Here is a 72,089-nt window from a genome sequence, read left to right as displayed (position 1 = left end):
GCTCCAACTCAGTTTTACAGTGAAAACTGCAGGAACTTCAATTCGGCACTGGGAAACAGACTGAGAATCCAGAGTAAATGTTTCTTCTGCAAACCGTTCACTTTGTGCTAGATGAAAGAACGTCTCTCCACATGCTCAGTTCTGAGAGATCAGTGTGTGTGAAAGCCGTTCTTCACCTAGATTTTTGGGAAAACAAAGTTCCTTTTCAGTTGCAAACTACACTCCATACATATATTTGGGGAGGTACTAGCCCCAAATCGGTTTTACAGTGAAAACTGCAGGACCTTCAAACCGGCACTAGGAAAGAGACTGAGAAACCAGAGTAAAAGTTTCTCCTGCAACCCGTTCCCATTTTGCTAGATGAACGAACGTCTCTCCACATGCTCAGTTCTGAGAGATAAGTGTGTGTGAAAGCCGTACTTCACCTAGATTGATGGGAACAAAAATTTCCTTTTCAGTTGCAAACTACAATCCGTATATATATAAGGGGAGGTACTAGCTCCAACTGGTTTTTACAGTGAAAACTCCAGGAACTTCAAACCGGCACTAAGAAACAGACTGAGAAACAAGAGAAAAAGTTTCCCATTCAACCCGTTCCCTTTGTGCTAGATGAATGAACTCCTCTTCACATGCTCATTTCTGAGAGATAAGTGTGTGTGAAAGCCGACCTTCACCTAGATTTTTGGGAACACAAAGTTACTTTTCAGTTGCAAACTACACAATATACATATATATGGGGAGGTACTAGCTCCAACTTGGTTTTACAGTGAAAACTGCAGGAAATTCAAAACGGCACTAGAAAACAGACTGAGAAAACAGAGTAAAAGTTTCTCCTGAAACCGTTCTTTTTGTGCTAGATGAACGAACGTCTCTCCACATGCTCAGTTCTGAGAGAAAAGTGTGTGTGAAGGCCGTCCTTCACCTAGATTGTTGGGAACACAAAGTTCCTTTTCAGTTGCAAATTACACTCCATAGATATATTATGGGAGGTAGTAGCTCCAACTCAGTTTTACAGTGAAAACTGCAGGAACTTCAATTCGGCACTGGGAAACAGACTGAGAATCCAGAGTAAATGTTTCTTCTGCAAACCGTTCACTTTGTGCTAGATGAAAGAACGTCTCTCCACATGCTCAGTTCTGAGAGATCAGTGTGTGTGAAAGCCGTTCTTCACCTAGATTTTTGGGAAAACAAAGTTCCTTTTCAGTTGCAAACTACACTCCATACATATATTTGGGGAGGTACTAGCCCCAAATCGGTTTTACAGTGAAAACTGCAGGACCTTCAAACCGGCACTAAGAAAGAGACTGAGAAACCAGAGTAAAAGTTTCTCCTGCAACCCGTTCCCATTTTGCTAGATGAAAGAACGTCTCTCCACATGCTCAGTTCTGAGAGATAAGTGTGTGTGAAAGCCGTACTTCACCTAGATTGATGGGAACAAAAATTTCCTTTTCAGTTGCAAACTACAATCCGTATATATATAAGGGGAGGTACTAGCTCCAACTGGTTTTTACAGTGAAAACTCCAGGAACTTCAAACCGGCACTAAGAAACAGACTGAGAAACAAGAGAAAAAGTTTCCCATTCAACCCGTTCCCTTTGTGCTAGATGAATGAACTCCTCTTCACATGCTCATTTCTGAGACATAAGTGTGTGTGAAAGCCGACCTTCACCTAGATTTTTGGGAACACAAAGTTCCTTTCCAGTTGCAAACTACAGTCCATACATATATATGAGGAGGTACTAACTGCAAATCGGTCTTACTGTGAAAACTGCAGGAACTTCAAAATGGCACTAGGAAACAGACTGAGAAACCAGAGTAAAAGTTTCTCCTGAAACCCGTTCCTTTGTGCTAGATGAACGAACGTCTCTCCGCATGCTCAGTTCTGAGAGATAAGTGTGTGTGAAAGCCGTCCGTGACATTGATTGTTGGGAACACAAAGTTCCTTTTCAGTTGCAATCTACACTCCATACATATACATGGGGAGGTATTAGCTCCAACTCGATTTTACATTAAAAACTGCAGGAATTTCAAACCGGCACTAGGAAACACACTGAGAAACCAGAGTAAAAGTTTCTCCTGCAACCCGTTCCATTTTTGCTAGATGAACGAACGTCTCTCCACATGCTGAGTTCTGAGAGATAAGTGTTTGTGAAAGCCGTCCTTCACCTAGATTATTGGGAACACAAAGTTCGTTTACAGTTGCAAACTACTCTCCATACATATATATGGAGAAGTACTAGTTCCAACTCGGATTTACAGTGAAAACTGCAGGAACTACAAATCAGCACAAGGAAACAGACTGAGAAACCAGAGTAAAAGTTTCTACTGCAACCCGTTCCCTTTCTGCTAGATGAACGATGGTCTCTCCAAATGCTCAGTTATGAGAGATAAGTGTGTGTGAAAGCCGTCCTTGAACTTGATTGTTGGGAACACAAAGTTCCTTTTCAGTTGCAAACTACACTCAATAAATATATATGGGGAAATACTAGCTCCAACTCGGTTTTACAGTGAAAACTGCAAGAATTTCAAACTGGCACTAGGAAACAGACCGAGAAACCAGAGTAAAAGTTTCCCCTGCAACCCGTTCCCTTATTGCTAGATGAGGGAACGTCTCTCCACATGCTCAGTTCTGAGAGAAAAGTGTGTGTGAAGGCCGTCCTTCACCTAGATTGTTGGGAACACAAAGTTCCTTTTCAGTTGCAAATTACACTCCATAGATATATTATGGGAGGTAGTAGCTCCAACTCAGTTTTACAGTGAAAACTGCAGGAACTTCAATTCGGCACTGGGAAACAGACTGAGAATCCAGAGTAGATGTTTCTTCTGCAAACCGTTCACTTTGTGCTAGATGAAAGAACGTCTCTCCACATGCTCAGTTCTGAGAGATCAGTGTGTGTGAAAGCCGTTCTTCACCTAGATTTTTGGGAAAACAAAATTCCTTTTCAGTTGCAAACTACACTCCATACATATATTTGGGGAGGTACTAGCCCCAAATCGGTTTTACAGTGAAAACTGCAGGACCTTCAAACCGGCACTAGGAAAGAGACTGAGAAAAAAGAGTAAAAGTTTCTCCTGCAACCCGTTCCCATTTTGCTAGATGAACGAACGTCTCTCCACATGCTCAGTTCTGAGAGATAAGTGTGTGTGAAAGCCGTACTTCACCTAGATTGATGGGAACAAAAATTTCCTTTTCAGTTGCAAACTACAATCCGTATATATATAAGGGGAGGTACTAGCTCCAACTGGTTTTTACAGTGAAAACTCCAGGAACTTCAAACCGGCACTAAGAAACAGACTGAGAAACAAGAGAAAAAGTTTCCCATTCAACCCGTTCCCTTTGTGCTAGATGAATGAACTCCTCTTCACATGCTCATTTCTGAGAGATAAGTGTGTGTGAAAGCCGACCTTCACCAAGATTTTTGGGAACACAAAGTTACTTTTCAGTTGCAAACTACACAATATACATATATATGGGGAGGTACTAGCTCCAACTTGGTTTTACAGTGAAAACTGCAGGAAATTCAACACGGCACTAGAAAACAGACTGAGAAAACAGAGTAAAAGTTTCTCCTGAAACCGTTCTTTTTGTGCTAGATGAACGAACGTCTCTCCACATGCTCAGTTCTGAGTGATAAGTGTGTGTAAAAGCCGTCATTCACCTAGATTGTTGGGAACACAAAGTTCCTTTTCAGTTGCAAACTACACTCCATACAAATATTTGGGGAAGTACTAGTCCCAACTCTGTTTTACAGTGAAAACTGCAGGAAATTCAAACCGGCACTAGGAAACAGACTGAGAAATCAGAGTAAAGTTTCTCCTGCAAACCGTTCCATTTGTGCTAGATGAACGAACGTCTCTCCACATGCTCCGTTCTGAGAGATAAGTGTGAGTGAAAGCCATCATTCACCTATATTGTTGGAAACACAAAATTCCTTTTCAGTTGCAAACAACAATCCATACATATATATGGGGAGGTACAAGCTACAACACGGTTTTACAGTGAAAACTGCAGGAACTTCATACCGGAACTAATAAACAGCCTGAGAAACCAGAGTAAAAGTTTCCCCTGTAACCGGTTCCAGTTGTGCTAGATGAACGAACGTCCCTCCACATGCTCAGTTCTGAGAGATAAGTGTATGTTAAAGCCGTCCCTCACCAAGATTGTTGGGAATACAATGTTCCTTTTCAGTTGCAAACTACACTCCATACATATATATGGGAATGTACTAGCTCCAACGCGGTTTTACGGTGAAAACTGCAGGAACTTCAAAACGGCACTAGGAAACAAACTGAGAAACAAGAGTAAAAGTTTATCCTGCAACCAGTTCCCTTTGTGCTAGATGAACAAACGTCTCTCCACATGCTCGTTTCTGAGAGAAAAGTGTGTGTGAAAGCCGTCCTTCAACTGGATGTTAGGAACACAATGTTCCTTTTAAGTTGCAAACTACAATCCATACATATTTATGGGGAAGTACTAGCTCCATCTCGGTTTTACAGTGAAAAATGCAGTAATTTCAAATCAGCACTAGGAAACAGACTGAGAAAACAGAATAAAAGTTTCTCCTGCAACTGTTCCATTTGTGCTAGATGAACGAAATTCTCTCCACATGATCAGTTCTGAGAGATAAGTGTGCGTGAAAGCCGCCCTTCAACTAGATTTTTGGGAACACATAGTTCCTTTCAGTTGCAAACTACACTCCATACATATATAAGGGTAGGTACAAGCTCCAACGCGGTTTTACAGTGAAAACTGCAGTAACTTCAACCCGGTACTAGGAAACAGACTGAGAAACCACAGTAAAAGTTTCTCCTGCAACCGTTCCATTTGTGCTAGATTAACGAACGTCTCTCCACATGCTCAGTTCTGAGAGATAAGTGTGTGTGAAAGCCGTCCTTCACCTAGATTGTTGGGAACACAAAGTTCCTTTTCAGTTGCAAACTACAATCCATACATATATATGGGGAGGTACTAGCTCCAACTCTGTTTTACAGTGAAAACTGCAGGAACTTCAAACCTTCACTAGGAAACAGACAGAGAATCCAGAGTATAAGTTTCTACTGCAACCAGTTCCCTTTGTGCTAGCTGAACGAACGTCTCTCCACATGCTCAGTTCTGAGATATAAGTGTGTGTGAAAGCCGTACTTCACATAGATTGTTGGGAACACAATGTTCCTTTTAATTTGCAAACTACATTCCATACATATATATGGGAAGGTACTAGCTCCTACTCGGGTTTACAGTGAAAAATGCAGGAAATTCAACCCGGCACTAGGAAACAGACTGAGAAACCAGAGTAAAATTTTCCCCTGCAACCCGTTCCCTTTGTGTTAGATGAACGAAAGTCTATCCACATGCTTAGTTCTGAGAGATAAGTGTGTGAGGAAGCCGTCCTTCACCTAGATTGTTGGGAACACAAAGTTCCTGTTCAGTTGCAAACTACACTCCATAGATATATATGGGGAGGTACTAGCTCCAACTCGGTTTTACAGTGAAATCTGCAGGAACTTAAACTGGCACTAAGAAACACACTGAGAAACCAGAGTAAAAGTTTCCCCTGCAACCGGTTCCCGGTGTGCTAGATGAACGAACGTCCCTCCACATGCTCAGTTCTGAGAGATAATTGTGTGTGAAAGCTGTCCTTCACCAATATTGTTGGGAACACAAAGTTCCTTTTCAGTTGCAAACTACAATCCATAAATATATATGGGGCGGTACAAGCCCCAACTCGGTTTTACAGTGAAAACTGCAGGAACTTCATCCCGGCACTAGGAAACAGACTGAGAAACCAGAGATGAAGTTTCCCCTGCAAACAGTTCCCTTTGTGCTAGATGAACGAAATTCTCTCCACCTGTTCAGTTCTGAGAGATAAGTGTGTTAGAATGCCGTACTTCACCTAGATTGTTGGGAACACAAAGTTCCTTTTCAGGTGCAAACTACACTCCATACATATATATGGGGAGGTACTAGCTCCAACTCGGTTTTACAGTGAAAACTGCAGGAACTTCAAACTTTCACTAGGAAACAGACTGAGAAATCAGAGTAAAAGTTTCTCCTGCAACCCGTTCCCTTTGTGCTAGATGAACAAACGTCTCTCCACATGCTCAGTTCTGAGAGATAAGTGTGTGTGAAAGCCGTCCTTCACCTAGATTGTTGGGAACACAAAGTTCCTTTTCAGTTGTAAATTACAATCCATACATATATATGCTTAGATACTAGCTCCAACACGGTTTTACAGTAAAAAATGCAGGAATTTCAAACCGGCACTAGGAAACACACTGAGAAACCAGAGTAAAAGTTTCTCCTGCAACCCGTTCCATTTTTGCTAGATGAACGAACGTCTCTCCACATGCTATGTTCTGAGAGATAAGTGTGTGTGAAAGCCGTCCATCACCTAGATTGTTGGGAACACAAAGATCCTTTTCAGTTGCAAACTACAATCCGTACATTTAAAAGGGGAGGTACTAGCTCCAACTCGTTTTTACAGTGAAAACTCAAGGAATTTGAAACCGGCACTAGGAAACAGACTGAGAAACCAGAGTAAAGTTTCCCATTCAACCCGTTCCCTTTGTGCTAGAAGAACGAACGTCTCTCCACAAGCTCAGATCTGAGAGGTAAGTGTGTGTGAAACCCGTCCTTCACCTAGATTGTTGGGAACACAAAGTTCCTTTTAAGTTGTAAACTACAATCCATACATATATATGGGGATGTACTAGCTCCAAATCGGTTTTACAGTGAAAACTGCAGGAACTTCAAACCGGTACTAGGAAACAGACTGAGAAACCACTGTAAAAGTTTCACTTGCAAACCGTTCCCTTTTTGCTAGATGAACGAACGACTCTCCACATGCTCAGTTCTGAGAGATAAGTGTGTGTGAAAGCCGTACTTCACCTAGATTGTTGGGAACACAAAGTTCCTTTTCAGTTGCAAACTACACTCCATACATATATATGGGGAGGAAATAGCTCCAACCCGGATTTACAGTGAAAACTGCAGGAACTTCAAACCGGCACTAGGAAACAGACTGAGAAACCAGAGTAAAAATTTCTCCTGCAACACGTTCCCTTTTTGCTAGATGAACGAACGTCTCTCCAAATGCTCTTTATGAGAGATATGTGCGTGTGAAAGCCGTCTTTCAACTAGATTGTTGGGAACACAAAGTTCCTTTTCAGTTGCAAACTACTCTCCATAAATATATATGGGTAACTACCAGCACCAACTCGGTTTTACAGTGAAAACTGCAGGAATTTCAAACTGGCACTATGAAACAGACCGAGAAACCAGAGTAAAAGTTTCCCCTGCAAACCGTTCCCATAGTGCTAGATGAACGAACGTCTCTCCACATGCTCAGTTCTGAGAGATAAGTGTGTGTGAAAGCCGTCATTTACCTAGATTGTTGGGAACACAAAGTTCCTATTCAGTTTCAAACTACACTCCATACATATATATGGGGAGGTACATGCTCCAAATCGATTTTACAGTGAAAACTGCAGGAACTTCAAACCGGCACTAGGAAACAGACTGAGAAACCAGAGAATTAGTTTCTCCTGCAAACAGTTCCCTTTGTGCTAGTTGAACGAACTTCTCTCCACATGCTCTGTTCTGAGAGATAAGTGTGTTTGAAAGCCGTCCTTCACCGAGATTGTTGAGAACACAAAGTTCCTTTTCAGTTGCAAACTACACTCCATACATATATATGGGGAGGTACTAGCTCGAACTTGGTTTTACAGTGAAAACTGCAGGAACTTCAAACCGGCACTAGGAAACAAACTGAGAAACCAGAGAAAAAGTTTCCAATTCAACCCGTTCCCTTTGTGCTAGATGAACGAACGTCTCTCCACATGCTCATTCTGAGAGATAAGTGTGTGTGAAAGCCGTCCTTCACCTAGATTGTTGGGAACACAAAATTACTTTTCAGTTCCAAACTACATTCCATACATATATATGGGGAGGTTCTAGTTCCAACTCGGTTTTACAGTGAAAACTGCAGGAACTTCAAACAGGTACTAGGAAAAAGACTGAGATACCAGAGTAAAAGTTTCTCCTGTAAACCGTTCCCGTTGTGCTAGATGAACGAACATCTCTACAAATGCTCAGATATGAGAGATAATTGTGTGTGAAAGCCATTCTTCACCTACATTTTTGGGAACACAAAGATCCTTCTCAGTTGCAAACTACACTCCATACATATATTTGGGGAGGTACTAGTCCCAACTCGGTTTTACAGTGAAAACTGCAGGAACTTCAAACAGGAACTAGGAAACAGACTGAGAAATCAGAGTAAATTTTCCCCTGCAAACCGTTCCATTTGTGCTAGATGAACGAACGCCTCTCCACATGCTAAGTTCTGAGAGATAAGTGTGAGTGAATGCCATCATTCACCTAGATTGTTGGGAACACAAAATTCCTTTTCAGTTGCAAACAACACTCCATACATATATATGGGGAGGTACAAACTCCAACTCAGTTTTACAGTGAAAACTGCAGGAACTTCAACCCGGCACTAGGAAACAGACTGAGTAACCAGAGTAAAAGTTTCCCCTGCAACCCGTTCCCTTTGTGCTAGATGAACAAACGTGTCTCCACATGCTCATTTCTGAGAGATAAGTGTGTGTTAAAGCCGTCCTTCACCTAGATTTTTGGGTACACAAAGTTCCTTTTCAGTTGCAAATTAAACTCCATACATATATATGGGGAGGTACTTGTTCGAACACTGTTTTACAGTGAAAACTGCAGGAACTTCATACCAGCACTATGAAACAGACTGAGAAAACAGAGTAAAAGTTTCCCCTGCAACCCGTTCCATTTGTGCTAAATGAACGAACTTCTCTCCACATGCTCAGTTCTGAGAGATAAGGGTGTGTGAAAGCCGTCCTTCACCTATACTGGTGGGAACACAAAGTTCATTTTCAATTGCAAACTACACTCCATACATATATTTTGGGAAGTACTAGACCCAACTCGGTTTTACATTGAAAACTGCAGGAACTTCAAAACGGAACTAGGAAACAGACTGAGAAATCAGAGTAAAGTTTCTCCTGCAACGCGTTCCATTTGTGCTAGATGAACGAAGGTCCCTCCACATGCTCAGTTCTGAGAGATAAGTGTGTGTGAAAGCCGTCCTTCACCTAGATTGTTGGGAACACAAAGTTCCTTTTCAGTTGCAAACTACACTCCATACATATATATGGGTAGGTACTAGCTCCAACTCGGTTTTACAGTGAAAACTGCAGGAACTTCAAACCGGCACTAGGAAACAGACTGAGAATCCAGAGTAAAAGTTGCCCTTCAACCAGTTCCTTTTGTGCTAGATGAACGAACTTCTATCCACATGCTCAGTTCTGAGAGATAAGTGTGTGTGAAAGCCGTACTTCACCTAGATTGGTGGGAACACAAAGTTCCTTTTTAGTTGCAAACTACACTCCGTACATATATATGGGGAGGTACTAGCTCTAAATCGGTTTTACAGTGAAAACTGCAGGAAATTCAAACCGGCAATAGGAAACAGAGTGAGAAACCAGAGTTAAAGTTTCTACTGCAAACCGTTCCCTTTGTGCTAGATGAACGAACGTCTCTCCACCTGCTCAGTTCTGAGAGATAAGTTTGTGTGAAAGCCGTACTTCACCTAGATTTTTGGGAACACAAAGTTCCTTTCCATTTGCAAACTCCACTCCATACATATATATGGGGAGGTTCTAGCTCGAACTTGGTTTTACAGTGAAAACTGCAGGAACTTCAAACCGGCACTAGGAAACAGACTGAGAAACCAGAGTAAAAGTTGCCAATTCAACCATTTCCCTTTGTGCTAGATGAACGAACGTCTCTCCACATGCTCAGTTCTGAGAGATAAGTGTGTGTGAAAGCCGTCCTTCACCTAGATTGTTGGGAACACAAAATTACTTTTCAGTTGCAAACTACATTCCATACATACATATGGGGAGGTTCTAGTTCCAACTCGGTTTTACAGTGAAAACTGCAGGAAATTCAAACAGGTACTAGGAAAAAGACTGAGATACCAGAATAAATGTTTCTCCTGTAACCCGTTCCCGTTGTGCTAAATGAACGAACATCTCTCCAAATGCTCAGATATGAGAGATAAGTGTGTGTGAAAGCCGTACTTCACCTAGATTGGTGGGAACACAAAGTTCCTTTTTAGTTGCAAACTACACTCCGTACATATATATGGGGAGGTACTAGCTCTAAATTGGTTTTACAGTGAAAACTGCAGGAAATTCAAACCGGCACTAGGAAACAGAGTGAGAAACCAGAGTTAAGTTTCTCCTGCAAACCGTTCCCTTTGTGCTAGATGAACGAACGTCTCTCCACATGCTCAGTTCTGAGAGATAAGTGTGAGTGAAAGCCGTCATTCACCTAGATTGTTTGGAACACAAAATTCCTTTTCAGTTGCAAACAACACTCCACACATATATATAGGGAGGTACAAACTCCAACTCGGTTTTACAGTGAAAACTGCATGAACTTCAACCCGGCACTAGGAAAAAGACTGATAAACCAGAGTAAAATTTTCCCCTGCAACCCGTTCCATTTGTGCTAGATGAACGAACGTCTCTCCACATGCACAGTTCTGAAAGATAAGTGTGTGTGAAAGCCGTACTTCACGTAGATTTTTGGGAACACAAAGTTCCTTTTCAGTTGCAAACTACACTCCATACATATATATGGGGAGGTACTGGTTCGAACACTATTTTACAGTGAAAACTGCAGGAACTTCAAACCGGCACTAGGAAACAGACTGAGAAAACAGAGTAAAAGTTTCCCCTTCAAACCGTTCCCTTTGTGCTAAATGAATGAACTTCTCTCCACATGCTCAGTTCTGAGAGTTAAGTGTGTGTGAAAGCCGTCCTTCACCTAGATTGGTTGGAACACAAAGTTCATTTTCAGTTGCATACTACACTCCATACATATATATGGGGAGGTACTAGCTCCAACTCGATTTTACACTGAACAATGTAGGAACTTCAAACAGGCACTAGGAAACAGACTGAGAAACCAGATTTAAAGTTTCTCCTGCAACCCGTTCCCTTTGTGCTAGATGAACGAACGTCTCTCCACATGCTCAGTTCTGAGAGATAAGTTTGTGTGAAAGCCGTACTTCACCTAGATTTTTGGGAACACAAAGTTCCTTTCCATTTGCAAACTACACTCCATACATATATATGGGGAGGTTCTACCTCGAACTTGGTTTTACAGTGAAAACTGCAGGAACTTCAAACCGGCACTAGGAAACAGACTGAGAAACCAGAGTAAAAGTTGCCAATTCAACCCTTTCCCTTTGTGCTAGATGAACGAACGTCTCTCCACATGCTCAGTTCTGCGAGATAAGTGTGTGTGAAAGCCGCCCTTCACCTAGATTGTTGGGAATACAATGTTCCTTTTCAGTTGCAAACTACACTGCATACATATATATGGGAATGTACTAGCTCCAACGCGGTTTTACAGTGAAAACTGCAGAAAATTCAAAACGGCACTAGGAAACAAACTGAGAAACAAGAGTAAAAGTTTCTCCTGCAACCAGTTCCCTTTGTGCTAGATGAACAAACGTCTCTCCACATGCTCATTTCTGAGAGAAAAGTGTGTGTGAAAGCCGTCCTTCAACTGGATATTAGGAACACAATGTTCCTTTTAAGTTGCAAACTACAATCCATACATATTTAGGGGGAAGTACTAGCTCCATCTCGGTTTTACAGTGAAAAATGCAGTAATTTCAAATCAGCACTAGGAAACAGACTGAGAAACCAGAATATAAGTTTCTCCTGCAACCGTTCCATTTGTGCTAGATGAACGAAAGTCTCTCCACATGCTCAGTTCTGAGAGATAAGTGTGCGTGAAAGCCGCCCTTCACCTAGATTTTTGGGAACACATAGTTCCTTTCAGTTGCAAACTACACTCCATACATATATAAGGGTAGGTACAAGCTCCAACGCGGTTTTACAGTGAAAACTGCAGTAACTTCAAACCTTCACTAGGAAACAGACAGAGAATCCAGAGTAAAAGTTTCTCCTGCAACCGTTCCATTTGTGCTAGATTAACGAACGTCTCTCCACATGCTCAGTTCTGAGAGATAAGTGTGTGTGAAAGCCGTCCTTCACCTAGATTGTTGGGAACACAAAGTTCCTTTTCAGTTGCAAACTACACTCCATACATATATATGGGGAGGTACTAGCTCCAACTCTGTTTTACAGTGAAAACTGCAGGAACTTCAAACCTTCACTAGGAAACAGACAGAGAATCCAGAGTATAAGTTTCTACTGCAACCAGTTCCCTTTGTGCTAGCTGAACGAACGTCTCTCCACATGCTCAGTTCTGAGATATAAGTGTGTGTGAAAGCCGTACTTCACATAGATTGTTGGGAACACAATGTTCCTTTTAATTTGCAAACTACATTCCATACATATATATGGGAAGGTACTAGCTCCTACTCGGGTTTACAGTGAAAAATGCAGGAAATTCAACCCGGCACTAGGAAACAGACTGAGAAACCAGAGTAAAATTTTCCCCTGCAACCCGTTCCCTTTGTGTTAGATGAACGAAAGTATATCCACATGCTTAGTTCTGAGAGATAAGTGTGTGAGGAAGCCGTCCTTCACCTAGATTGTTGGGAACACAAAGTTCCTGTTCAGTTGCAAACTACACTCCATAGATATATATGGGGAGGTAGTAGCTCCAACTCGGTTTTACAGTGAAATCTGCAGGAACTTAAACTGGCACTAAGAAACACACTGAGAAACCAGAGTAAAAGTTTCCCCTGCAACCGGTTCCCGGTGTGCTAGATGAACGAACGTCTCTCCACATGCTCAGTTCTGAGAGATAATTGTGTGTGAAAGCCGTCCTTCACCAATATTGTTGGGAACACAAAGTTCCTTTTCAGTTGCAAACTACACTCCATAAATATATATGGGGCGGTACAAGCCCCAACTCGGTTTTACAGTGAAAACTGCAGTAACTTCATCCCGGCACTAGGAAACAGACTGAGAAACCAGAGATGAAGTTTCCCCTGCAAACAGTTCCCTTTGTGCTAGATGAACGAAATTCTCTCCACCTGTTCAGTTCTGAGAGATAAGTGTGTTAGAATGCCGTCCTTCACCTAGATTGTTGGGAACACAAAGTTCCTTTTCAGGTGCAAACTACACTCCATACATATATATGGGGAGGTACAAGCTCCAACTCGATTTTACAGTGAAAACTGCAGGAACTTCAAACTTTCACTAGGAAACAGACTGAGAAATCAGAGTAAAAGTTTCTCCTGCAACCCGTTCCCTTTGTGCTAGATGAACAAACGTCTATCCACATGCTCAGTTCTGAGAGATAAGTGTGTGTGAAAGCCGTCCTTCACCTAGATTGTTGGGAACACAAAGTTCCTTTTCAGTTGTAAATTACAATCCATACATATATATGCTTAGATACTAGCTCCAACACGGTTTTACAGTAAAAACTGCAGGAATTTCAAACCGGCACTAGGAAACACACTGAGAAACCAGAGTAAAATTTTCTCCTGCAACCCGTTCCATTTTTGCTAGATGAACGAACGTCTCTCCACATGCTATGTTCTGAGAGATAAGTGTGTGTGAAAGCCGTCCTTCACCTAGATTGTTGGGAACACAAAGTTCGTTTTCAGTTGCAAACTACTCTCCCTACATATATATGGGTAGGTACTAGCCCCAACTCGGTTTTACAGTGAAATCTGCAGGAACTTCAAACCGGCACAAGGAAACAGACTGAGAAACCAGAGTAAAATTTTCTCCTGCAAACCGTTCCCTTTGTGCTAGATGAACGAAGGTCTCTCCAAATGCTCAGTTATGAGAGATAAGTGTGTATGAAAGCCGTCCTTGACTTTGATTGTTGGGAACACAAAGTTCCTTTTAAGTTGTAAACTACACTCCATAAATATATATGGGGAAATACTAGCTCTAACTCGGTTTTACAGTGAAAACTGCAAGAATTTCAAACTGGCACTAGGAAACAGACCGAGAAACCAGAGTAAAATTTTCCCCTGCAACCCGTTCCCTTATTGCAAGATGAACGAACGTCTCTCCACATGTTCAGTTCTGAGAGATCAGTGTGTGTGAAAGCCGTCCTTCACATAGATTTTTGGGAAAACAAAGTTCCTTTTCAGTTGCAAACTACACTCCATACATATATTTGGGGAGGTACTAGCCCCAACTCGGTTTTACAGTGAAAACTGCAAGACCTTCAAACCGGCACTAGGAAATAGACCGAGAAACCAGATTTAAATTTCTCCTGCAACCCGTTCCCTTTGTGCTAGATGAACGAACGTCTCTCCACATGCTCAGTTCTGAGATATAAGTGTGTGTGAAAGCCGTACTTCACCTAGATTGTTGGGAACAAAAAGTTCCTTTTCAGTTGCAAACTACAATCCGTACATTTAAAAGGGGAGGTACTAGCTCCAACTCGTTTTTACAGTGAAAAATCAAGGAATTTGAAACCGGCACTAGGAAACAGACTGAGAAACCAGAGTAAAGTTTCCCATTCAACCCGTTCCCTTTGTGCTAGAAGAACGAACGTCTCTCCACAAGCTCAGAACTGAGAGGTAAGTGTGTGTGAAACCCGTCCTTCACCTAGATTGTTGGGAACACAAAGTTCCTTTTAAGTTGTAAACTACAATCCATACATATATATGGGGATGTACTAGCTCCAAATCGGTTTTACAGTGAAAACTGCAGGAACGTCAAACCGGTACTAGGAAACAGACTGAGAAACCACTGTAAAAGTTTCACTTTCAAACCGTTCCCTTTGTGCTAGATGAACGAACGACTCTCCACATGCTCAGTTCTGAGAGATAAGTGTGTGTGAAAGCCGTACTTCACCTAGATTGTTGGGAACACAAAGTTCCTTTTCAGTTGCAAACTACACTCCATACATATATATGGGGAGGAAATAGCTCCAACTCGGATTTACAGTGAAAACTGCAGGAAATTCAAACCGGCACTAGGAAACAGACTGAGAAACCAGAGTAAAAATTTCTCCTGCAACACGTTCCCTTTTTGCTAGATGAACGAACGTCTCTCCAAATGCTCAGTTATGAGAGATATGTGCGTGTGAAAGCCGTCCTTCACCGAGATTGTTGAGAACACAAAGTTCCTTTTCAGTTGCAAACTACACTCCATACATATATATGGGGAGGTTCTAGCTCGAACTTGGTTTTACAGTGAAAACTGCAGGAACTTCAAACCGGCACTAGGAAACAGACTGAGAAACCAGAGAAAAAGTTTCCAATTCAACCCGTTCCCTTTGTGCTAGATGAACGAACGTCTCTCCACATGCTCATTCTGAGAGATAAGTGTGTGTGAAAGCCGTCCTTCACCTAGAATGTTGGGAACACAAAATTACTTTTCAGTTGCAAACAACACTCCATACATATATATGGGGAGGTACTAGCTCCAACTCGATTTTAGAGGGAAAACTCAGGAAATTCGAACCAGCACTAGGAAACAGACTGAGAAACCAGAGTAAAAGTTTCTCCTGCAACCGTTCTTTTTGTGCTAGATGAACGAACGTCTCTCCACATGCTCAGATCTGAGAGATAAGTGTGTGTAAAAGCCATCATTCACCTAGATTGTTGGGAACACAAAGTTCCTTTTCAGTTGCAAACTACACTCCATACATATATTTGGGGAGGTACTAGTCCCAACTCGGTTTTACAGTGAAAACTGCAGGAACTTCAAACAGGAACTAGGAAACAGACTGAGAAATCAGAGTAAAGTTTCCCCTGCAAACCGTTCCATTTGTGCTAGATGAACGAACGCCTCTCCACATGCTAAGTTCTGAGAGATAAGTGTGAGTGAATGCCATCATTCACCTAGATTGTTGGGAACACAAAATTCCTTTTCAGTTGCAAACAACACTCCATACATATATATGGGGAGGTACAAACTCCAACTCAGTTTTACAGTGAAAACTGCAGGAACTTCAACCCGGCACTAGGAAACAGACTGAGTAACCAGAGTAAAAGTTTCCCCTGCAACCCGTTCCCTTTGTGCTAGATGAACAAACGTGTCTCCACATGCTCAGTTCTGAGAGATAAGTGTGTGTTAAAGCCGTCCTTCACCTAGATTTTTGGGTACACAAAGTTCCTTTTCAGTTGCAAATTAAACTCCATACATATATATGGGGAGGTACTTGTTCGAACACTGTTTTACAGTGAAAACTGCAGGAACTTCATACCGGCACTATGAAACAGACTGAGAAAACAGAGTAAAAGTTTCCCCTGCAACCCATTCCATTTCTGCTAAATGAACGAACTTCTCTCCACATGCTCAGTTCTGAGAGATAAGTGTGTGTGAAAGCCGTCCTTCACCTATACTGGTGGGAATACAAAGTTCATTTTCAATTGCAAACTACACTCCATACATATATTTTGGGAAGTACTAGACCCAACTCGGTTTTACATTGAAAACTGCAGGAACTTCAAAACGGAACTAGGAAACAGACTGAGAAATCAGTGTAAAGTTTCTCCTGCAACGCGTTCCATTTGTGCTAGATGAACGAAGGTCTCTCCACATGCTCAGTTCTGAGAGATAAGTGTGTGTGAAAGCCGTCCTTCACCTAGATTGTTGGGAACACAAAGTTCCTTTTCAGTTGCAAAGTACACTCCATACATATATATGGGTAGGTACTAGCTCCAACTCGGTTTTACAGTGAAAACTGCAGGAACTTCAAACCGGCACTAGAAAACAGACTGAGAATCCAGAGTAAAAGTTGCCCTTCAACCAGTTCCTTTTGTGCTAGATGAATGAACTTCTCTCCACATGCTCAGTTCTGAGAGATAAGTGTGTGTGAAAGCCGTCCTTCACCTAGATGGTTGGGAACACAAAGTTCCTTTTCAGTTGCAAATTAAACTCCATACATATATATGGGGAGGTTCTAGCTCGAACTCGGTTTTACAGTGAAAACTGCAGGAACTTCAAACCGGCACTAGGAAACAGACTGAGAAACCAGAGTAAAAGTTGCCAATTCAACCCTTTCCCTTTGTGCTAGATGAACGAACGTCTCTCCACATGCTCAGTTCTGCGAGATAAGTGTGTGTGAAAGCCGCCCTTCACCTAGATTGTTGGGAATACAATGTTCCTTTTCAGTTGCAAACTACACTGCATACATATATATGGGAATGTACTAGCTCCAACGCGGTTTTACAGTGAAAACTGCAGAAAATTCAAAACGGCACTAGGAAACAAACTGAGAAACAAGAGTAAAAGTTTCTCCTGCAACCAGTTCCCTTTGTGCTAGATGAACAAACGTCTCTCCACATGCTCATTTCTGAGAGAAAAGTGTGTGTGAAAGCCGTCCTTCAACTGGATATTAGGAACACAATGTTCCTTTTAAGTTGCAAACTACAATCCATACATATTTAGGGGGAAGTACTAGCTCCATCTCGGTTTTACAGTGAAAAATGCAGTAATTTCAAATCAGCACTAGGAAACAGACTGAGAAACCAGAATAAGAGTTTCTCCTGCAACCGTTCCATTTGTGCTAGATGAACGAAAGTCTCTCCACATGCTCAGTTCTGAGAGATAAGTGTGCGTGAAAGCCGCCCTTCACCTAGATTTTTGGGAACACATAGTTCCTTTCAGTTGCAAACTACACTCCATACATATATAAGGGTAGGTACAAGCTCCAACGCGGTTTTACAGTGAAAACTGCAGTAACTTCAACCCGGTACTAGGAAACAGACTGAGAAACCAGAGTAAAAGTTTCTCCTGCAACCGTTCCATTTGTGCTAGATTAATGAACGTCTCTCCACATGCTCAGTTCTGAGAGATAAGTGTGTGTGAAAGCCGTCCTTCACCTAGATTGTTGGGAACACAAAGTTCCTTTTCAGTTGCAAACTACACTCCATACATATATATGGGGAGGTACTAGCTCCAACTCTGTTTTACAGTGAAAACTGCAGGAACTTCAAACCTTCACTAGGAAACAGACAGAGAATCCAGAGTATAAGTTTCTACTGCAACCAGTTCCCTTTGTGCTAGCTGAACGAACGTCTCTCCACATGCTCAGTTCTGAGATATAAGTGTGTGTGAAAGCCGTACTTCACATAGATTGTTGGGAACACAATGTTCCTTTTAATTTGCAAACTACATTCCATACATATATATGGGAAGGTACTAGCTCCTACTCGGGTTTACAGTGAAAAATGCAGGAAATTCAACCCGGCACTAGGAAACAGACTGAGAAACCAGAGTAAAATTTTCCCCTGCAACCCGTTCCCTTTGTGTTAGATGAACGAAAGTATATCCACATGCTTAGTTCTGAGAGATAAGTGTGTGAGGAAGCCGTCCTTCACCTAGATTGTTGGGAACACAAAGTTCCTGTTCAGTTGCAAACTACACTCCATAGATATATATGGGGAGGTAGTAGCTCCAACTCGGTTTTACAGTGAAATCTGCAGGAACTTAAACTGGCACTAAGAAACACACTGAGAAACCAGAGTAAAAGTTTCCCCTGCAACCGGTTCCCGGTGTGCTAGATGAACGAACGTCTCTCCACATGCTCAGTTCTGAGAGATAATTGTGTGTGAAAGCCGTCCTTCACCAATATTGTTGGGAACACAAAGTTCCTTTTCAGTTGCAAACTACACTCCATAAATATATATGGGGCGGTACAAGCCCCAACTCGGTTTTACAGTGAAAACTGCAGTAACTTCATCCCGGCACTAGGAAACAGACTGAGAAACCAGAGATGAAGTTTCCCCTGCAAACAGTTCCCTTTGTGCTAGATGAACGAAATTCTCTCCACCTGTTCAGTTCTGAGAGATAAGTGTGTTAGAATGCCGTCCTTCACCTAGATTGTTGGGAACACAAAGTTCCTTTTCAGGTGCAAACTACACTCCATACATATATATGGGGAGGTACAAGCTCCAACTCGGTTTTACAGTGAAAACTGCAGGAACTTCAAACTTTCACTAGGAAACAGACTGAGAAATCAGAGTAAAAGTTTCTCCTGCAACCTGTTCCCTTTGTGCTAGATGAACAAACGTCTATCCACATGCTCAGTTCTGAGAGATAAGTGTGTGTGAAAGCCGTCCTTCACCTAGATTGTTGGGAACACAAAGTTCCTTTTCAGTTGTAAATTACAATCCATACATATATATGCTTAGATACTAGCTCCAACACGGTTTTACAGTAAAAACTGCAGGAATTTCAAACCGGCACTAGGAAACACACTGAGAAACCAGAGTAAAATATTCTCCTGCAACCCGTTCCATTTTTGCTAGATGAACGAACGTCTCTCCACATGCTATGTTCTGAGAGATAAGTGTGTGTGAAAGCCGTCCTTCACCTAGATTGTTGGGAACACAAAGTTCGTTTTCAGTTGCAAACTACTCTCCCTACATATATATGGGTAGGTACTAGCCCCAACTCGGTTTTACAGTGAAATCTGCAGGAACTTCAAACCGGCACAAGGAAACAGACTGAGAAACCAGAGTAAAATTTTCTCCTGCAAACCGTTCCCTTTGTGCTAGATGAACGAAGGTCTCTCCAAATGCTCAGTTATGAGAGATAAGTGTGTATGAAAGCCGTCCTTGACTTTGATTGTTGGGAACACAAAGTTCCTTTTAAGTTGTAAACTACACTCCATAAATATATATGGGGAAATACTAGCTCTAACTCGGTTTTACAGTGAAAACTGCAAGAATTTCAAACTGGCACTAGGAAACAGACCGAGAAACCAGAGTAAAATTTTCCCCTGCAACCCGTTCCCTTATTGCAAGATGAACGAACGTCTCTCCACATGTTCAGTTCTGAGAGATCAGTGTGTGTGAAAGCCGTCCTTCACATAGATTTTTGGGAAAACAAAGTTCCTTTTCAGTTGCAAACTACACTCCATACATATATTTGGGGAGGTACTAGCCCCAACTCGGTTTTACAGTGAAAACTGCAAGACCTTCAAACCGGCACTAGGAAATAGACCGAGAAACCAGATTTAAATTTCTCCTGCAACCCGTTCCCTTTGTGCTAGATGAACGAACGTCTCTCCACATGCTCAGTTCTGAGATATAAGTGTGTGTGAAAGCCGTACTTCACCTAGATTGTTGGGAACAAAAAGTTCCTTTTCAGTTGCAAACTACAATCCGTACATTTAAAAGGGGAGGTACTAGCTCCAACTCGTTTTTACAGTGAAAAATCAAGGAATTTGAAACCGGCACTAGGAAACAGACTGAGAAACCAGAGTAAAGTTTCCCATTCAACCCGTTCCCTTTGTGCTAGAAGAACGAACGTCTCTCCACAAGCTCAGAACTGAGAGGTAAGTGTGTGTGAAACCCGTCCTTCACCTAGATTGTTGGGAACACAAAGTTCCTTTTAAGTTGTAAACTACAATCCATACATATATATGGGGATGTACTAGCTCCAAATCGGTTTTACAGTGAAAACTGCAGGAACGTCAAACCGGTACTAGGAAACAGACTGAGAAACCACTGTAAAAGTTTCACTTGCAAACCGTTCCCTTTGTGCTAGATGAACGAACGACTCTCCACATGCTCAGTTCTGAGAGATAAGTGTGTGTGAAAGCCGTACTTCACCTAGATTGTTGGGAACACAAAGTTCCTTTTCAGTTGCAAACTACACTCCATACATATATATGGGGAGGAAATAGCTCCAACTCGGATTTACAGTGAAAACTGCAGGAAATTCAAACCGGCACTAGGAAACAGACTGAGAAACCAGAGTAAAAATTTCTCCTGCAACACGTTCCCTTTTTGCTAGATGAACGAACGTCTCTCCAAATGCTCAGTTATGAGAGATATGTGCGTGTGAAAGCCGTCCTTCACCGAGATTGTTGAGAACACAAAGTTCCTTTTCAGTTGCAAACTACACTCCATACATATATATGGGGAGGTTCTAGCTCGAACTTGGTTTTACAGTGAAAACTGCAGGAACTTCAAACCGGCACTAGGAAACAGACTGAGAAACCAGAGAAAAAGTTTCCAATTCAACCCGTTCCCTTTGTGCTAGATGAACGAACGTCTCTCCACATGCTCATTCTGAGAGATAAGTGTGTGTGAAAGCCGTCCTTCACCTAGATTGTTGGGAACACAAAATTACTTTTCAGTTGCAAACAACACTCCATACATATATATGGGGAGGTACTAGCTCCAACTCGATTTTAGAGGGAAAACTCAGGAAATTCGAACCAGCACTAGGAAACAGACTGAGAAACCAGAGTAAAAGTTTCTCCTGCAACCGTTCTTTTTGTGCTAGATGAACGAACGTCTCTCCACATGCTCAGATCTGAGAGATAAGTGTGTGTAAAAGCCATCATTCACCTAGATTGTTGGGAACACAAAGTTCCTTTTCAGTTGCAAACTACACTCCATACATATATTTGGGGAGGTACTAGTCCCAACTCGGTTTTACAGTGAAAACTGCAGGAACTTCAAACAGGAACTAGGAAACAGACTGAGAAATCAGAGTAAAGTTTCCCCTGCAAACCGTTCCATTTGTGCTAGATGAACGAACGCCTCTCCACATGCTAAGTTCTGAGAGATAAGTGTGAGTGAATGCCATCATTCACCTAGATTGTTGGGAACACAAAATTCCTTTTCAGTTGCAAACAACACTCCATACATATATATGGGGAGGTACAAACTCCAACTCAGTTTTACAGTGAAAACTGCAGGAACTTCAACCCGGCACTAGGAAACAGACTGAGTAACCAGAGTAAAAGTTTCCCCTGCAACCCGTTCCCTTTGTGCTAGATGAACAAACGTGTCTCCACATGCTCAGTTCTGAGAGATAAGTGTGTGTTAAAGCCGTCCTTCACCTAGATTTTTGGGTACACAAAGTTCCTTTTCAGTTGCAAATTAAACTCCATACATATATATGGGGAGGTACTTGTTCGAACACTGTTTTACAGTGAAAACTGCAGGAACTTCATACCGGCACTATGAAACAGACTGAGAAAACAGAGTAAAAGTTTCCCCTGCAACCCATTCCATTTCTGCTAAATGAACGAACTTCTCTCCACATGCTCAGTTCTGAGAGATAAGTGTGTGTGAAAGCCGTCCTTCACCTATACTGGTGGGAACACAAAGTTCATTTTCAATTGCAAACTACACTCCATACATATATTTTGGGAAGTACTAGACCCAACTCGGTTTTACATTGAAAACTGCAGGAACTTCAAAACGGAACTAGGAAACAGACTGAGAAATCAGTGTAAAGTTTCTCCTGCAACGCGTTCCATTTGTGCTAGATGAACGAAGGTCTCTCCACATGCTCAGTTCTGAGAGATAAGTGTGTGTGAAAGCCGTCCTTCACCTAGATTGTTGGGAACACAAAGTTCCTTTTCAGTTGCAAAGTACACTCCATACATATATATGGGTAGGTACTAGCTCCAACTCGGTTTTACAGTGAAAACTGCAGGAACTTCAAACCGGCACTAGGAAACAGACTGAGAATCCAGAGTAAAAGTTGCCCTTCAACCAGTTCCTTTTGTGCTAGATGAACGAACTTCTCTCCACATGCTCTGTTCTGAGAGATAAGTGTGTGTGAAAGCCGTACTTCACCTAGATTGTTGGGAACACAAAGTTCCTTTTCAGTTGCAAACTACACTCTATACATATATATGGGGAGGTACTGGTTCGAACACTATTTTACAGTGAAAACTGCAGGAACTTCAAACCGGCACTAGGAAACAGACTGAGAAAACAGAGTAAAAGTTTCCCCTTCAAACCGTTCCCTTTGTGCTAAATGAATGAACTTCTCTCCACATGCTCAGTTCTGAGAGATAAGTGTGTGTGAAAGCCGTCCTTCACCTAGATTTATGGAACACAATGTTCATTTTCAGTTGCATACTACACTCCATACATATATATGGGGAGGTACTAGCTCCAACTCGATTTTACACTGAACAATGTAGGAACTTCAAACCGGCACTAGGAAACAGACTTAGAAACCAGGTTTAAAGTTTCTCCTGCAACCCGTTCCCTTTGTGCTAGATGAACGAACGTCTCTCCACATGCTCAGTTCTGAGAGATAAGTTTGTGTGAAAGCCGTACTTCACCTAGATTTTTGGGAACACAAAGTTCCTTTCCATTTGCAAACTACACTCCATACATATATATGGGGAGGTTCTAGCTCGAACTTGGTTTTACAGTGAAAACTGCAGGAACTTCAAACCGGCACTAGGAAACAGACTGAGAAACCAGAGTAAAAGTTGCCAATTCAACCAGTTCCCTTTGTGCTAGATGAACGAACGTCTCTCCACATGCTCAGTTCTGAGAGATAAGTGTGTGTGAAAGCCGTCCTTCACCTAGATTGTTGGGAACACAAAATTACTTTTCAGTTGCAAACTACATTCCATACATATATATGGGGAAGTTCTAGTTCCAACTCGGTTTTACAGTGAAAACTGCAGGAACTTCAAACAGGTACTAGGAAAAAGACTGAGATACCAGAATAAAAGTTTCTCCTGTAACCCGTTCCCGTTGTGCTAAATGAACGAACATCTCTCCAAATGCTCAGATATGAGAGATAAGTGTGTGTGAAAGCCATACTTCACCTAGATTGGTGGGAACACAAAGTTCCTTTTTAGTTGCAAACTACAATCCGTACATATATATGGGGAGGTACTAGCTCTAAATCGGTTTTACAGTGAAAACTGCAGGAAATTCAAACCGGCACTAGGAAACAGAGTGAGAAACCAGAGTTAAAGTTTCTCCTGCAAACCGTTCCCTTTGTGCTAGATGAACGAACGTCTCTCCACATGCTCAGTTCTGAGTGATAACTGTGAGTGAAAGCCATCATTCACCTAGATTGTTTGGAACACAAAATTCCTTTTCAGTTGCAAACAACACTCCACACATATATATAGGGAGGTACAAACTCCAACTCGGTTTTACAGTGAAAACTGCATGAACTTCAACCCGGCACTAGGAAAAAGACTGATAAACCAGAGTAAAATTTTCCCCTGCAACCCGTTCCATTTGTGCTAGATGAACGAACGTCTCTCCACATGCTCAGTTCTGAAAGATAAGTGTGTGTGAAAGCCGTACTTCACGTAGATTTTTGGGAACACAAAGTTCCTTTTCAGTTGCAAACTACACTCCATACATATATATGGGGAGGTACTGGTTCGAACACTATTTTACAGTGAAAACTGCAGGAACTTCAAACCGGCACTAGGAAACAGACTGAGAAAACAGAGTAAAAGTTTCCCCTTCAAACCGTTCCCTTTGTGCTAAATGAATGAACTTCTCTCCACATGCTCAGTTCTGAGAGATAAGTGTGTGTGAAAGCCGTCCTTCACCTAGATTGGTTGGAACACAAAGTTCATTTTCAGTTGCATACTACACTCCATACGTATATATGGGGAGGTACTAGCTCCAACTCGATTTTACACTGAACAATGTAGGAACTTCAAACAGGCACTAGTAAACAGACTGAGAAACCAGATTTAAGTTTCCCCTGCAACCCGTTCCCTTTGTGCTAGATGAACGAACGTCTCTCCACATGCTCAGTTCTGAGAGATAAGTTTGTGTGAAAGCCGTACTTCACTTAGATTTTTGGGAACAAAAAGTTCCTTTCCATTTGCAAACTACACTCCATACATATATATGGGGAGGTTCTACCTCGAACTTGGTTTTACAGTGAAAACTGCAGGAACTTCAAACCGGCACTAGGAAACAGACTGAGAAACCAGAGTAAAAGTTGCCAATTCAACCCTTTCCCTTTGTGCTAGATGAACGAACGTCTCTCCACATGCTCAGTTCTGAGAGATAAGTGTGTGTGAAAGCCGTCCTTCACCTAGATTGTTGGGAACACAAAATTACTTTTCAGTTGCAAACTACATTCCATACATATATATGGGGAGGTTCTAGTTCCAACTCGGTTTTACAGTGAAAACTGCAGGAACTTCAAACACGTACTAGGAAAAAGACTGAGATACCTGAATAAAAGTTTCTCCTGTAACCCGTTCCCGTTGTGCTAAATGAACGAACATCTCTCCAAATGCTCAGATATGAGAGAGAAGTGTGTGTGAAATCCATTCTTCACCTACATTTTTGGGAATACAAAGTTCCTTTTAAGTTGCAAACTACAATCAATACATATATATAGGTAGGTACAAGCTCCAAATCGGTTCTACAGTGAAAACTGCAGGAACTTCAACCAGGCACTAGGAAACAGACTGAGAAAACAGAGTAAAAGTTTCTCCTGCAAACCGTTCCCTTTGTGCTAGAAGAACGAACGTCCCTCCACATGCTCAGTTCTGAGAGAAAAGTGTGTGTGAATTCCGTCCTTCACCTAGATTGTTGGGAACACAAAGTTCATTTTCAGTTGCAAACTACACTCCATACATATATATGGGGAGGTACTAGCTCCAACTCGATTTTACATGGAAAACTGCAGGAAATTCAAACCAGCACTAGGAAACAGACTGAGAAACCAGAGTAAAAGTTTCTCCTGCAACCGTTCTTTTTGTGCTAGATGAACGAACGTCTCTCCACATGCACAGATCTGAGAGATAAATGTGTGTAAAGCCGTCATTCTCCTAGATAGTTGGGAACACAAAGTTCCTTTTCAGTTGCAAACTACACTCAATATATATATTTGGGGAGGTACTAGTCCCAACTCGGTTTTACAGTGAAAACTGCAGGAACTTCAAACCGGAACTAGGAAACAGACTGAGAAATCAGAGTAAAGTTTCTCCTGCAATCTTTTCAATTTGTGCTAGATGAACGAAAGTCTCTCCACATGCTAAGTTCTGAGAGATAAGTTTGAGTGAAAGTCGTCATTCACCTAGAATGTTGGGAACACAAAATTCCTTTTCAGTTGCAAACAACACTCCATACATATATATGGGGAGGTACAAAGTCCAACTCGGTTTTACAGTGAAAACTGCAGGAACTTCAACCCGGCACTAGGAAACAGACTGAGAAACCAGAGTAAAAGTTTCTCTTGCAACCCGTTCCTTTGTGCTAGATGAACAAACGTGTCTCCACATGCTCAGTTCTGAGAGATAAGTGTGTGTGAAAGCCGTCCTTCACCTAGATTTTTGGGTACACAAAGTTCCTTTTCAGTTGCAAATTAAACTCCATACATATATATGGGGAGGTACTTGTTCGAACACAGTTTTACAGTGAAAACTGCAGGAACTTCATACCGGCACTAGGAAACAGACTGAGAAAACAGAGTAAAATTTTCCCCTTCTAACCGTTCCCTTTGTGCTAAATGAATGAACTTCTCTCCACATGCTCAGTTCTGAGAGATAAGTGTGTGTGAAAGCCGTCCTTCACCTAGATTGGTTGGAACACAAAGTTCATTTTCAGTTGCATACTACACTCCATACATATATATGGGGAGGTACTAGCTCCAACTCGATTTTACACTGAACAATGTAGGAACTTCAAACCGGCACTAGGAAACAGACTGAGAAACCAGATTTAAAGTTTCTCCTGCAACCCGTTCCCTTTGTGCTAGATGAACGAACGTCTCTCCACATGCTCAGTTCTGAGAGATAAGTGTGTGTGAAAGCCGTCCTTCACCTAGATTGTTGGGAACACAAAATTACTTTTCAGTTGCAAACTACATTCCATACATATATATGGGGAGGTTCTAGTTCCAACTCGGTTTTACAGTGAAAACTGCAGGAACTTCAAACAGGTACTAGGAAAAAGACTGAGATACCTGAATAAAAGTTTCTCCTGTAACCCGTTCCCGTTGTGCTAAATGAACGAACATCTCTCCAAATGCTCAGATATGAGAGAGAAGTGTGTGTGAAAGCCATTCTTCACCTACATTTTTGGGAACACAAAGTTCCTTTTAAGTTGCAATCTACACTCAATACATATATATAGGTAGGTACAAGCTCCAAATCGGTTTTACAGTGAAAACTGCAGGAACTTCAACCAGGCACTAGGAAACAGACTGAGAAAACAGAGTAAAAGTTTCTCCTGCAAACCGTTCCCTTTGTGCTAGAAGAACGAACGTCCCTCCACATGCTCAGTTCTGAGAGAAAAGTGTGTGTGAATTCCGTCCTTCACCTAGATTGTTGGGAACACAAAGTTCATTTTCAGTTGCAAACTACACTCCATACATATATATGGGGAGGTACTAGCTCCAACTCGATTTTACATGGAAAACTGCAGGAAATTCAAACCAGCACTAGGAAACAGACTGAGAAACCAGAGTAAAAGTTTCTCCTGCAACCGTTCTTTTTGTGCTAGATGAACGAACGTCTCTCCACATGCTCAGATCTGAGAGATAAATGTGTGTAAAAGCCGTCATTCACCTAGATAGTTGGGAACACAAAGTTCTTTTCAGTTGCAAACTACACTCAATACATATATTTGGGGAGGTACTAGTCCCAACTCGGTTTTACAGTGAAAACTGCAGGAACTTCAAACCGGAACTAGGAAACAGACTGAGAAATCAGAGTAAAGTTTCTCCTGCAAACCGTTCCATTTGTGCTAGATGAACGAACGTCTCTCCACATGCTTAATTCTGTGAGATAAGTTTGAGTGAAAGTCGTCATTCACCTAGAATGTTGGGAACACAAAATTCCTTTTCAGTTGCAAACAACACTCCATACATATATATGGGGAGGTACAAAGTCCAACTCGGTTTTACAGTGAAAACTGCAGGAACTTCAAACCGGCACTAGGAAACAGACTGAGAAACCAGAGTTAAAGTTTCTCCTTCAAACCTTTCCCATTGTGCTAGATGAACGAACGTCTCTCCACATGCTCAGTTCTGAAAGATAAGTGTGTGTGAAAGCCGTACTTCACGTAGATTTTTGGGAACACAAAGTTCGTTTTCAGTTGCAAACTAAACTCCATACATATATATGGGGAGGTACTTGTTCGAACACTATTTTACAGTGAAAACTGCAGGAATTTCAAACCGGCACTAGGAAACAGACTGAGAAAACAGAGTAAAAGTTTACCCTGCAACCCGTTCCCTTTGTGCTAAATGAAGGAAATTCTTTCCACATGCTCAGTTCTGAGAGATAAGTGTGTGTGAAAGCCGTCCTTCACCTATATTGGTGGGAACACAAAGTTCATTTTCAATTGCAAACTACACTCCATACATATATTTTGGGAGGTACTAGACCCAACTCGGTTTTACATTGAAAACTGCAGGAACTTCAAACCGGAACTAGGAAACAGACTGAGAAATCAGAGTAAAGTTTCTCCTGCAACGCGTTCCATTTGTGCTAGATGAACCAACGTCTCTCCACATGCTCAGTTCTGAGAGATAAGTGTGAATGAAAGCCGTCATTCACCTAGATTGTTGGGAACACAAAATTCCTTTTCAGTTGCAAACAACACTCCACACATATATATGGGGAGGTACAAACTCCAGCTCGATTTTACAGTGAAAACTGCAGGAACTTCAACCCGGCACTAGGAAACAGACTGAGAAACCAGTTTTAAAGTTTCTCCTGCAACACGTTCCCTTTGTGCTAGATGAACGAACGTCTCTCCACATGCTCAGTTCTGAAAGATAAGTGTGTGTGAAAGCCGTCCTTCACCTATATTGGTGGAAACACAAAGTTCCTTTTCAGTTGCAAACTACAGTCCATACATATATATGGGAAGGTACTAGCTCCAACTCGTTTTTACAGTGAAAACTGCAGGAAATTCAACGCGGCACTAGGAAACAGACTGAGAAACCAGAGTTAAAATTTCTCCTGCAAAGCGTTACCTTTGTGATAGATGAACGAACGTCTCTCCACATGCTCAGTTCTGAGAGATAAGTGTGTGTGAAAGCCGTCCTTCACCTATATTGGTGGGAACACAAAGTTCATTTTCAGTTGCAAACTACACTCCATACATATATATGGGGGGGTACTAGCACCAACTCGGTTTTACAGTGAAAACTGTAGGAACTTCAAACCGGCACTAGGAAACAGACTGAGAAACCAGGTTTAAAGTTTCTCCTGCAAACCGTTCCCTTTGTGCTAGATGAACGAACGTCTCTCCACATGCTCATTTCTTAGAGATAAATGTGTGTGAAAGCCGACCTTCACCTAGATTGTTGGGAACACAAAGTTCTTTTTCATTTGCAAACTAAACTCCATACATATATATGGGGAGGTTCTAGCTCGAACTCGGTTTTACAGTGAAAACTGCAGGAACTTCAAACCGGCACTAGGAAACAGACTGAGAAACCAGAGTAAAATTTCCCCTTCAACCCGTTCCCTTTGTGCTAGATGAACGAAATTCTCTACACATGCTCAGTTCTGAGAGATAAGTGTGTGTGAAAGCCGTCCTTCACCTAGATTGGTGGGAACACAAAGTTCCTTTTCAGTTGCAAACTACACTCCATACATATATATGGGGAGGTACTAGCTCCAACTCTGTTTTACAGTGAAAACTGCAGGAAATTCAACCAGGCACTTGGAAACAGACTGAGAAACCAGAGTTAAAATTTCTACTGCAAAGCGTTCCCTTTGTGCTAGATGAACGAACGTCTCTCCACATGCTCAGTTCTGAGAAATAAATTTGTGTGAAAGCCGTCCTTCACCTAGATTGGTGGGAACACAAAGTTCCTTTTCAGTTTCAAACTACACTCCATAAATATATATGGGTATGTACTAGCTCTAAATCGGTTTTACAGTGAAAAATTCAGGAACTTCAAACAGGCACTAGGAAACACGCTGAGAAACCAAAGTAATAGTTTCTCGTGAAACCCGTTCCCTTTGTGCTAGATGAACGAACGTCTCTCCACATACTCAGTTCTGAGAGATAAGTGTGTGTGAAAGCCATTCTTTACATAGATTGTTGGGAACACAAAGTTCCTTTTCAGTAGCAAACTACACTCCATAAATATATATGGGGAAGTACTAGCTCGAACTCGGTATTACAGTGAAAATTGCAGGAACTTCAAACCGGAACTAGGAAACAGACTGAGAAATCACAGTAAAGTTTCTCCTGCAACCCGTTCCTTTTGTGCTAGATGAACGAAAGTCTCTCCACATTCTCAGTTCTGAGAGATAATTGTGAGTGAAAGCCGTCATTCAACTAGATTGTTGGGAACACAAAATTCCTTTTCAGTTGCAAACAACACTCCTCATATATATATGGGGAGGTACAAACTCCAACTCGATTTTACAGTGAAAATTGCAGGAACTTCAAACCGGCACTAGGAAACAGACTGAGAAACCAGAGTAAAAGTTTCTCCTGCAACCCGTTCCCTTTGTGCTAGATGAACGAACGTCTCTCCACATGCTCAGTTCTGAAAGATAAGTGTGTGTGAAAGCCGTTCTTCACCTAGATTGGTGGAAACACAAAGTTCATTTTCAATTGCAAACTACACTCCATACATATATATGGGAAGGTACTAGCTCCAACTCGTTTTTACAGTGAAAACTGCAGGAAATTCAAACCGGCACTAGGAAACAGACTGAGAAACCAGAGTTAAAATTTCTCCTGCAAAGCGTTCCCTTTGTGCTAGATGAACGAACGTCTCTCCACATGCTCAGTTCTGAGAGATAAGTTTGTGTGAAAGCCGTCCTTCACCTAGATTGGTGGGAACACAAAGTTCCTTTATAGTTGCAAACTACACTCCGTACATATATATGGGGAGGTACTAGCTCTAAATCGGTTTTACAGTGAAAACTGCAGGAACTTCAAACCGGAACTAGGAAACAGACTGAGAAATCAGAGTAAAGTTTCTCCTGCAAACCGTTCCATTTGTGCTAGATGAACGAAAGTCTCTCCACATGCTAAGTTCTGAGAGATAAGTTTGAGTGAAAGTCGTCATTCACCTAGAATGTTGGGAACACAAAATTCCTTTTCAGTTGCAAACAACACTCCATACATATATATGGGGAGGTACAAACTCCAACTCGGTTTTACAGTGAAAACTGCAGGAACTTCAACCCGGCACTAGGAAACAGACTGAGAAACCAGAGTAAAAGTTTCTCTTGCAACCCGTTCCCTTTGTGCTAGATGAACAAACGTGTCTCCACATGCTCAGTTCTGAGAGATAATTGTGTGTGAAAGCCGTCCTTCACCTACATTTTTGGGTACACAAAGTTCCTTTTCACTTGCAAATTAAACTCCATACATATATATGGGGAGGTACTTGTTCGAACACAGTTTTACAGTGAAAACTGCAGGAACTTCATACCGGCACTAGGAAACAGACTGAGAAAACAGAGTAAAATTTTCCCCTTCTAACCGTTCCCTTTGTGCTAAATGAATGAACTTCTCTCCACATGCTCAGTTCTGAGAGATAAGTGTGTGTGAAAGCCGTCCTTCACCTAGATTGGTTGGAACACAAAGTTCATTTTCAGTTGCATACTACACTCCATACATATATATGGGGAGGTACTAGCTCCAACTCGATTTTACACTGAACAATGTAGGAACTTCAAACCGGCACTAGGAAACAGACTGAGAAACCAGATTTAAAGTTTCTCCTGCAAACCGTTCCCTTTGTGCTAGATGAACGAACGTCTCTCCACATGCTCAGTTCTGAGAGATAAGTGTGTGTGAAAGCCGTCCTTCACCTAGATTGTTGGGAACACAAATTTACTTTTCAGTTGCAAACTACATTCCATACATATATATGGGGAGGTTCTAGTTCCAACTCGGTTTTACAGTGAAAACTGCAGGAACTTCAAACAGGTACTAGTAAAAAGACTGAGATACCTGAATAAAAGTTTCTCCTGTAACCCGTTCCCGTTGTGCTAAATGAACGAACATCTCTCCAAATGCTCAGATATGAGAGAGAAGTGTGTGTGAAAGCCATTCTTCACCTACATTTTTGGGAACACAAAGTTCCTTTTAAGTTGCAATCTACACTCAATACATATATATAGGTAGGTACAAGCTCCAAATTGGTTTTACAGTGAAAACTGCAGGAACTTCAATCAGGCACTAGGAAACAGACTGAGAAAACAGAGTAAAAGTTTCTCCTGCAAACCGTTCCCTTTGTGCTAGAAGAACGAACGTCCCTCCACATGCTCAGTTCTGAGAGAAAAGTGTGTGTGAATTCCGTCCTTCACCTAGATTGTTGGGAACACAAAGTTCATTTTCAGTTGCAAACTACACTCCATACATATATATGGGGAGGTACTAGCTCCAAATCGATTTTACATGGAAAACTGCAGGAAATTCAAACCAGCACTAGGAAACAGACTGAGAAACCAGAGTAAAAGTTTCTCCTCCAACCGTTCTTTTTGTGCTAGATGAACGAACGTCTCTCCACATGCTCAGATCTGAGAGATAAATGTGTGTAAAAGCCGTCATTCACCTAGATAGTTGGGAACACAAAGTTCTTTTCAGTTGCAAACTACACTCAATACATATATTTGGGGAGGTACTAGTCCCAACTCGGTTTTACAGTGAAAACTGCAGGAACTTCAAACCGGAACTAGGAAACAGACTGAGAAATCAGAGTAAAGTTTCTCCTGCAAACCGTTCCATTTGTGCTAGATGAACGAACGTCTCTCCACATGCTTAATTCTGAGAGATAAGTTTGAGTGAAAGTCGTCATTCACCTAGAATGTTGGGAACACAAAATTCCTTTTCAGTTGCAAACAACACTCCATACATATATATGGGGAGGTACAAAGTCCAACTCGGTTTTACAGTGAAAACTGCAGGAACTTCAAACCGGCACTAGGAAACAGACTGAGAAACCAGAGTTAAAGTTTCTCCTTCAAACCTTTCCCATTGTGCTAGATGAACGAACGTCTCTCCACATGCTCAGTTCTGAAAGATAAGTGTGTGTGAAAGCCGTACTTCACGTAGATTTTTGGGAACACAAAGTTCGTTTTCAGTTGCAAACTAAACTCCATACATATATATGGGGAGGTACTTGTTCGAACACTATTTTACAGTGAAAACTGCAGGAATTTCAAACCGGCACTAGGAAACAGACTGAGAAAACAGAGTAAAAGTTTACCCTGCAACCCGTTCCCTTTGTGCTAAATGAAGGAAATTCTTTCCACATGCTCAGTTCTGAGAGATAAGTGTGTGTGAAAGCCGTCCTTCACCTATATTGGTGGGAACACAAAGTTCATTTTCAATTGCAAACTACACTCCATACATATATTTTGGGAGGTACTAGACCCAACTCGGTTTTACATTGAAAACTGCAGGAACTTCAAACCGGAACTAGGAAACAGACTGAGAAATCAGAGTAAAGTTTCTCCTGCAACGCGTTCCATTTGTGCTAGATGAACCAACGTCTCTCCACATGCTCAGTTCTGAGAGATAAGTGTGAATGAAAGCCGTCATTCACCTAGATTGTTGGGAACACAAAATTCCTTTTCAGTTGCAAACAACACTCCACACATATATATGGGGAGGTACAAACTCCAGCTCGATTTTACAGTGAAAACTGCAGGAACTTCAACCCGGCACTAGGAAACAGACTGAGAAACCAGTTTTAAAGTTTCTCCTGCAACACGTTCCCTTTGTGCTAGATGAACGAACGTCTCTCCACATGCTCAGTTCTGAAAGATAAGTGTGTGTGAAAGCCGTCCTTCACCTATATTGGTGGAAACACAAAGTTCCTTTTCAGTTGCAAACTACAGTCCATACATATATATGGGAAGGTACTAGCTCCAACTCGTTTTTACAGTGAAAACTGCAGGAAATTCAACGCGGCACTAGGAAACAGACTGAGAAACCAGAGTTAAAATTTCTCCTGCAAAGCGTTACCTTTGTGATAGATGAACGAACGTCTCTCCACATGCTCAGTTCTGAGAGATAAGTGTGTGTGAAAGCCGTCCTTCACCTATATTGGTGGGAACACAAAGTTCATTTTCAGTTGCAAACTACACTCCATACATATATATGGGGGGGTACTAGCACCAACTCGGTTTTACAGTGAAAACTGTAGGAACTTCAAACCGGCACTAGGAAACAGACTGAGAAACCAGGTTTAAAGTTTCTCCTGCAAACCGTTCCCTTTGTGCTAGATGAACGAACGTCTCTCCACATGCTCATTTCTTAGAGATAAATGTGTGTGAAAGCCGACCTTCACCTAGATTGTTGGGAACACAAAGTTCTTTTTCATTTGCAAACTAAACTCCATACATATATATGGGGAGGTTCTAGCTCGAACTCGGTTTTACAGTGAAAACTGCAGGAACTTCAAACCGGCACTAGGAAACAGACTGAGAAACCAGAGTAAAATTTCCCCTTCAACCCGTTCCCTTTGTGCTAGATGAACGAAATTCTCTACACATGCTCAGTTCTGAGAGATAAGTGTGTGTGAAAGCCGTCCTTCACCTAGATTGGTGGGAACACAAAGTTCCTTTTCAGTTGCAAACTACACTCCATACATATATATGGGGAGGTACTAGCTCCAACCCTGTTTTACAGTGAAAACTGCAGGAAATTCAACCAGGCACTTGGAAACAGACTGAGAAACCAGAGTTAAAATTTCTACTGCAAAGCGTTCCCTTTGTGCTAGATGAACGAACGTCTCTCCACATGCTCAGTTCTGAGAAATAAATTTGTGTGAAAGCCGTCCTTCACCTAGATTGGTGGGAACACAAAGTTCCTTTTCAGTTTCAAACTACACTCCATAAATATATATGGGTATGTACTAGCTCTAAATCGGTTTTACAGTGAAAAATTCAGGAACTTCAAACAGGCACTAGGAAACACGCTGAGAAACCAAAGTAATAGTTTCTCGTGAAACCCGTTCCCTTTGTGCTAGATGAACGAACGTCTCTCCACATACTCAGTTCTGAGAGATAAGTGTGTGTGAAAGCCATTCTTTACATAGATTGTTGGGAACACAAAGTTCCTTTTCAGTAGCAAACTACACTCCATAAATATATATGGGGAAGTACTAGCTCGAACTCGGTATTACAGTGAAAATTGCAGGAACTTCAAACCGGAACTAGGAAACAGACTGAGAAATCACAGTAAAGTTTCTCCTGCAACCCGTTCCTTTTGTGCTAGATGAACGAAAGTCTCTCCACATTCTCAGTTCTGAGAGATAATTGTGAGTGAAAGCCGTCATTCAACTAGATTGTTGGGAACACAAAATTCCTTTTCAGTTGCAAACAACACTCCTCATATATATATGGGGAGGTACAAACTCCAACTCGATTTTACAGTGAAAACTGCAGGAACTTCAAACCGGCACTAGGAAACAGACTGAGAAACCAGAGTAAAAGTTTCTCCTGCAACCCGTTCCCTTTGTGCTAGATGAACGAACGTCTCTCCACATGCTCAGTTCTGAAAGATAAGTGTGTGTGAAAGCCGTTCTTCACCTAGATTGGTGGAAACACAAAGTTCATTTTCAATTGCAAACTACACTCCATACATATATATGGGAAGGTACTAGCTCCAACTCGTTTTTACAGTGAAAACTGCAGGAAATTCAAACCGGCACTAGGAAACAGACTGAGAAACCAGAGTTAAAATTTCTCCTGCAAAGCGTTCCCTTTGTGCTAGATGAACGAACGTCTCTCCACATGCTCAGTTCTGAGAGATAAGTTTGTGTGAAAGCCGTCCTTCACCTAGATTGGTGGGAACACAAAGTTCCTTTATAGTTGCAAACTACACTCCGTACATATATATGGGGAGGTACTAGCTCTAAATCGGTTTTACAGTGAAAACTGCAGGAACTTCAAACCGGCACTTGGAAACAGACTGGGAAACCAGAGTTAAAGTTTCTCCTGTAAACCTTTCCCTTTGTGATAGATGAACGAACGTCTCTCCACATACTCATTTCTGAGAGATAAGTGTGAGTGAAAGCCGTAATTCACTTAGATTGTTGGGAACACAAAATTCCTTTTCAGTTGCAAACAACACTCCACACATATATATGGGGAGGTACAAACTCCAACTCGGTTTTACAGTGAAAACTGCAGGAACTTCAACCCGACACTAGGAAACAGACTGAGAAACCAGAGTAAAAGTTTCTCCTGCAACACGTTCCCTTTGTGCTAGATGAACGAACGTCTCTCCACATGCTCAGTTCTGAAAGATAAGTGTGTGTGAAAGCCGTACTTCACGTAGATTTTTGGGAACACAAAGTTCCTTTTCAGTTGCAAACTAAACTCCATACATATATATGGGGAGGTACTTGTTCGAACACTATTTTACAGTGAAAACTGCAGGAATTCAAACCGGCACTAGGAAAGAGACTGAGAAAACAGAGTAAAATTTACCCTGCAACCCGTTCCCTTTGTGCTAGATGAACGAACGTCTCTCCACATGCTCAGTTCTGAGAGATAAGTGTGTGTGAAAACCGTCCTTCACCTATATTGGTGGGAACACAAAGTTCATTTTCAGTTGCAAACTACACTCCATACATATATATGGGGGGGTACTAGCTCCAACTCGGTTTTACAGTGAAAACTAGGAACTTCAAACCGGCACTAGGAAACAGACTGAGAAACCAGGTTTAAAGTTTCTCCTGCAACCCGTTCCGTTTGTGCTAGATGAACGAACGTCTCTCCACATGCTCAGTTCTTAGAGATAAGTGTGTGTGAAAGCCGACCTTCACCTAGATTGTTGGGAACACAAAGTTCCCTTTCATTTGCAAACTAAACTCCATACATATATATGGGGAGGTTCAAGCTCGAACTCGGTTTTACATTGAAAACTGCAGGAAATTCAAACCGGCACTAGGAAACAGACTGAGAAACCAGAGTAAAATTTCCCCTTCAACCCGTTCCCTTTGTGCTAGATGAACGAATTTCTCTTCACATGCTCAGTTCTGAGTGATAAGTGTGTGTGAAAGCCGTCCTTCACCTAGATTGGTGGGAACACAAAGTTCCTTTTCAGTTGCAAACTAAACTCCATACATATATATGGGGAAGTACTAGCTTGAACTCGGTATTACAGTGAAAATTGCAGGAACTTCAAACCGGAACTAGAAAACAGACTGAGAAATCAGAGTAAAGTTTCTCCTGCAACCCGTTCCATTTCTGCTAGATGAACGAACGTCTCCCCACATGCTATGTTCTGAGAGATAAGTGTGAGTGAAAGTCGTCATTCACCTAGATTGTTGGGAACACAAAATTCCTTTTCAGTTGCAAACAACACTCCATACATATATATGGGTAGGTACAAACTCCAAGTCTGTTTTACAGTGAAAACTGCAGGATCTTCAACCCGACACCAAGAAACAGACTGAGAAACCAGAGTAAAAATTTCTCCTGCAACCCGTTCCCTTTGTGCTAGATGAACAAACGTGTCTCCACATGCTCAGTTCTGAGAGATAAGTGTGTGTGAAAGCCGTCCTTCACCTAGATTGGTGGGAACACAAATTTCCTTTATAGTTGCAAACTACACTCCGTACATATATATATCGGGAGGTACTAGCTCTAAATCGGTTTTACAGTGAAAACTGCAGGAACTTCAACCCTGCACTTGGAAACAGACTGAGAAACCAGAGTAAAAGTTTCTCCTGTAAACCTTTCCCTTTGTGATAGATGAACGAACGTCTCTCCACATGCTCAGTTCTGAGAGATAAGTGTGTGTGAAAGCCGTCCTTCACCTAGATTGTTGGGAACACAAAATTACTTTTCAGTTGCAAACAACACTCCACACATATATATGGGGAGGTACAAACTCCAAATCGGTTTTACACTGAAAACTGCAGGAACTTCAACCCGGCACTAGGAAACAGACAGAGAAACCAGAGTAAAAGTTTCTCCTGCAACACGTTCCCTTTGTGCTAGATGAACGAACGTCTCTCCACATGCTCAGTTCTGAAAGATAAGTGTGTGTGAAAGCCGTACTTCACGTAGATTTTTGGGAACACAAAGTTCCTTTTCATTTGCAAACTAAACTCCATACATATATATGGGGAGGTACTTGTTCGAACACTATTTTACAGTGAAAACTAGGAACTTCAAACCGGCACTAGGAAACAGACTGAGAAACCAGGTTTAAAGTTTCTCCTGCAACCCGTTCCCTTTGTGCTAGATGAACGAACGTCTCTCCACATGCTCAGTTCTTAGATATAAGTGTGTGTGAAAGCCGACCTTCACCTAGATTGTTGGGAACACAAAGTTCCTTTTCATTTGCAAACTAAACTCCATACATATATATGGGGAGGTTCAAGCTCGAACTCGGTTTTACAGTGAAAACTGCAGGAAATACAAACCGGCAGTAGGAAACAGACTGAGAAACCAGAGTAAAATTTCCCCTTCAACCCGTTCCCTTTGTGCTAGATGAACGAACTTCTCTGCACATGCTCAGTTCTGAGAGATAAGTGTGTGTGAAAGCCGTCCTTCACCTAGATTGGTGGGAACACAAAGTTCCTTTTCAGTTGCAAACTACACTCCATAAATATATATGGGGAGGTACTAGCTCCAACTCTGTTTTACAGTGAAAACTGCAGGAAATTCAACCCGGCACTAGGAAACAGACTGAGAAACCAGAGTTAAAATTTATCTTGCAAAGCGTTCCCTTTGTGCTAGATGAACGAACGTCTCTCCACATGCTCAGTTCTGAGAGATAAGTGTGTGTGAAAGCCGTTCTTCACCTAGATTGGTGGAAACACAAAGTTCATTTTCAATTGCAAACTACACTCCATACATATATATGGGAAGGTACTAGCTCCAACTCGTTTTTACAGTGAAAACTGCAGGAAATTCAAACCGGCACTAGGAAACAGACTGAGAAACCAGAGTTAAAATTTCTCCTGCAAAGCGTTCCCTTTGTGCTAGATGAACGAACATCTCTCCACATGCTCAGTTCTGAGAGATAAGTTTGTGTGAAAGCCGTCCTTCAACTAGATTGGTGAGAACACAAAGTTCCTTTATAGTTGCAAACTACACTCCGTACATATATATGGGGAGGTACTAGCTCTAAATCGGTTTTACAGTGAAAACTGCAGGAACTTCAAACCGGCACTTGGAAACAGACTGGGAAACCAGAGTTAAAGTTTCTCCTGTAAACCTTTCCCTTTGTGATAGATGAACGAACGTCTCTCCACATACTCATTTCTGAGAGATAAGTGTGAGTGAAAGCCGTAATTCACTTAGATTGTTGGGAACACAAAATTCCTTTTCAGTTGCAAACAACACTCCACACATATATATGGGGAGGTACAAACTCCAACTCGGTTTTACAGTGAAAACTGCAGGAACTTCAACCCGACACTAGGAAACAGACTGAGAAACCAGAGTAAAAGTTTCTCCTGCAACACGTTCCCTTTGTGCTAGATGAACGAACGTCTCTCCACATGCTCAGTTCTGAAAGATAAGTGTGTGTGAAAGCCGTACTTCACGTAGATTTTTGGGAACACAAAGTTCCTTTTCAGTTGCAAACTAAACTCCATACATATATATGGGGAGGTACTTGTTCGAACACTATTTTACAGTGAAAACTGCAGGAATTTCAAACCGGCACTAGGAAAGAGACTGAGAAAACAGAGTAAAATTTACCCTGCAACCCGTTCCCTTTGTGCTAGATGAACGAACGTCTCTCCACATGCTCAGTTCTGAGAGATAAGTGTGTGTGAAAACCGTCCTTCACCTATATTGGTGGGAACACAAAGTTCATTTTCAGTTGCAAACTACACTCCATACATATATATGGGGGGGTACTAGCTCCAACTCGGTTTTACAGTGAAAACTAGGAACTTCAAACCGGCACTAGGAAACAGACTGAGAAACCAGGTTTAAAGTTTCTCCTGCAACCCGTTCCGTTTGTGCTAGATGAACGAACGTCTCTCCACATGCTCAGTTCTTAGAGATAAGTGTGTGTGAAAGCCGACCTTCACCTAGATTGTTGGGAACACAAAGTTCCCTTTCATTTGCAAACTAAACTCCATACATATATATGGGGAGGTTCAAGCTCGAACTCGGTTTTACATTGAAAACTGCAGGAAATTCAAACCGGCACTAGGAAACAGACTGAGAAACCAGAGTAAAATTTCCCCTTCAACCCGTTCCCTTTGTGCTAGATGAACGAATTTCTCTTCACATGCTCAGTTCTGAGAGATAAGTGTGTGTGAAAGCCGTCCTTCACCTAGATTGGTGGGAACACAAAGTTCCTTTTCAGTTGCAAACTACACTCCATAAATATATATGGGGAGGTACTAGCTCCAACTCTGTTTTATAGTGAAAACTGCAGGAAATTCAACCCGGCACTAGGAAACAGACTGAGAAACCAGAGTTAAAATTTATCCTGCAAAGCGTTCCCTTTGTGCTAGATGAACGAACGTCTCTCCACATGCTCAGTTCTGAGAGATAAGTGTGTGTGAAAGCCATCCTTTACGTTGATTGTTGGGAACACAAAGTTCCTTTTCAGTTGCAAACTACACTCCATACATATATATGGGGAAGTACTAGCTTGAACTCGGTATTACAGTGAAAATTGCAGGAACTTCAAACCGGAACTAGAAAACAGACTGAGAAATCAGAGTAAAGTTTCTCCTGCAACCCGTTCCATTTCTGCTAGATGAACGAACGTCTCCCCACATGCTATGTTCTGAGAGATAAGTGTGAGTGAAAGTCGTCATTCACCTAGATTGTTGGGAACACAAAATTCCTTTTCAGTTGCAAACAACACTCCATACATATATATGGGTAGGTACAAACTCCAAGTCTGTTTTACAGTGAAAACTGCAGGATCTTCAACCCGACACTAGGAAACAGACTGAGAAACCAGAGTAAAAATTTCTCCTGCAACCCGTTCCCTTTGTGCTAGATGAACAAACGTGTCTCCACATGCTCAGTTCTGAGAGATAAGTGTGTGTGAAAGCCGTCCTTCACCTAGATTGGTGGGAACACAAATTTCCTTTATAGTTGCAAACTACACTCCGTACATATATATGGGGAGGTACTAGCTCTAAATCGGTTTTACAGTGAAAACTGCAGGAACTTCAACCCGGCACTTGGAAACAGACTGGGAAACCAGAGTTAAAGTTTCTCCTGTAAACCTTTCCCTTTGTGATAGATGAACGAACGTCTCTCCACATACTCATTTCTGAGAGATAAGTGTGAGTGAAAGCCGTCATTCACTTAGATTGTTGGGAACACAAAATTCCTTTTCAGTTGCAAACAACACTCCACACATATATATGGGGAGGTACAAACTCCAACTCGGTTTTACACTGAAAACTGCAGGAACTTCAACCCGGCACTAGGAAACAGACAGAGAAACCAGAGTAAAAGTTTCTCCTGCAACACGTTCCCTTTGTGCTAGATGAACGAACGTCTCTCCACATGCTCATTTCTGAGAGATAAGTTTGTGTGAAAGCCGACCTTCACCTAGATTGTTGGGAACACAAAGTTCCTTTTCATTTGCAAACTAAACTCCATACATATATATGGGGAGGTTCAAGCTCGAACTCGGTTTTACAGTGAAAACTGCAGGAAATACAAACCGGCAGTAGGAAACAGACTGAGAAACCAGAGTAAAATTTCCCCTTCAACCCGTTCCCTTTGTGCTAGATGAACGAACTTCTCTGCACATGCTCAGTTCTGAGAGATAAGTGTGTGTGAAAGCCGTCCTTCACCTAGATTGGTGGGAACACAAAGTTCCTTTTCAGTTGCAAACTACACTCCATAAATATATATGGGTATGTACTAGCTCCAACTCTGTTTTACAGTGAAAACTGCAGGAAATTCAACCCGGCACTAGGAAACAGACTGAGAAACCAGAGTTAAAATTTATCCTGCAAAGCGTTCCCTTTGTGCTAGATGAACGAACGTCTCTCCACATGCTCAGTTCTGAGAGATAAGTATGTGTGAAAGCCGTCCTTTACATTGATTGTTGGAACACAAAGTTCCTTTTCAGTTGCAAACTACACTCCATACATATATATGGGGAAGTACTAGCTTGAACTCGGTATTAAAGTGAAAATTGCAGGAACTTCAAACCGGAACTAGAAAACAGACTGAGAAATCAGAGTAAAGTTTCTCCTGCAACCCGTTCCATTTGTGCTAGATGAACGAACGTCTCCCCACATGCTATGTTCTGAGAGATAAGTGTGAGTGAAAGTCGTCATTCACCTAGATTGTTGGGAACACAAAATTCCTTTTCAGTTGCAAACAACACTCCATACATGTATATGGGTAGGTACAAACTCCAACTCTGTTTTACAGTGAAAACTGCAGGAACTTCAACCCGGCACTAGGAAACAGACTGAGAAACCAGAGTAAAAGTTTCTCCTGCAACCCGTTCCCTTTGTGCTAGATGAACAAACGTGTCTCCACATGCTCAGTTCTGAGAGATAAGTGTGTGTGAAAGCCGTCCTTCACCTAGATTTATGGGTACACAAAGTTCCTTTTCAGTTGCAAATTAAACTCCATACATATATATGGGGAGGTACTTGTTCGAACACTGTTTTACAGTGAAAACTGCAGGAATTTCATACCGGCACTAGGAAACAGACTGAGAAAACAGAGTAAAAGTTTCCCCTGCAACCCGTTCCCTTTGTGCTAAATGAACGAAATTCTCTCCACATGCACAGTTCTGAGAGATAAGTGTGTGTGAAAGCCGTCCTTCACCTATATTGGTGGGAACACAAAGTTCATTTTCAATTGCAAACTACACTCCATACATATATTTTGGGAGGTACTAGTCCCAACTCGGTTTTACAGTGAAATCTGCAGGAACTTCAAACCGGAACTAGGAAACAGACTGAGAAATCAGAGTAAAGTTTCTCCTGCAACGCGTTCCCTTTGTGCTAGATGAACGAACGTCTCTCCACATGCTCAGTTCTGAGAGATAAGTGTGTGTGAAAGCCATCCTTCACCTAGATTGTTCGGAAAACAAAGTTCCTTTTCAGTTGCAATCTACACTCCATAAATATATATGGGTATGTACTAGCTCCAAATCGGTTTTACAGTGAAAACTGCAGGAACTTCAAACAGGCACTAGGAAACACACTTAGAAACCAAAGTAAAAGTTTCTCGTGAAACCCGTTCAATTTGTGCTAGATGAACGAACGTCTCTCCACATGCTCAGTTCTGAGAGATAAGTGTGTTTGAAAGCCGCCTTTACATAGATTGTTGGGAACACAAAGTTCCTTTTCAGTTGCAAACTGCACTCCATACATATATATGGAGAACTCCTAGCTCGAACTCGGTTTTACAGTTAAAATTGCAGGAACTTCAAACCAGCACTAGGAAACAGACTGAGGAAACAGAGTTAAATTTTCTCCTGCAAACCGTTCCCTTTGTGCTAGATGAACGAACGTCACTACACATGCTCAGTTCTGAAAGATAAGTGTGTGTGAAAGCCGTCCTTCACCTAGATTTTTGGGAACACAAAATTCTTTTTCAGTTGCAAACTACATTCCATACATATATATGGGGAGGTACTAGCTCCAACGCGGTTTTACAGTGAAAACTACAGGAACTTCAAACCGGCACTAGGAAACAGACTGAGAAACCAGAGTAAAAGTTGCCCTTCAACCAGTTCCTTTTGTGCTAGATGAACGAACTTCTCTCCACTTGCTCAGTTCTGAGAGATAAGTGTGTGTGAAAGCCGTCCTTCACCTAGATTGGTGGGAACACAAAGTTCCTTTTTAGTTGCAAATTACACTCCGTACATATATATGGGGAGGTACTAGCTCTAAATCGGTTTTACAGTGAAAACTGCAGGAACTTCAAACCGGCACTTGGAAACAGACTGAGAACCAGAGTTAAAGTTTCTCCTGCAAACCTTTCCCTTTGTGCTAGATGAACGAACGTCTCTCCACATGCTCAGTTCTGAGAGATAAGTGTGAGTGAAAGCCGTCATTCACCTAGACTGTTGGGAACACAAAATTCCTTTTCAGTTGCAAACAATACTCCACACATATATATGTGGAGTTACAAACTCCAACTCTGTTTTACAGTGAAAACTGCAGGAACTTCAACACGGCACTAGGAAACAGACTGAGAAACCAGAGTAAAAGTTTCTCCTGCAACACGTTCCCTTTGTGCTAGATGAACGAACGTCTCTCCACATGCCCAGTTCTGAAAAATAAGTGTGTTTGAAAGCCGCCTTCACGTAGATATTTGGGAACACAAAGTTCCTTTTCAGTTGCAAACTGAACTCCATACATATATATGGGGAAGTTATTGTTCGAACACTATTTTACAGTGAAAACTGCAGGAATTTCAAACCGGCACTAGGAAACAGAATGTGAAAACAGAGTAAAAGTTTACCCTGCAACCCGTTCCCTTTGTGCTAAATGAAGGAATTTCTCTCCACATGCTCAGTTCTGAGAGATAAGTGTTTGTGAAAGCCGTCCTTCACCTATATTGGTGGGAACACAAAGTTCATTTTCAATTGCAAACTACACTCCATACATATATTTTGGGAGGTACTAGACCCAACTCGATTTTACATTGAAAACTGCAGGAACTTCAAACCGGAACTAGGAAACAGACTGAGAAACCAGAGTAAAATTTTCTCCTGCAACCCGTTCCCTTTGTGCTAGATGAACGAACGTCTCTCCACATGCTCAGTTCTGAGAGATAAGTGTGAGTGAAAGCCGTCATTCACCTAGATTGTTGGGAACACAAAATTCCTTTTCAGTTGCAAACAACACTCCACACATATATATGGGGATGTACAAACTCCAACTCGGTTTTACAGTGAAAACTGCAGGAATTTCAAACCGGCACTAGGAAACAGACTGAGAAACCAGAGTAAAATTTTCTCCTGCAACCCGTTCCCTTTGTGCTAGATGAACGAACGTCTCTCCACATGCTCAGTTCTGAGAGATAAGTGTGTGTGAAAGCCGTCCTTCACCTAGATTGTTGGGAACACAAAATTCCTTTTCAGTTGCAATCTACACTCCATAAATATATATGGGTATGAACTAGCTCCAAATCGGTTTTACAGTGAAAACTTCAGGAACTTGAAACAGGCACTAGGAAACACACTGAGAAACCAAAGTATAAGTTTCACGTGAAACCCGTTCCCTTTGTGCTAGATGAACGAACGTCTCTCCACATGCTCAGTTCTGAGAGATAAGTGTGTGTGAAAGCCGCCTTTACATAGATTGTTGGGAACACAAAGTTCCTTTTCCGTTGCAAACTACACTCCATACATATATATGGGGAAGTCCTAGCTCGAACTCTGTTTTACAGTGAAAATTGCAGGAACTTCAAACCGGCACTAGGAAACAGACTGAGAAAACAGATATAAAGTTTCTCCTGCAACCCGCTCCTTTGTGCAAGATGAACGAACGTCACTCCACATGCTCAGTTCTGAGAGATAAGTGGGTGTGAAAGCCGTCCTTCACCTAGATTGTTGGGAACACAAAATTCCTTTTCAGTTGCAAACTACATTCCATACATATATATGGGGTGGTACTAACTTCAACTCGGTTTTACAGTGAAAACTGCAGGAACTTCAAACCGGCACTAGGAAACAGACTGAGAAACCAGAGTAAAAGTTGCCCTTCAACCAGTTCCTTTTGTGCTAGATGAACGAACTTCTCTCCACATGCTCAGTTCTGAGAGATAAGTGTGTGTGAAAGCCGTACTTCACCAAGATTGGTGGGAAACAAAGTTCCTTTTTAGTTGCAAACTACACTCCGTACATATATATGGGGAGGTACTAGCTCTAAATCGTTTTTACAGTGAAAACTGCAGGAAATTCTAACCGGCACTAGGAAACAGAGTGAGAAACCAGAGTTAAAGTTTCTCCTGCAAACCGTTCCCTTTGTGTTAGATGAACGAACGTCTCTCCACATGCTCAGTTCTGAGAGATAAGTGTGAGTGAAAGCGTCTTTCACCTAGATTGTTGGGAACACAAAATTCCTTTTCAGTTGCAAACAACACTCCACACATATATATAGGGAGGTACAAACTCCAACTCGGTTTTACAGTGAAAACTGCAGGAACTTCAACCCGGCACTAGGAAACAGACTGATAAACCAGAGTAAAATTTTCCCCTGCAACCCATTCACTTTGTGCTAGATGAACGAACGTCTCTCCACATGCTCAGTTCTGAAAGATAAGTGTGTGTGAAAGCTGTACTTCGCGTTGATTTTTGGGAACACAAAGTTCCTTTTCATTTGCAAACTACACTCCATACATATATATGGGGAGGTACTGGTTCGAACACTATTTTACAGTGAAAACTGCAGGAACTTCAAACTGGCACTAGGAAACAGACTGAGAAAACAGAGTAAAAGTTTCCCTTCAAACCGTTCCCTTTGTGCTAAATGAAGGAACTTCTCTCAACATGCTCAGTTCTGAGAGATAAGTGTGAGTGAAAGCCGTCCTTCACCTAGATTGGTTGGAACACAAAGTTCATTTTCAGTTGCATACTACACTCCATACATATATATGGGGAGGTTCTAGCTCGAACTTGGTTTTACAGTGAAAACTGCAGGAACTTCAAACCGGCACTAGGAAACAGACTGAGAAACCAGAGTAAATGTTGCAAATTCAACCCGTTCCCTTTGTGCTAGATGAACGAACGTCTCTCCACATGCTCAGTTCTGAGAGATAAGTGTGTGTGAAAGACGTCCTTCACCTAGATTGTTGGGAACACAAAATTACTTTTCAGTTGCAAACTACATTCCATACATATATATGGGGAGGTTCTAGTTCCAACTCGGTTTTACAGTGAAAACTGCAGGAACTTCAAACAGGTACTAGGAAAAAGACTGAGATACCAGAATAAAAGTTTCTCCTGTAACCCATTCCCGTTGTGCTAAATGAACGTACATCTCTCCAAATGCTCAGATATGAGAGATAAGTGTGTGTGAAATCCATTCTTCAACTACATTTTTGGGAACACAAAGTTCCTTTTAAGTTGCAAACTACACTCAATACATATATATAGGTAGGCACAAGCTCCAAATCGGTTTTACATTGAAAACTGCAGGAACTTCAAAACGGCACTAGGAAACAGACTGAGAAAACAGAGTTAAATTTTCTCCTGCAACCCGTTCCCTTTGTGCTAGATGAACGAACGTCACTCCACATGCTCAGTTCTGAGAGATAAGTGTGTGTGAAAGCCGTCCTTCACCTAGATTTTTGGGAACACAAAATTCTTTTTCAGATGCAAACTACATTCCATACATATATTTGGGGATGTACTAGCTCCAACGCGGTTTTACAGTGAAAACTGCAGGAACTTCAAACCGGCACTAGGAAACAGACTGAGAAATCTGAGTATAAGTTTACCCTGCAACCCGTTCCCTTTGTGCTAAATGAAGGAACTTCTCTCCACATGCTCATTTCTGAGAGATAAGTGTGTGTGAAAGCCGTCCTTCACATACATTGGTGGGAACACAAAGTTCATTTTCACTTGCAAACTACACTCCATACATATATATGGGGGGGTACTAGCTCCAACTCGGTTTTACAGTGAAAACTGTAGGAACTTCAAACCGGCACTAGGAAACACACTGAGAAACCAGGTTTAAAGTTTCTCCTGCAACCCGATCCGTTTGTGCTAGATGAACGAACGTCTCTCCACATGCTCATTTCTTAGAGATAAGTGTGTGTGAAAGCCGACCTTCACATAGATTGTTGGGAACACAAAATTCCTTTTCATTTGCAAACTAAACTCCATGCATATATATGGGGAGGTTCTAGCTCGAACTCATTTTTACAGTGAAAACTGCAGGAACTTCAAACCGGCACTAGGAAACAGACTGAGAAACCAGAGTAAAATTTCCCCTTCAACCCGTTCCTTTGTGCTAGATGAACGAACTTCTCTACACATGCTCAGTTCTGAGAGATAAGTGTGTGTGAAAGCCGTCCTTCACCTAGATTGGTGGGAACAGAAAGTTCCTTTTCAGTTGCAAAATACACTCCATACATATATATGGGGAGGTACTAGCTCCAACTCTGTTTTACAGTGAAAACTGCAGGAAATTCAACCCGGCACTAGAAAACAGACTGAGAAACCAGAGTTAAAATTTCTCCTGCAAAGCGTTCCCTTTGTGCTAGATGAACGAACGTCTCTCCACATGCTCAGTTCTGAGAGATAAGTTTGTGAGAAAGCCGTACTTCACCTAGATTGTTGGGAACACAAAGTTCCTTTTCAGTTACAAACTACACTCCATAAATATATATGAGTATGTACTAGCTCTAAATCGGTTTTACAGTGAAAACTTCAGGAACTTCAAACAGGCACTAGGAAACACACTGAGAAACCAAAGTAAAAGTTTCTCGTGAAACCCGTTCCCTTTGTGCTAGATGAACGAACGTCTCTCCACATGCTCAGTTCTGAGAGATAAGTTTGTGTGAAAGCCGTACTTCACCTAGATTTTTGGGAACACAAAGTTACTTTCCATTTGCAAACTACACTCCATACATATATATGGGGAGGTTCTAGCTCGAACTTGGTTTTACAGTGAAAACTGCAGGAACTTCAAACCGGCACTAGGAAACAGACTGAGAAACCAGAGTAAAAGTTGCAAATTCAACCCGTTCCCTTTGTGCTAGATGAACGAACGTCTCTCCACATGCTCAGTTCTGAGAGATAAGTGTGTGTGAAAGACGTCCTTCACCTAGATTGTTGGGAACACAAAATTACTTTTCAGTTGCAAACTACATTCCATACATATATATGGGGAGGTTCTAGTTCCAACTCGGTTTTACAGTGAAAACTGCAGGAACTTCAAACAGGTACTAGGAAAAAGACTGAGATACCAGAATAAAAGTTTCTCCTGTAACCCGTTCCCGTTGTGCTAAATGAACGTACATCTCTCCAAATGCTCAGATATGAGAGATAAGTGTGTGTGAAATCCATTCTTCAACTACATTTTTGGGAACACAAAGTTCCTTTTAAGTTGCAAACTACACTCAATACATATATATAGGTAGGTACAAGCTCCAAATCGGTTTTACATTGAAAACTGCAGGAACTTCAAAACGGCACTAGGAAACAGACTGAGAAAACAGAGTTAAATTTTCTCCTGCAACCCGTTCCCTTTGTGCTAGATGAACGAACGTCACTCCACATGCTCAGTTCTGAGAGATAAGTGTGTGTGAAAGCCGTCCTTCACCTAGATTTTTGGGAACACAAAATTCTTTTTCAGTTGCAAACTACATTCCATACATATATTTGGGGATGTACTAGCTCCAACGCGGTTTTACAGTGAAAACTGCAGGAACTTCAAACCGGCACTAGGAAACAGACTGAGAAATCTGAGTATAAGTTTACCCTGCAACCCGTTCCCTTTGTGCTAAATGAAGGAACTTCTCTCCACATGCTCATTTCTGAGAGATAAGTGTGTGTGAAAGCCGTCCTTCACATACATTGGTGGGAACACAAAGTTCATTTTCACTTGCAAACTACACTCCATACATATATATGGGGGGGTACTAGCTCCAACTCGGTTTTACAGTGAAAACTGTAGGAACTTCAAACCGGCACTAGGAAACACACTGAGAAACCAGGTTTAAAGTTTCTCCTGCAACCCGATCCGTTTGTGCTAGATGAACGAACGTCTCTCCACATGCTCATTTCTTAGAGATAAGTGTGTGTGAAAGCCGACCTTCACATAGATTGTTGGGAACACAAAATTCCTTTTCATTTGCAAACTAAACTCCATGCATATATATGGGGAGGTTCTAGCTCGAACTCATATTTACAGTGAAAACTGCAGGAACTTCAAACCGGCACTAGGAAACAGACTGAGAAACCAGAGTAAAATTTCCCCTTCAACCCGTTCCTTTGTGCTAGATGAACGAACTTCTCTACACATGCTCAGTTCTGAGAGATAAGTGTGTGTGAAAGCCGTCCTTCACCTAGATTGGTGGGAACAGAAAGTTCCTTTTCAGTTGCAAAATACACTCCATACATATATATGGGGAGGTACTAGCTCCAACTCTGTTTTACAGTGAAAACTGCAGGAAATTCAACCCGGCACTAGGAAACAGACTGAGAAACCAGAGTTAAAATTTCTCCTGCAAAGCGTTCCCTTTGTGCTAGATGAACGAACGTCTCTCCACATGCTCAGTTCTGAGAGATAAGTTTGTGAGAAAGCCGTACTTCACCTAGATTGTTGGGAACACAAAGTTCCTTTTCAGTTACAAACTACACTCCATAAATATATATGAGTATGTACTAGCTCTAAATCGGTTTTACAGTGAAAACTTCAGGAACTTCAAACAGGCACTAGGAAACACACTGAGAAACCAAAGTAAAAGTTTCTCGTGAAACCCGTTCCCTTTGTGCTAGATGAACGAACGTCTCTCCACATATTCTGTTCTGAGAGATAAGTGTGTGTGAAAGCCGTCCTTTACATAGATTGTTGGGAACACAAAGTTCCTTTTCAGTTGCAACCTACACTCCATACATATATATGGGGAAGTACTATCTCGAACTCGTTATTACAGTGAAAATTGCAGGAACTTCAAACCGGAACTAGGAAACAGACTGAGAAATCAGAGTAAAGTTTCTCCTGCAACCCGTTCCCTTTGTGCTAGATGAACGAACGTCTCTCCACATGCTCATTTCTGAGAGATAAGTGTGTGTGAAAGCCGTCCTTCAACTAGATTGTTGGGAACACAAAATTCCTTTTCAGTTGCAAAGAACACTCCATACATATATATGGGTAGGTACAAACTCCAACTCGGTTTTACAGTGAAAACTGCAGGAACTTCAAACCGGCACTAGGAAACAGACTGAGAAACCAGAGTAAAATTTTCTCCTGCAACCCGTTCCCTTTGTGCTAGATGAACGAACGTCTCTCCACATGCTCAGTTCTGAAAGATAAGTGTGTGTGAAAGCCGTTCTTCACCTAGATTGGTGGAAACACAAAGTTCCTTTTCAGTTGCAAACTACACTCCATACATATATATGGGAAGGTACTAGCTCTAACTCGTTTTTACAGTGAAAACTGCAGGAAATTCAAACCGGCACTAGGAAACAGACTGAGAATCCAGAGTTAAAATTTCTCCTGCAAAGCGTTCCCTTTGTGCTAGATGAACGAACGTCTGTCCACATGCTCAGTTCTGAGAGATAAGTGTGTGTGAAAGACGTCCTTCACCTAGATTGTTGGGAACACAAAATTACTTTTCAGTTGCAAACTACATTCCATACATATATATGGGGAGGTTCTAGTTCCAACTCGGTTTTACAGTGAAAACTGCAGGAACTTCAAACAGGTACTAGGAAAAAGACTGAGATACCAGAATAAAAGTTTCTCCTGTAACCCGTTCCCGTTGTGCTAAATGAACGAACATCTCTCCAAATGCTCAGATATGAGAGATAAGTGTGTGTGAAAGCCATTTTTCAACTACATTTTTGGGAACACAAAGTTCCTTTTAAGTTGCAAACTACACTCAATACATATATATAGGTAGGTACAAGCTCCAAATCGGTTTTACATTGAAAACTGCAGGAACTTCAAAACGGCACTAGGAAACAGACTGAGAAAACAGAGTTAAATTTTCTCCTGCAACCCGTTCCCTTTGTGCTAGATGAACGAACGTCACTCCACATGCTCAGTTCTGAGAGATAAGTGTGTGTGAAAGCCGTCCTTCACCTAGATTTTTGGGAACACAAAATTCTTTTTCAGTTGCAAACTACATTCCATACATATATTTTGGAGGTACTAGCTCCAACGCGGTTTTACAGTGAAAACTGCAGGAACTTCAAACCGGCACTAGGAAACAGACTGAGAAATCTGAGTATAAGTTTACCCTGCAACCCGTTCCCTTTGTGCTAAATGAAGGAACTTCTCTCCACATGCTCATTTCTGAGAGATAAGTGTGTGTGAAAGCCGTCCTTCACATACATTGGTGGGAACACAAAGTTCATTTTCACTTGCAAACTACACTCCATACATATATATGGGGGGGTACTAGCTCCAACTCAGTTTTACAGTGAAAACTGTAGGAACTTCAAACCGGCACTAGGAAAAAGACTGAAAAACCAGGTTTAAAGTTTCTCCTGCAACCCGATCCGTTTTTTCTAGATGAACGAACGTCTCTCCACATGCTCATTTCTTAGAGATAAGTGTGTGTGAAAGCCGACCTTCACCTAGATTGTTGGGAACACAAAGTTCCTATTCATTTGCAAACTAAACTCCATGCATATATATGGGGAGGTTCTAGCTCGAACTCGGTTTTACAGTGAAAACTGCAGGAACTTCAAACCGGCACTAGGAAACAGACTGAGAAACCAGAGTAAAATTTCCCCTTCAACCCGTTCCTTTGTGCTACATGAACGAACTTCTCTACACATGCTCAGTTCTGAGAGATAAGTGTGTGTGAAAGCCGTCCTTCACCTAGATTGGTGGGAACAGAAAGTTCCTTTTCAGTTGCAAAATACACTCCATACATATATATGGGGAGGTACTAGCTCCAACTCTGTTTTACAGTGAAAACTGCAGGAAATTCAACCCGGCACTAGGAAACAGACTGAGAAACCAGAGTTAAAATTTCTCCTGCAAAGCGTTCCCTTTGTGCTAGATGAAAGAACGTCTCTCCACATGCTCAGTTCTGAGAGATAAGTTTGTGAGAAAGCCGTACTTCACCTAGATTGTTGGGAACACAAAGTTCCTTTTCAGTTACAAACTACAATCCATAAATATATATGAGTATGTACTAGCTCTAAATCAGTTTTACAGTGAAAACTTCAGGAACATCAAACAGGCACTAGGAAACACACTGAGAAACCAAAGTAAAAGTTTCTCGTGAAACCCGTTCCCTTTGTGCTAGATGAACGAACGTCTCTCCACATATTCTGTTCTGAGAGATAAGTGTGTGTGAAAGCCGTCCTTTACATAGATTGTTGGGAACACAAAGTTCCTTTTCAGTTGCAAACTACACTCCATACATATATATGGGGAAGTACTATCTCGAACTCGTTATTACAGTGAAAATTGCAGGAACTTCAAACCGGAACTAGGAAACAGACTGAGAAATCAGAGTAAAGTTTCTCCTGCAACCCGTTCCCTTTGTGCTAGATGAACGAACGTCTCTCCACATGCTCATTTCTGAGAGATAAGTGTGTGTGAAAGCCGACCTTCAACTAGATTGTTGGGAAAACAAAATTCCTTTTCAGTTGCAAAGAACACTCCATACATATATATGGGTAGGTACAAACTCCAACTCGGTTTTACAGTGAAAACTGCAGGAACTTCAAACCGGCACTAGGAAACAGACTGAGAAACCAGAGTAAAAGTTTCTCCTGCAACCCGTTCCCTTTGTGCTAGATGAACGAACGTCTCTCCACATGCTCAGTTCTGAAAGATAAGTGTGTGTGAAAGCCGTCCTTCACCTAGATTGGTGGAAACACAAAGTTCCTTTTCAGTTGCAAACTACACTCCATACATATATATGGGAAGGTACTAGCTCTAACTCGTTTTTACAGTGAAAACTGCAGGAAATTCAAACCGGCACTAGGAAACAGACTGAGAATCCAGAGTTAAAATTTCTCCTGTAAAGCGTTCCCTTTGTGCTAGATGAACGAACGTCTGTCCACATGCTCAGTTCTGAGAGATAAGTGTGTGTGAAAGCCGTCCTTCAACTAGATTGGTTGGAACCCAAAGTTACTTTTTAGTTGCAAACTACACTCCGTACATATATATGGGGAGATACTAGCTCTAAATCGGTTTTACAGTGAAAACTGCAGGAACTTCAAACCGGCACTTGAAAACAGACTAGGAAACCAGAGTTAAAGTTTCTCCTGCAAACCTTTCCCTTTGTGCTAGATGAACGCACGTCTCTCCACATGCTCATTTCTGAGAGATAATTGTGAGTGAATGCCGTCATTCACTTAGATTGTTGGGAACACAAAATTCCTTTTCAGTTGCAAAAAACACTCCACACTTATATATGGGGAGGTACAAATTCCAACTCGGTTTTACAGTGAAAACGGCAGGAACTTCAAACCGGAACTAGGAAACAGACTGAGAAATCAGAGTAAAGTTTCTCCTGCAACGCGTTCCCTTTGTGCTAGATGAACGAACGTCTCTCCACATGCTCAGTTCTGAGAGATAAGTGTGTGTGAAAGCCGTCCTTCACCTAGATTGTTGGGAACACAAAGTTCCTTTTCAGTTGCAAACTACACTCCATAAATATATATGGGTATGTACTAGCTCCAAATCGGTTTTACAGTGAAAACTGCAGAAACTTCAAACAGGCACTAGGAAACACACTGAGAAACCAAAGTAAAAGTTTCTCGTGAAACCCGTTCCTTTGTGCTAGATGAACGAACGTCTCTCCACATGCTCAGTTCTGAGAGATAAGTGTGTTTGAAAGCCGCCTTTACATAGATTGTTGGGAACACAAAGTTCCTTTTCAGTTGCAAACTACACTCCATACATATATATGGAGAATTCCTAGCTCGAACTCGGTTTTACAGTGAAAATTGCAGGAAATTCATACCGGCACTAGGAAACAGACTGAGGAAACAGAGTTAAATTTTTTCCTGCAACCCGTTCCCTTTGTGCTAGATGAACGAACGTCACTACACATGCTCAGTTCTGAGAGATAAGTGTGTGTGAAAGCCGTCCTTCACCTAGATTTTTGGGAACACAAAATTCTTTTTCAGTTGCAAACTACATTCCATACATATATTTTGGGAGGTACTAGCTCCAACGCTGTTTTACAGTGAAAACTGCAGGAACTTCAAACCGGCACTAGGAAACAGACTGAGAAACCAGAGTAAAAGTTGCCCTTCAACCAGTTCGTTTTGTGCTAGATGAACGAACTTCTCTCCACTTGCTCAGTTCTGAGAGATAAGTGTGTGTGAAAGCCGTCCTTCATCTAGATTGGTGGGAACACAAAGTTCCTTTTTAGTTGCAAACTACACTCCGTACATATATATGGGGAGGTACTAGCTCTAAATCGGTTTTACAATGAAAACTGCAGGAACTTCAAACCGGCACTTGGAAACATTCTGAGAAACCAGAGTTAAAGTTTCTCCTGCAAACCTTTCCCTGTGTGCTAGATGAACGAACATCTCTCCACATGCTCAGTTCTGAGAGATAAGTTTGTGTGAAAGCCGTACTTCACCTAGATTGTTTGGAACACAAAGTTCCTTTTCAGTTGCAAACTACACTCCATACATATATATGGGGAGGTAATAGCTCCAACTCGGTTTTACAGTGAAAATTGCAGGAAATTCAAAACGGCACTAGGAAACCAACTGAGAATCCAGAGTAATAGTTTCTCATGCAACCATTCCCTTCGTGCTAGATGAACGAACGACTCTCCACATGCTCAGTTCTGAGAGATTAGTGTGTGTATAGAAGCCGTACTTTACATAAATTGTTGGGAACACAAAGTTCCTTTTCAGTTGCAAACTACACTCCATACATATATATGGCGATTTACAAGCTACTAATCGGTTTTACAGTGAAAACTGCAGGAACTACAAACCGGCACTAGGAAACAGACAGAGAAACCAGTGTAAAATTTTTCCTGCAACCGTTCTTTTTGTGCTAGATGAACGAATGTCTCTCCACATGCTAAGTTCTTAGAGATAAGTGTTTATGAAAGCCGTCCTTCACCTAGTTTGTTGGGAACACAAAATTCATTTTCAGTTGCAAACTGCATTCCATAAATATATATGGGTAAGTACTAGCTCCAACTCGGTTTTACAGTGAAAACTGCAGGAACTTCAAACCGTCACTAGGAAACAGTCTGAAAATTCAGAGTAAAAGTTTCCCCTGCAACCCGTTCCCTTTGTGCTAGATTAACGAACGTCTCTCCACATGCTCAGTTCTGAGAGATACGTGTGTGTGAAATCCGTCCTTCACCTAGATTGTAGGGAACACAAAGTTCTTTTTCAGTTGCAAACTACACTCCATACATAAATATGGGGAGGTACTAGCTCCAACTCTGTTTTACAGTGAAAACTGCAGGAATATCAACCCGGCACTAGGAAACAGACTGAGAAACCAAAGTGATAGTTTCTCCTGCAAACCGTTCCCTTTGTGCTATAAGAACGAAAATTTCTCCACATGCTCAGTTCTGAGAGATAAGTGTGTGTGAAAGCCGTCCTTCACCTAGATTGTTGGGAACAAAAAGATCCTTTTCAGTTGCAAACTACACTCCATACTTATATTTGGGGAGGTACTAGCACCAAGACGGTTTTACACTGAAAACTGCAGTAACTTGAAACTGGCATTAGGAAATAGTCTGAGAAACCAGAGTTAAATTTTTCCTGCAATCCGTTCCCTTTGTGCTAGATGAACGAACGTCTCTCCACATGCTCATTTCTGAGAGATAAGTGTGTGTGAAAACCGTTCTTCACCTTGATTGTTGGGAACACAAAGTTTCTTTTCAGTTGCAAACTACACTCCATACACATATTTGGGAAAGTACTAGACCCAACACGATTTTACAGGAAAAATTCAGGACCTTCAAACTGACACTAGGAAACAGACTGAGAAACAGAGTAAAAGTTTCACCTGCAAACCGCTCCCTTTGTGCTAGATGAACGAACGTCTCTCCACATGCTCATTTTTGAGAGATAAGTGTGTGTGAAAGCCGTCCTTCACCTTGATTGTTGGGAACACAAAGTTCCTTTTCAGTTGCAAACTAAAATCCATACATATATATGAGGAGGTACTAGCTCCAACTCGATTTTACAGAGAAAACTGCAGGAACTTCAAACCGGCACTAGGAAACAGACTGAGAAACCAGAGTAAAAGTTTCCCCTGCAACCCATTCCGTTTTTGCTAGATGAACGAACTTCTCTCCACATGTTGAGTTCTGAGAGATCTGTGTGTGTGAAAGCCTTCCTTCACCTAGATTGCTAGGAACACAAAGTTCCTTTTCAGTTGCAAACTACACTCCATACATATATATGGGGAGGTACTAGCTCTAAAACGGTTTTACAGTGAAAACTGCAGGAACTTCAAACCGGCACTAGGAAACAGACTGAAAAAACAGAGTTAAAGTTTTCCTGCAAACCGTTCCCTTTGTGCTAGATGAACGAACGTCTCTCCACATGCTAAGTTCTGAGAGATAAGTGTGTGTGAAAGCCGTCCGTTACCAAGATTCTTTGGAACACAAAGTTACTTTTCAGTTGCAAATTACACTCCATACATATATATGGGGATGTAGTAGCTCAAACTCGATTTTACAGTGAAAACTGCAGGAACTTAAAACCGGCAAAAAGAAACAGACTGAGAAACCAGAGATAAAATTTCCCCTGCAACCCGTTCCCTTTGTGCTAGATGAACGAACTTCTCTCCACATGCTCATTTCTGAGAGATAATGTGTTTATGGAAGCCGTACTTTAAGTAGATTTTTGGGAACACAAAGTTCCTTTTCAGTTGCAAACTACACTTCATACATATATATGGGGAGTTACAAGCTCCAACTCGGTTTTACAGTGAAAACTGAAGGAACATCAAACCGGCAATAGGAAACATACTGAGAAACCAGAGTAAATGTTTTCCTGCAAGCGTTCTTTTTGTTCTAGATAAACGAACGTCTCTCCAATGCTCAGTTGTGAGAGATAAGTGTGTGAGAAAGCCGTCCTTCACCTAGATTGTTGGGAACACACAGTTCCTTTTCAGTTGCAAACTACAATCTATACATATATATGGGGAGGTACAAGCTCCAAATCGGTTTTACAGTGAAAACTGCAGGAACTTCAAACCGGCACTAGGAAACAGACTGAGATACCAGAGTAAAAGTTTCTTCTGCAAGTCGTTCCATTTTTGCTAGAAGAACGAACGTCTCTCCACATGCTCACTTCTGAGAGGTAAGGGTGTGTGAAAGCCGCCCTTCAACTAGATTGTTGGGAACACAAAGTTCCTTTTCAGTTGCAAACTACACTCTATACTTATATATGGGGAGGTACTAGCTCCAACTCGGTTTTACAGTGAAAACTGCAGGAACTTCTAACCTGCACTAGGAAACAGACTGAGAAACCACAGTAAAATTTCCCCTGCAAACAGTTCCCTTTGTGCTATATGAACGAACGTCTCTCCACATGCTCAGTTCAGAGAGATAAGTGTGTGTGAAAGCCTACCTTCACCTAGATTGTTGGGAACACAAAGTTCCTTTTCAGTTGCAAACTACACTCCATACATATATACGGGTAGGTACTAGCTCCAACTCGGTTTTACAGTGAAAACTGCAGGAACTTCAAACCGGCACTAGGAAACAGACTGAGAAACCAGAGTAATAGTTTCCCCTGCAACCAGTTCCCTTTGTGCTAGATGAACGAACGTCTCTCCACATTCTCATTTCTGAGAGATAAGTGTGTCTGAAAGCCGTCCTTCACCTAGATTGTTGGGAACACAAAGTTACTATTCAGTTGCAAACTACAATCCATACATATATATGGGTAGGTACTAGTTCCAACTCGGTTTTACAGTGAAAACTGCAGGAACTTCAAACCGGCACTAGGAAACAGACTGAGAAACCAGTGTAAAATTTTCCCATGCAACCCGTTCCATTTGTGCTAGATGAACGAAAGTCTCACGACTTGCTCAGTTCTGAGAGATAAATGTGTGTGAAAGCCGTCCTTCACCTAGATTGTTGGGAACACAAAGTTTCTTTTCATTTGCAAACTACACTCCATACATATATATGGGGTGGTACTAGCTCCAACTCGGTTTTACAGTGGAAACTGCAGGAACTTCAAACCGGCACTAGGAAACAGACTGAGAAACCAGAGTAATAGTTTCTCCTGCAACCAGTTCCCTTTGTGCTAGATGAACGAACGTCTCTCCACATTCTCATTTCTGAGAGATAATTGTGTGTGAAAGCCGTCCTTCACCTAGATTGTTGGGAACACAAAGTTCCTACTCAGTTGCAAACTACAATCCATACATATATATGGGTAGGTACTAGTTCCAACTCAGTTTTACAGTGAAAACTGCAGGAACTTCAAACCGGCACTAGGTAACAGACTGAGAAACCAGAGTAAAAGTTTCCCATGCAACCCGTTCCATTTGTGCTAGATGAACGAACGTCTCACGACTTGCTCAGTTCTGAGAGATAAATATGTGTGAAAGCCGTCCTTCACCTAGATTGTTGGGAACACAAAGTTTCTTTTCATTTGCAAACTACACTCCATACATATATATGGGGTGGTACTAGCTCCAACTCGGTTTTACAGTGAAAACTGCAGGAACTTCAAACCGGCACTAGGAAACAGACTGAGAAACCAGAGTAAAAGTTTCCCGTGCAAATCGTTTCCATTGTGTTAGATGAACGAACGTCTCTCCACATGCTCAGTTCTGAGAGATAAGTGTGTGTGAAAGCCGTACTTCACCTAGATTGTTGGGAACACAAAGTTCCTTTTCAGTTGCAAACTACACTCCATACATATATATGGGTAGGTACTAGCTCCAACTCGGTTTTACAGTGAAAACTGCAGGAACTTCAAACCGGTACTAGGAAACAGACTGAGAAACCAGAGTAAAAGTTCCCCTGCAACCCGTTCCCTTTGTGCTAGATGAACGAACGTCTCTCCACATGCACAGTTCTGAGAGATATGTGTGTGTGAAAGCCTACCTTCACCTAGATTGTTGGGAAAACAAAGTTCCTTTTCAGTTGCAAACTACACTCCATACATATATATGGGTAGGTACCAGCTCTAACTCGGTTTTACAGTGAAAACTGCAGGAAATTCAAACTGGCCCTAGGAAACAGACTGAGAAAACAGAGTAAATGTTTCCCTTGCAACCCGTTTCCTTTGTGCTAGATGAACAAACGTCTCTCCACATGCTCAATTCTGAGAGATAAGTGTGTGGGAAAGCCGTCCTTCACCTAGATTGTTGGGAACACAAAGTTCCTTTTAAGCTGCAAACTACAGTCCATACATATATATGGTTAGGTACTAGCTCCAACTCGGTTTTACAGTGAAAACTGCAGGAACTTCAAACCGGCACTAGGAAACAGACTGAGAAACCAGAGTAAAAGTTTCCCCTGCAAACCGTTCCCTTTGTGCTAGATGAACGAAAGTCTCTCCACATGAAAAGTTCTGAGAGATATGTGTGTGGGAAAGCCGTCCTTCACCTAGATTGTTGGGAACACAAAGTTCCTTTTCAGTTGCAAACTACACTCCATACATATATATGGGGAGGTACTAGCTAAAACTAGGTTTTACAGTGAAACTGCAGGAACTTCAAACCGGCATTAGGAAAGAGACTGAGAAATCAGAGTAAAAGTTTCCCCCGCAAATCGTTTACCTTGTGCTAGTGAACGAACGTCTCTCCACATGCTCAGATCTGAGAGATAAGTGTTTGTGAAAGCCGCCTTTCACCTAGTTTGTTGGGAACACAAAGTTCCTTTTCAGTTGCAAACTACACTCCATACATATATATGGGGAGGTAATATCTCCAACTTGGTTTTACTGTGAAAACTGCAGGAACTTCAAACTGGCCCTAGGAAGCAGACTGAGAAAACAGAGAAAAAGTTGCCCCTGCAAGTCGTTTCCTTTGTTCTAGATGAACGAAAGTCTCTCCACATGCTCAGTTCTGAGAGATAAATGTTTGTGAAAGCCGTCCTTCACCTAGATGGTTGGGAACACAAAGTTCCTTTTCAACTGCAAACTACAGTCCATACATATATATGGTTAGCTACTAGCTCCAACTCGGATTTACAGTGAAAACTGCAGGAACTTCAAACCGGCACTAGGAAACACACTGAGAAACCAGAGTAAAAGTTTCCCCTGCAACCCGTTCCCTTTGTGCTAGATGAACGAACGTCTCTCCACATGCACAGTTCTGAGAGATAAGTGTGTGGGAAAGCCGTCCTTCACCTAGATTGTTGGGAACACAAAGATCCTTTTCAGTTGCAAACTACACTCCATACATATATATGGGGAGGTACTAGCTCCAACTAAGTTTTACAGTGAAAACTGCAGGAACTTCAAACCGGCACTTGGAAAGAGACTGAGAAACCAGAGTAAAAGTTTCCCCTGCAAATCGTTTACTTTGTGCTAGTGAACGAACGTCTCTCAACATGCTCAGTTCTGAGAGATAAGTTTTTGTGAAAGCCGCCCTTCACATAGATTGTTTGGAACACAAATTTCCTTTTCAGTTGCAAATTACACTCCATACATATATATGGGGAGGTACTAGCTCCAACTCTGTTTTACAGTGAAAACTGCAGGAACTTCAAACTGGCCCTAGGAAACAGACTGAGAAAACAGAGTAAATGTTTCCCCTGCAACTCGTTTCCTTTGTTCTAGATGAACGAACGTCTCTCCACATGCTCAGTTCTGAGAGATAATTGTGTGTGAATGCCGTCCTTCACCTAGATTGTTGGGAACACAATGTTCCTTTTCATTTGCAAACTACACACCATACATATATATGGGTAGGTACTAGCTTCAACTCGGTTTTACAGTGAAAACTGCAGGAAATTCACCCGGCACTATGAAACAGACTGAGAAACCAGAGTAAAAGTTTCCCCTGCAACCCGTTCCCTTTGTGCTAGATGAACGAACGTCTCTCCACATGCACAGTTCTGACAGATAAGTGTGTGTGAAAGATTACCTTCACCTAGATTGTTGGGAACACAAAGTTCCTTTTCAGTTGCAAACTATACTCCATACATATATATGGGGAGGTACTAGCTCCAACTCGGTTTTACAGTGAAAACTGCAGGAACTTCAAACTGGCCCTAGGAAACAGACAGAAAACAGAGTAAATGTTTCCCCTGCAACTCGTTTCCTTTGTGCTAGATGAACAAACGTCTCTCCACATGCTCAGTTCTGAGAGATATGTGTGTGGGAAAGCCGTACTTCACCTAGATTATTGGGAACAAAAAATTCCTTTTCAGTTGCAAACTACACTCCATATATATATATGAGGAAGTACTAGCTCCAACTCGGTTTTACAGTGAAAACTGCAGGAACTTCAAACCGGCACTAGGAAACAGACTGAGAAACCAGAGTAAAAGTTTCCCCTGCAACCCGTTCCCTTTGTGCTAGATGAACGAAAGTCTCTCAACATGCACAGTTCTGAGAGATAAGTGTGTGGGAAAGCCGTCCTTCACCTAGATTGTTGGGAACACAAAGTTCCTTTTAAGCTGCAAAGTACAGTCCATACATATATATGGTTAGCTACTAGCTCCAACTCGGTTTTACAGTGAAAACTGCAGGAACTTCAAACCGGCACTAGGAAACAGACTGAGAAACCAGAGGAAAAGTTTCCCCTGCAACCCGTTCCCTCTGTGCTAGATGAACGAAAGTCTCTCAACATGCACAGTTCTGAGAGATAAGTGTGTGGGAAAGCCGTCCTTCACCTAGATTGTTGGGAACCCAAAGTTCCTTTTCAGTTGCAAACTACACTCCATACATTTATATGGGGAGGTACTAGCTCCAAATAGTTTTTACAGTGAAAACTGCAGGAATTTCAAACCGGCACTGGGAAAGAGACTGAGAAACCAGAGTAAAATTTTCCCCTGCAAATCGTTTACTTTGTGCTAGTGAACGAACGTCTCTCCACATGCTCAGTTCTGAGAGATAATTGTTTGTGAAAGCCGCCCTTCACCTAGATTGTTGGGAAAACAAATTTCCTTTTCAGTTGCAAACTACACTCCATACATATATATGGGGAGGTTCTAGCTCCAACTCTGTTTTACAGTGAAAACTGCAGGAACTTCAAACCGGCACTAGGAAACAGACTGAGAAAACAGAATAAAGTTTCCCCTGCAACTCGTTTCCTTTGTGCTAGATGAACGAAAGTCTCTCCACATGCTCAGTTCTGAGAGATAAGTGTGTTTGAAAGCCGTACTTCACCTAGATTGTTGGGAACACAAAGTTCCTTTTCAGTTGCAAACTACACTCCATACATATATATGGGTAGGTACTAGCTAAAACTCGGTTTTACAGTGAAAACTGCAGGAACTTCAAACCGGCACTAGGAAACAGACTGAGAAAAAAGAGTAATAGTTTCCCCTGCAACCAGTTCCCTTTGTGCCAGATGAACGAACGTCTCTCCACATTCTCATTTCTGAGAGATAAGTGTGTGTGAAAGCCGTCCTTCACCTAGATTGTTGGGAACACAAAGTTCCTATTCAGTTGCAAACTACAATCCATACATATATATGGGTAGGTACTAGTTCCAACTCGGTTTTACAGTGAAAACTGCAGGAACATCAAACCGGCACTAGGAAACAGACTGAGAAACCAGAGGAAAAGTTTCCCATGCAACCCGTTCCATTTGTGCTAGATGAACGAACGTCTCACGACTTGCTCAGTTCTGAGAGATAAATGTGTGTGAAAGCCGTCCTTCACCTAGATTGTTGGGAACACAAAGTTTCTTTTCATTTGCAAACTACACTCCATACATATATATGGGGTGGTACTAGCTCCAACTCGGTTTTACACTGAAAACTGCAGGAACTTCAAACCGGCACTAGGAAACAGACTGAGAAACCAGAGTAAAAGTTTCCCCTGCAAATCGTTTCCATTGTGTTAGATGAACGAACGTCTCTCCACATGCTCAGTTCTGAGAGATAAGTGTTTGTGAAAGCCGTCCTTCACCTAGATTGTTGGGAACACAAAGTTCCTTTTCAGTTGCAAACTACACTGCATACATATATATGGGTAGGTACTAGCTCCAACTCGGTTTTACAGTGAAAACTGCAGGAACTTCAAACCGGCACTAGGAAACAGACTGAGAAACCAGAGTAAAAGTTCCCCTGCAACCCGTTCCCTTTGTGCTAGATGAACGAAAGTCTCTCCACATGCACAGTTCTAAGAGATATGTGTGTGTGAAAGCCTAACTTCACCTAGATTGTTGGGAACACAAAGTTCCTTTTCAGTTGCAAACTACACTCCATACATATATATGGGTAGGTACTAGCTCCAACTCGGTTTTACAGTGAAAACTGCAGGAACTTCAAACTGGCACTAGGAAACAGACTGAGAAACCAGAGTAATAGTTTCCCCTGCAACCAGTTCCCTTTGTGCTAGATGAACGAACGTCTCTCCACATTCTCATTTCTGAGAGATAAGTGTGTGTGAAAGCCTTCCTTCACCAAGATTGTTGGGAACACAAAGTTCCTATTCAGTTGCAAACTACAATCCATACATATATATGGGTAGGTATTAGTTCCAACTCGGTTTTACAGTGAAAACTGCAGGAACTTCAAACCGGCACTAGGAAACAGACTGAGAAACCAGAGTAAAAGTTCCCCATGCAACCCGTTCCATTTGTGCTAGATGAACGAACGTCTCACGACTTGCTCAGTTCTGAGAGATAAATGTGTGTGAAAGCCGTCCTTCACCTAGATTGTTGGGAACACAAAGTTTCTTTTCATTTGCAAACTACACTCCATACATATATATGGGGTGGTACTAATTCCAACTCGGTTTTAGAGTGAAAACTGCAGGAACTTCAAACCGGCACTAGGAAACAGACTGAGAAACCAGAGTAATAGTTTCCCCTGCAAACTGTTCCCTTTGTGCTAGATGAACGAACGTCTCTCCACATTCTCATTTCTGAGAGATAAGTGTGTGTGAAAGCCGTCCTTCACCTAGATCCTTGGGAACACAAAGTTCCTTTTCACTTGCAAACTACACTCCATACATATATATGGGTAGGTACTAGTTCCAACTCGGTTTTACAGTGAAAACTGCAGGAACTTCAAACCGGCACTAGGAAAGAGCCTGAGAAACCAGAGTAAAAGTTCCCCTGCAAACCGTTCCCTTTGTGCTAGATGAACGAACGTCTCTCCACATGCACAGTTCTGAGAGATATGTGTGTGTGAAAGCCTAACTTCACCTAGATTGTTGGGAACACAAAGTTCCTTTTCAGTTGCAAACTACACTCCATACATATATATGGGTAGGTACAAGCTCCGAATCGGTTTTACAGTGAAAACTGCAGGAAATTCAAACTGGCCCTAGGAAACAGACTGAGAAAACAGAGTAAATGTTTACCTTGCAACCCGTTTCCTTTGTGCTAGATGAACAAACGTCTCTCCACATGCTCAAATCTGAGAGATAAGTGTGTGGGAAAGCCGTCCTTCACCTAGATTGTTGGGAACACAAAGTTCCTTTTCAGCTGCAAACTACAGTCCATACATATATATGGGGAGGTACTAGCTCCAACACGGTTTTACAGTGAAAACTGCAGGAACTTCAAACCGGCACTAGGAAACAGACTGAGAAACCAGAGTAAAAGTTTCCCCTGCAAACCGTTCCCTTTGTGCTAGATGAACGAAAGTCTCTCCACATGCAAAGTTCTGAGAGATAAGTGTGTGGGAAAGCCGTCCTTCACCTAGATTGTTGGGAACACAAAGTTCCTTTTCAGTTGCAAACTACACTCCATACATATATATGGGGAGGTACTAGCTCCAACTAGGTTTTACAGTGAAACTGCAGGAACTTCAAACCGGCATTAGGAAAGAGACTGAGAAACCAGAGTAAAAGTTTCCCCTGCAAATCATTTACTTTTTGCTAGTGAACGAACGTCTCTCCACATGCTCAGATCTGAGAGATAAGTTTTTGTGAAAGCCGCCCTTCACCTAGATTGTTGGGAACACAAAGTTCCTTTTCAGTTGCAAATTACACTCCATACATATATATGGGGAGGTACTAGCTCCAACTCTGTTTTACAGTGAAAATTGCAGGAAGTTCAAACTGGCCCTATTAAACAGACTGAGAAAACAGAATAAATGTTTCCCCTGCAACTCGTTTCCTTTGTTCTAGATGAACGAACGTCTCTCCACATGCTCAGTTCTGAGAGATAATTGTGTGTGAATGCCGTCCTTCACCTAGATTGTTGGGAACACAAAGTTCCTTTTCATTTGCAAACTACACACCATACATTTATATGGGTAGGTACTAGCTCCAACTCGGTTTTACAGTGAAAACTGCAGGAACTTCACACGGCACTAGGAAACAAACTGAGAAACCAGAGTAAAAGTTTCCCCTGCAACCCGTTCCCTTTGTGCTAGATGAACGAACGTCTCTCCACATGCACAGTTCTGAGAGATAAGTGTGTGTGAAAGCCTACCTTCACCTAGATTTTTGGGAACACAAAGTTCCTTTTCATTTGCAAACTACACTCCATACATATATATGGGTAGGTACTAGCTCCAACTCGGTTTTACAGTGAAAACTGCAGGAACTTCAAACTGGCCCTAGGAAACAGACTGAGAAAACAGAGTAAATGTTTCCCCTGCAACTCGTTTCCTTTGTGCTAGATGAAGAAACGTCTCTCCACATGCTCAGTTCTGAGAGATATGTGTGTGGGAAAGCCGTACTTCACCTAGATTGTTGGGAACAAAAAATTCCTTTTCAGTTGCAAACTACACTCCATAAATATATATGGGTAGGCACTAGCTCCAACTAGGTTTTACAGTGAAAACTGCAGGAACTTCAAACCGGAACTAGGGAACAGTCTGAGAAACCAGAGTAAAAGTTTCCCCTGCAACTCGTTTCCATTGTGCTAGATGAACGAACGTCTCTCCACATGCTCAGTTCTGAGAGATAAGTGTGTGTGAAAGCCGTCCTTCAAATAGATTGATGGGAAAACAAATTTCCTTTTCAGTTGCAAACTACACACCATACATATATATGGGTTGGTACTAGCTCCAACTAGGTTTTAATGTGAAAACTGCAGGAACTTCAAACCGACACTAGGAAACAGACTGAGAAACCAGAGTAAAAGTTTCCCCTGCAAATCGTTTACATTGTGCTACATGAACGAACCTCTCTCCACATGCTCAGTTCAGAGAGATAATTGTGTGTGAAAGCCGTCCTTCACCTAGATTGTTGGGAACACAAAGTTCCTTTTCAGCAGCAAACTACAGTCCATACGTATATATGGTTAGGTACTAGCTCCAACTCGATTTTACAGTGAAAACTGCAGGAAATTCAAACCGGCACTAGGAAACAGACTGAGAAACCAGAGTAAAAGTTTACCCTGCAAACCGTTCCCTTTGTGCTAGATGAACGAATGTCTCTCCACATGCTCAGTTCTGAGAGATAAATGTTTGTGAAAGCCGCCCTTCACCTAGATTGTTGGGAACACAAAGTTCCTTTTCAGTTGCAAACTACACTCCATACATATATATGGGGAGGTACTAGCTCCAACTCGGTTTTACAGTGAAAACTGCAGGAACTTCAAACCGGCACTAGGAAACAGATTGAGAAACCAGAGTAATAGATTCCCCTGCAACCAGTTCTCTTTGTACTAGATGAACGAACGTCTCTCCACATGCTCAGTTCTGAGAGATAAGTGTGTGTGAAAGCCGTCCTTCACCTAGAGTGTTGGGAACACAAAGTTCCTTTTCAGTTGCAAACTACAATCCATACATTTATATGGGTAGGTACTAGTTCCAACTCGGTTTTACAGTGAAAACTGCAGGAACTTCAAACCGGCACTAGGAAACAGACTGAGATACCAGAGTAAAAGTTTCCCATGCAACCCGTTCCATTTGTGCTAGATGAACGAATGTCTCACTACTTGCTCAGTTCTGAGAGATAAATGTGTGTGAAAGCCGTCCTTTACCTAGATTGCTGGGAACACAAAGTTTCTTTTCAGTTGCATACTACACTCCATACATATATATGGGGAGGTAGAAGCTCCAACTCGGTTTTACAGTGAAAACTGCAGGAACTTCAAACCGGCACTAGGAAACAGACTGAGAAACCACAGTAAAAGTTTCCCCTGCAACCCGTTCCCTTTGTGCTAGATGAACGAACGTATCTCCACATGCACAGTTCTGAGAGATAAGTGTGTGTGAAAGCCTACCTTCACCTAGATTTTTGGGAACACAAAGTTCCTTTTCATTTGCAAACTACACTCCATACATATATATGGGTAGGTACTAGCTCCAACTAGGTTTTACAGTGAAAACTGCAGGAACTTCAAACCGGAACTAGGAAACAGTCTGAGAAACCAGAGTAAAAGTTTCCCCTGAAAATCGTTTCCTTTGTGCTAGATGAACGAACGTCTCTCCACATGCTCAGTTCTGAGAGATAAGTGTGTGTGAAAGCCGTCCTTCAAATAGATTGTTGGGAACACAAATTTCCTTTTCAGTTGCTAACTACACACCATACATATATATGGGGAGGTACTAGCTCCAACTAAGTTTACAGTGAAAACTGCACGAACTTCAAACCGACACTAGGAAACAGACTGAGAAACCAGAGTAAAAGTTTCCCCTTCAAATCGTTTCCTTTGTGCTACATGAACGAACCTTCCTCCACATGCTCAGTTCAGAGAGATAAGTGTGTGTTAAAGCCGACCTTCACCTAGATTGTTGGGAACACAAAGTTCCTTTGAAGCTGCAAACTACAGTCCATACATATATATTGTTAGGTACTATATCCAACACTGTTTTACAGTGAAAAACGCAGGAACTTCAAACCGGCACTAGGAAAAAGACGGAGAAACCAGAGTAAAAGTTTCCCCTGCAACCCGTTCCCTTTGTACTAGATGAACGAAAGTCTCTCCACATGCACAGTTCTGAGAGATAAGTGTGTGGGAAAGCCGTCCTTCACCTAGATTGTTGGGAACACAAAGTTCCTTTTCAGTTGCAAACTACACTCCATATATATATATGGGGAGGTACTAGCTCCAAAAAGTTTTTACAGTGAAAACTGCAGGAACTTCAAACCGGCACTAGGAAAGACACTGAGAAACCAGAGTAAAAGTTTCCCCTGCAAATCGTTTACTTTGTGCTAGTGAACGAAAGTCTCTCCACATGCTCAGTTCTGAGAGATAAGTGTTTGTGAAAGCCGCCCTGCACCTAGATTGTTGGGAACACAAAGTTCCTTTTCAGTTGCATACTACACTCCATACATATATATGGGGAGGTACTAGCTCCAACACTGTTTTACAGTGAAAACTGCAGGAACTTCAAACCGGCCCTAGGAAACAGACTGAGAAACCAGAGTAAAAGTTTCCCCTGCAATTCGTTTCCTTTGTGCTCCATGAACGAACGTCTCTCCACTTGCTCAGTTCTGAGAGATAAGTGTGTGTGAAAGCCGTCCTTCACCTAGATTGTTGGGAACACAAAGTTCCTTTTCAGTTGCAAACTACACTCCATACATATATATGGGGAGGTTCTAGCTCCAACTCGGGTTTACAGTGAAAACTGCAGGGACTTCAAACCGGCACTGTGAAACAGACTGAGAAACAAGAGGAAAAGTTTCCCCTGCAACTCGTTCCCTTTGTGCTAGATGAATCAACATCTCTCAACATGCACAGTTCTGAGAAATAAGTGTGTGTGATAGCCGTTCTTCACCTAAATTGTTGGGAACACAAAGTTCCTTTTCAGTTGCAAACTACACTCCATACATATATATGGGTAGATATTAGCTCCAACTCGGTTTTTCAGTGAAAACTGCAGGAACTTCAAGCCGGCACTAGGAAACAGACTGAGAAACCAGAGTAAAATTTCCCCTGCAAATCGTTTACTTTGTGCTAGTGAACGAAGGTCTCTCCACATGCTCAGTTCTGAGAGATAAGTATTTGTGAAAGCCGCCCTTCACCTAGATTGTTGGGAACTCAAATTTCCTTTTCAGTTGCAAACTACACTCCATAAAAATATATGGGGAGGTACTAGCTCCACCTCTGTTTTACAGAGAAAACTGCAGGAACTTCAAACTGGCCCTAGGAAACAGACTGAGAAAACAGAGTAAAAGTTTCCCATGCAACCCGTTCCATTTGTGAGAGATGAACGAAAGTCTCACGACTTGCTCAGTTCTGAGAGATAAATGTCTGTGAAAGCCGTCCTTCACATCGATTGTTGGGAACACAAAGTTTCTTTTCAGTTGCTAACTACAATCCATACATATATATGGGGAGGGACTAGCTCCAACTCGGTTTTACAGTGAAAACTGCAGGAACTTCAAACCGGCCCTAGGAAACAGACTGAGAAACCAGAGTAAAAGTTTCCCCTGCAACTCGTTTTCATTGTGCTAGATGAACGAACGTCTCTCCACATGCTCTTTTCTGAGAGATAAGTTTGTGTGAAAGCCGTCCTTCACCTAGATTGTTGGGAACACAAAGTTCCTTTTCAGTTGCAAACTACACTCCATACATATATATGGGTAGGTACTAGCTCCAACTCGGTTTTACAGTGAAAACTGCAGGAACTTCAAACCGGCACTAGGAAACAGACTGAGAAACCAGAGTAAAAGTTTCCCCTGCAACCCGTTCCATTTGTGTTAAATGAACGAACGTCTCTCCACATGCTCAGTTCTGAGAGATAAGTGTGTGTGAAAGCCGTCCTTCACCTAGATTGTTGGGAACACAAAGTTCCTTTTCAGTTGCAAACTACACTCCATATATATATATGGGGAGGTACTAGCTCCAAAAAGTTTTTACAGTGAAAACTGCAGGAACTTCAAACCGGCACTAGGAAAGACACTGAGAAACCAGAGTAAAAGTTTCCCCTGCAAATCGTTTAATTTGTGCTAGTGAACGAAAGTCTCTCCACATGCTCAGTTCTGAGAGATAAGTGTTTGTGAAAGCCGCCCTGCACCTAGATTGTTGGGAACACAAAGTTCCTTTTCAGTTGCAAACTACAAACCATACATATATATGGGGAGGTACTAGCTCCAACTAGGCTTTACAGTGAAAACTGCAGGAACTTCAAACCGACACTAGGAAACAGACTGAGAAACCAGAGTAAAAGTTTCCCCTTCAAATCATTTCTTTGGGCTACATGAACGAACCTCTCTCCACATGCTCAGTTCAGAGAGATAATTGTGTGTGAAAGCCGTCCTTCACCTAGATTGTTGGGAACACAAAGTTCCTTTTCAGCTGCAAACTACAGTCCATACATATATATGGTTAGGTACTAGCTCCAACACGGTTTTACAGTGAAAACTGCAGGAACTTCAAACCGGCACTAGGAAACAGACTGAGAAACCAGAGTAAAAGTTTCCCCTGCAACCCGTTCCCTTTGTGCTAGATGAACGAACGTCTCTCCAAATGCTCAGTTCTGAGAGATAAGAGTGTGTGAAAGCCGTCCTTCAACTAGATTGTTGGGAACACAAAGTTCCTTTTCAGTTGCAAACTACACTCCATATATATGTATGGGGTGGTACTAGCTCCAAATAGGTTTTACAGTGAAAACTGCAGGAACTTCAAACCGGCACTAGGAAAGAGACTGAGAAACCAGAGTAAAAGTTTCCCCTGCAAATCGTTTACTTTGTGCTAGTGAACGAAATTCTCTCCACATGCTCAGTTCTGAGAGATAAGTGTTTGTGAAAGCCGCCTTCAACTAGATTGTTGGGAACACAAAGTTCCTTTTCAGTTGCAAACTACTCTCCATACATATATATGGGGATGTACAAGCCCCAACTCGGTTTTACAGTGAAAGCTGCAGGAACTTCAAACCAGCACTAGGAAACAGACTGAGAAACCGGAGTAAAAGTTACCCCTGCAAACCGGTCCCTTTGTGCTAGATGAACGAAAGTCTCTCCACATGCACATTTCTGAGAGATAATTGTGTGGGAAAGCCGTCCTTCACCTAGATTGTTGGGAACACAAAGTTCCTTCTCAGTTGCAAACTACACTCCATATATATATATGGGGAGGTACTAGCTCCAACTATGTTTTACAGTGAAAACTGCAGGAACTTCAAACCGGCACTAGGAAAGAGACTGAGAAACCAGAGTAAAAGTTTCCCCTGCAAATCGTTTCCTTTGTTCTAGATGAACGAACGTCTCTCCACATGCTCAGTTCTGAGAGATAAGTTTGTGTAAAAGCCGTACTTCACCTAGATTGTTGGGAACACAAAGTTCCTTTTCAGCTGCAAACTACAGTCCATACATATATATGGGGAGGTACTACCTCCAACTCGGTTTTACAGTGAAAACTGCAGGAACTTCAAACCGGTACTAGGAAACAGACTGAGAAACCTGAGTAAAAGTTTCCCCTGCAACCCGTTCCCTTTGTGCTAGATGAACGAAAGTCTCTCCACATGCACATTTCTGAGAGATAAGAGTGTGTGAAAGCCGCCTTTCACCTAGATTGTTGGGAACACAAAGTTCATTTTCAGTTGCAAACTACACTCCATACATATATATGGGGAGGTACTAGCTCCAAATAGGTTTTACAGTGAAAACTGCAGGAACTTCAAACCGGCACTAGGAAAGAGACTGAGAAACCAGAGTAAAAGTTTCCCCTGCAACCAGTTCCCTTTGTGCTAGATGAACGAACGTCTCTCCACATGCTCATTTCTGAGAGATAAGTGTGTGTGAAAGCCGTCCTTCACCTAGATTGTTGGGAACACAAAGTTCCTATTCAGTTGCAAACTACACTCCATAAATATATATGGGTAGGTACTAGCTCCAACT

This window comes from Camelus bactrianus, chromosome 11, assembly GCF_048773025.1.
Source record: "Camelus bactrianus isolate YW-2024 breed Bactrian camel chromosome 11, ASM4877302v1, whole genome shotgun sequence".
Classification (NCBI taxonomy): Eukaryota; Metazoa; Chordata; class Mammalia; order Artiodactyla; family Camelidae; genus Camelus; species Camelus bactrianus.
Note: the sequence above shows the minus strand (reverse complement) of the source record.